Genomic DNA, 72,089 nt, shown 5'->3' on the forward strand with positions numbered 1-72,089 from the left:
AGTATCTGTGAGTTCGTCTCTTGTCTGTATGGATGACTGTTTCGGGGGATTTAAAAGCAACAAGCTTTATGGTAAGTACCCCCTCCCCCGGTTATCGTGATTGGACATCAATACAAACTAAAATCAAAATAGAACTGCATGTTCTGGGATGCATTTTTGAATATATATATATATATATATATATATAGAGAGAGAGAGAGAGAGAGAGAGAGAGAGAGAGAGAGAGAGAGAGAGAGAGAGAGAGAGAGAGAGATTCTACAGATAGCTCCCAGTTGTCAGTAGACTTGTGTATTCATCCGATATTATATATATATATATATATATATATATATATATATATATATATATATATATATATATATATATATACACACACACACAAATAACACAGGTACATTTAGGGATGTACATATATAACACTCACTGGCACATTAAGGGATGTACATCTGATATATTTGATTTTATTTGAATGTCAACATAAAGTCTTTTTTATGTACTTGATGAATTTCACGGTGTGGCCCGGAATGTAAATTGCTATACGTGAAAATCAGGTCATATATGAAAGGACACATGCCCTTCCGAATTTCTTGGAAATGAAACTGTCGCCTGGTGACGTCAGCGTGTGTCTCCGATCCCTATTCGTTAAGATAACATCGCAAGTTCAGTTAAATATTCGTCTAGCAAGAATCAGATTTTACCATCCTTGAGAACAGACGGAGCTTGTTCATTTATGTGTGTGGTCGATATCTGTTCCAACACGGTCATCGCTGTCTTCATTCCGATTTGAGCAAACAATTCAAGACAGGGTTATACATTATTTCCTTATCTGGTAGGTTTTGTAGACATTTACTTTCTGTCACTCACATTATCGGTGGCATGTTATTATATTATTCATATCACCTAACCAACCATCACCTAACCCACCAATCTGTCTCTCTACATATCTATCCATCTGTATGTCTGTCCGTCTATCTTTTAGCTTTCTTTCCATAGACACAAAGATACACACAGAAACAGACACACATGTGTACATACACATATTATATACATCTACATTATATATTGACCTCCTTGAGAAGGGAATTTCCCTCATAATCTCGTAAAAAGTGCAACGGAGGTGATATCTCTGACCCAAATTCCACATGATGACGTACCGTCAAAACCCGACATCGACACCCGTGGGTTCACGGTAAGTGAATGACGTCCGTGACCTCGACCTGGTTCCGAAGTTTGACGGTTTGGTTTTGTATCCGAGCAACATCCTTGATTTCCTCAAGTTTTTTCTCGATTTAGCCTGTATATATATATATTTATATATATTGTATACATTTTGTATATATATATATATATATATATATATATATATATATATATATATATATATATATATATATATAACACATCACATCCATGATCCGAGATACCAATTTATATATCATCATCATCGCCGATATCACCAATGATTTAGATACCATCCTAGATGTTAAAGGGAGGCAGTCCTCGGAGCTCTACTCAGAGGTTGCCAAGGATCCCTCATGTAAACACTGTATATAGGGTACATTGGCGATTGATGAAAGTTACAACGGGTTAACAATATATATCGTAAAATTTAAATGTTGCAGCCATGTTGACTCGATGTATCTAGCTATAATGCATGAAATACATTGTTTGTAAACAAGAAAGTAGCATACGCGCAGTTCCAACGACTGCCTCCCTTTAAAACAACCAAATACTCATCTATATTTCATTCTTTTTAATTTTTTTTCAGGAATAGTTATTCCCAATAAGTTAGTATAATTTAATTGATTTTCCAAGACATAGATTGTGTCAGTTGGTCATCAGAATACTTAAGTCGGTTGGGTTTTTCCCTAAAGTTCACTAAGAGAATTTAAGATCCTCTAAAAATATCAACGGCACAAAAAAACAAAAACCCTCTGGAACCCCCAGATCTGTTTCTGCCGATCACAGCGCTTCGTGACTGAGAGCTTTGAAATATTAACCATATCGATCGGAAGTTGGGGTCACATATATGTCACACGGTGATACCATTGTAACCGCATGTGACATACCTACACTCTACCACCTGTATAGAACAATGACCTGGCTGCCAGGTCAAACGCGGTTGACAAAGACTTGAGATATGGCCAGAAACGATAAGAGCGCGGGGAAAAAAATTAATGGCTTTTGCCAATCGATTCAACGCTTCCAGTAAATTATGACACGTGGAATGTTACTGGGCACGTCACAAATTAAATTTGGCAACCGTCACCCCATTGTAAGAGGGGTGTGAACTTTAGGAACCGCGTGATAGGCCAGTAGACACCAACTTATCGGTGTGTCAGCTAGCAACCACTGTATGGTTGTAGCACATTGGAGCAGGGATTCACCAAGGGCAGGCTGACACTGAAAACGAAGCGTTCGAACGCAGGCAAAATAATCCAAACAGGTACGAAAATCTTTTTCTTCTAGGTGAAAAAGGTTCGTTATTCATTATATTTTAACTCTTACTTGGATTGAGAACTATAGCAACATAATATTCGCCGAGATTTAATGAAATTTTCCTGCTCCTGTTTGTGACTGCACAAGGTGCGACTTGAAATGTCAGGAATGTATCTTGTTAATGAAGCTATAGTCTTAAAAGCAGTGTCACACATAGTGTTGCACATCCCCCTTTGCTGTCATAACCTGTTCTGTATATGGAAAACTGCAATGGCAAAACTCAGGAGCGTTGACATAGATACGAGTACTTCATATGAGTTGAGCTTATACTCATTTGCCTTCGAAAGTAAATTTACGAAAAGAAAGTTCCAAAGAATAACTCCGCTCTGGTTGAGTCATTTTTTTTGGAAATTTTCTGAAATTTTCACCTCGTGTTCTTTAAATTCTCTTTGACAAAACGACTTAGTTTGGCAATAAACGTCCTGCATTTTGAATTTTAATCACTTTTAATCACTTTTTCTTTAGTGTCTTTCAACCCTTTCCATTTTAGAAAGAGGATAGATAATGCAAAATATAATAGTCGTTTTCTACATATACTATTGTTTCAAGTGAAATATTAAATTTCAGAAAATAATATCAAGTTTTACACTTAAACTAATTTTCATCATTAATAAAAAAAATTGCGATTTTCTACCCAAAATATGTAGCCTATTCATCGTTCTAGTAAACTATTGTTACCATACTAAAATTTAGATTCTCTGCTTTTTGAAATGTATATTATAATGGGATTTCCTTGTCTCTTTGATGGGAAATACGTCTGTGGAAAAAAAACAGTGGTGGTTAAGTGTAGCTCCACCTTCACATGGAGGGGGAACAACTGTGAGTTTTTGATATTTTCATTATATTTTGCGTTTTGGAACATTTTATTTCATCAGATATGTTGAAATACAGCGTAGTTAAGCTTACCAGCACAGCGCACCGTGTACAACAAGTAATGTCATTGATCGTAAAATTAACGAATTCTATGGCCCGGGATAAAATTCAATACTCAGTGTCAACGATCATAGAGGACGTCACACACATACCGGCAGTGTAGACAAATACTTGAACGTGAAGTCATTTTAAAAGGATGTTCGAAGGTAAACAACAAACTGTAGTTTATAATCGGCACAAAAACAATGGAGAAATGCACATAAAGTTACACTGAGCTTACATGAGTTGGGATTCGGGGAGAGCTCGTTGAATTTTGCTATTCTGCAAAACCTCAACCCCTTTTCATGGAGTCTGGATGAGGTTACACTCAGGTTGCCAAATTATGGGAATAGTTTACACCTAGCGTTTGGAATTTTGTGTTCTGTGTAACCAAAGAATTCCATTAATTCGCTGTAGGGGGCGTCAGTTAATTCTCTTTCATCACGAAGTGCTTATAAATAGCAACCTGTCGATTTTTCTGTCTCCTTCTTGCCGGTACAGTATACAAGGACCATGCGAATATCTAGACATATCGAAAGCTGCTTGTGCCTCTGTGTCTGTCGTATCGACTCCACACTGGCGCCAAGGAGTGCTGAGCAAAACCAAGTCCCTCATGGTTTCGTTGCTCTGCCCTACCGTGACTCGCGCACAATGGACACTATGTCACCGGTTATGACGAGGCAACCAAAATAGGAACGAGGAACTGTCTACAGTTCAGCGAACAGGAATTCTTGCGTAAACTTAGTTTCGATTCGTGATTAGTTCTAGGAAAATTAGATTATCGGTATTATAGCTATGATGATGGATATTTTAAATTTGACTTTTCAAACGTAAATCACTCGGTGAAACGTGTTTTAAACGGCTAAAGATTCTTATAACGAAACAATTTTAATGGCATACAGCAGCAAAAAAAGTGAGAATCATATTTCGATGAAACTTTATTGTCACGTCACTTTCTCTTTGTGTTGTCTGATCCAATCCGTTGGAAAATTTCTGAATTTAAACTGGTCGGGCTAGTGTGGCTATTGCAGAAATTCTTCGAAAGGGCATGAACCCGGTTCTTGCGGCACCCTCACACCTGCCATGGAATTCCATTCACCGTATCACCACATAAATTACTCCGCACACGCCCGTTGCTGGCCACGCCTTGGTTTTCGGCCGCTGTGAGAGGAATGCAGAAATCCGCAATGGTTTTGAAGTGCGACTGTATTCGACGGTTACCGTGACCAGTACCGGGACTGAAAGCTGAATGCTCGATTCATTTTATCGTATTAACACAAGTTGAACTTGTTAGTCGGCGCTTGGATTGGGCTTTTGTCTGTCCGTGCGTCTGTGCTCCCCAAGTCATTAACTCAGACCTGCCAGTAAATATTTCATTCAAACTTTGTACAACTTACAAGGGCAAAATGTTATGAGGCACATACGCATATTGATACTGTAACTTTGTGATATGACCCAATATGGCTGCAAAACGGACAATTTGTTACAGTTTTCTCATTCCAAGAATCATTACGTAACCGGGCATGAACAAATATCATTTTAAGTTTGCATAAGAACAGTGTACTATGCGATACATATGCATGTCAAATTGTGTCACGATACGATCCAATATGGTTGCCAGGCGGTCATGTTACGATTTTATCAATGTTTGGAACCATTACTCGGACATGCACCAACAGATTCCATTAAAAGTTTATACAAGGACTGCGTAATATGATGCAAATAATTATGCAAGTCAACTTGTGTCACGATACAATCCAACATGGCCACTGGGCGGCCATTCTGTTACGATTTTTTCATGACTAGAGCCATTCGGTAGACATGCCTGAGGGCTGATCGATTTCAGTCAATCTTCGTATAAGGACGATGTACTGTGACCTACAAATGCATGTACATTCGTTTTGCGAAATGACCAATGAACAACAGCTCCCCAAACAGTTTATCAAGTGGCGACTATGTCATTACGATGACTGGTTCTGCACGTCACGGGCGAGCGGTTTTTTTTCTCGGTGGATATGCCTTTGTGCGTTATCTAAACCTCAGGGTCCACTTAATTAAGGTAAAGGACGACGAATTCGGACGCGCACACGCTTTAGAACGTTTCTGCGCAGATTTAACTCCAGCCTGCCGCAAATTGGTTATTTTGTAGCGCATGTTTTTAACATCACCTGTCATTGTTGAAATTGCGCTTTTACCTAATTTTTTGACCCAGTGTCTTAGAAATACATGTGACCTATAACCTTGTCATATTTTGACCCCCTAGGAAGCTGGTTTTTATTCAATATGAGCGTAAAATTAACATTTCTCTCCCTTTTATATGGTGCAAATTACCCATTCACCTTGAGATATTGTAAAAAGTAGCGTGGTGACACCCTTTTATTAAAAGTGTAAACTAAATGGTATTATGTAAGGAGTTTATTCGCCATGTTTGGTCAAAATGACACCATTCAAAGCGACAGGAAGAAAGTTCGAAAATTATGTAGTGATATAATTTCGATATTGTCATTTTGTAATCGATACTTATGTCAAAATTTCTTCACAAACATCATGAACACTATACATTCGATAGATATGGATCTTAAGTCTTGGTATTTATTAAAATTAACTCATTTGCTAAGCGTTTTATGATTGCTTTCTTTAGTTTAAGTGAATTATATCATTTTTATGTATTTCTAACGACGCCATTCTAACGTCCGTTTCCATGGAAACAAGCGTGGTGACCCCCATTTTTTATTTCATTTTTGCACTTGCACAACTTCCAAGAATATTTGTGCAAAGTTTCAAGAAAATGACACCACAACTTAATTTTGACGTAATTCGTAGTACTTCACCTTAATAGAGAAGAATGTTGAAGAGTTATGATTTTCAGCAGTATTCCCAGGTCGACCTGTGTATCGTTTAAACTTGAAGACATGTGCAAGGTATAGAAGCACACCAATTGTGTTGTTCCTTATACCACTTCCAAGCTGTCACTTCAACAACAGAACGCCAGTGAAACAAAATTTATCGGTAGTAGGTCAGTACCGATACACAGGGAATGCCTCAGCTGTTGTATTTTTATCTATCGATTGTGCTTATTTATGCCACAACGTTTGTGTCGTTCTAGAAACGTGGCTTGTATCGACTGTTTCTGCATACATACAAACTGTAATAATTGTCGTTGATAATCCGGCAGAAAAAAGTAGACAGTGAATAATGCTGAAAGTGTGCATGGTGCATATTTTTCTATACTCGTGTACATACCAATGGTTAAGAATTTCAGAGCGTACAGTTTAAGCTTTGTGTCGAAAAACGTGTCTATAAAAGTCCACAGATACGTTTCCTTTGGGAGGGCTAAGAATGCAGGATTTACGACAGAAAAATGACCTCAAATTGATGATTACATTGATAAACCATTGATAGAGAGAATGCTCTGTAGTACCCCGTGCCTTTTCACGTGACAACGCTTGGCAAGCTCACCATGCCCTCACCCCACACAGAAGTTGATATCGCAGAAATGTGATGAATTAGTTGATATGTATCTGGTGGGTATATTTATATTGCCAGTATGAGGGAGCAACTTTAATTTTGGATAACCATATTACAACAACAGTACGACTGCCCTCTCCCTCATCAGGTGCACCTGAAACTTTCTGACGTCGTTACAACCAGCTGTTCGTCCATGAGATGTGAATACGACAGATGTTTCAGACGGATCGGGCAAGACTCGTTCCCTCTTAAATTAATTCGACAGCTAGCCGAAGACAAGTGTAAAAAGGTTGTTCAAATGTGATTAGCTAAACAGGTTGCAGTTGTTTGAATGGAGCAAGCTAGGACAGTAGAGGACGTTGATTGGTTAGCTAACCTGTCGATGTTGAGAAATTGTATTAGAGGTGTTTTGCAAATACGCTATTCTACCTTTTTTTAAAATATAGACTGTGAAGAAAAAATGGATACTGACCGTCACAGTTACCCTGCAACGATTTGAAAATTTCCCCTCCGGTCTACCATTTTCCCATCCCCCACTTCCCATCAGGAAAACTCACCACCACCGTGAATCCCCTATCTCGTTCAAAGTTACCAATTACATGCCCAATTAATAAGTTCTCAAACACCCTCTCAACTTTACAAAAACTTCCAAATGCCCTCTAAGTGCAACTACGTATTGCTTTTTCCCTGAACAAGCTTGTTTACAAGTTCCGAGTTATCCGCCCAGCATATGAATGAAACTTCCCGTATGCTAGTGAGAACAAAATATCCGCCCATCCTGCAAGAAATCGCGTTCATGATCTCTTTTTTCAAAGAGCAGCTTCGTAGGCTGCCCTGAATGATGATGTGTGAATTTTCTATTATACCCTTTACTAACTTTCTACGCCGCATACATTTGGAATTGGCTTCATGAACTCTAGTTTCGACAAGCTGGTTGGCAGGAAAATCCTCACTGAGTAGAGCTCCATGGTGGATACAAGGGCCTAGCTTGGAACCTTGAGCTTTTCACGGCCGAAGGCCCTTGGCGGCGTAAGGCCGCACACTCGTCCTCTTCACCGCACCGACTTTCATATATAACTCTGGGAAGTGGACTTTTACATTCCACTTTGATGGCGGTTATTTTCAAACCGATAGAAACGACTCATCGTCGACGCAGTCGAGTACCCTAATAAACCCATAGGAATGTGACGGACTCTTTTTACGGCCGAGTCGTTTCATTCAATGCCCTCGAAACCGTATACTTCAACTATCTTTCGATAACCGTTTACAGGATTTCAAATTCAAGATCCTTATGATAAAGTACACCTCGAAAATAAAAGACTTAAACTTCTGCACAAACTTTCTTTAGGAATCTTTAAACCTTTCTCTTTAAAAATCGAGAATAAATATCGGGGGTCACCGAGCAAATTTTGGTACTACAAAAACAAATATTCAAAGATTTACCGATATTTCAAATTCAAAATGGCCGCAATCCCTGTGTTAACTCTATGGAGGAAAATAAAATTTTTGAATTTCGAAAAACTAAGGTGGTGAAAAGGTTTCTCACACCAAGAGCTTTAAAATGAACCCCCACAAGTGGTATAGCAGAAAAGAATTGTAAAAGTTTTAGAGTCAGAATATCTGTGCCCGAGGCGCGTTCTAATTTAAGACAGAGAAACTAGAACAAGTGCCAGCTTTACCACTAAAGTGTTGCCAAGAGAGACTGTATATTTTAAATATTTCGGCACAGAATTTCACCGTGCGAGAAGTTTATCATTGCTCACTGCTTTCGGAGACTCACCACAGTCGCCTTATCAATTTCTGGTTGGAATTGAGCCACTTGCACATCATTTCTATGAGGCATTTGGTGACCTTTGACCTAAAATAAATTAGGGCACTCTTAGTAGAGATGATAAAACAATCCAAGGCAGGAACCATTATTTGGACCAAGTTACAGTAGCCCAGGAGCAGAGTCCGAAGCATTCGAGGGTATATTCGTACCTGGCACGCGTTTCATAAAAAAAACCCATAACATTTTCAAGGTTGCATTCGACAAATACCAGGACAGGGGTCGTGGCACAATTGTAGAATGGCCTCATTTTTTCGATTGAACGTTTTCCCGAAGAAAAATGACAAACAGCATGTACTGGGTTTTACAAGTTTAAATGTATATGATGGTATATGGGTTTGCGAGCCTTGCGTCCAAGAGCACTGAGTGACAGTGATTCTAAGTTGGATAGTGTTTTTAGCTATCAGACATCGATTTTCTAAGTGGAAGCATATACCTGCCACTGAATATGGTCTAAGGAAGACTGTTACACAGTGTACCATCGGATTTTTACGCACCAGTTCAGTTTGTCAGCAAAGAAGACAAGGTATCTCTAAGACAGATTTTTTTCACTCTTTAAATTTTTCAAGTCTCCCCTGGTCTTCAGGTTAGATAGACTCATTTTGAAACTTTCAAAGGAAATTAAGCTTTCACTGCCATGTTTCTGTGAAAAGTGTTTAGAGAGAGAGAGAGAGAGAGAGAGAGAGAGAGAGAGAGAGAGAGAGAGAGAGAGAGAGAGAGAGATTTCATCAATTATTTAATATAGACTCATCGTGGAAGAAAATGACCCTTCCTGCTAACAGCAACCAGTAGAGCACTGACTCGAAGTAACTGAACCGATAGTTAAATCGGTCGAATGTTGTAAAGCTAAAGATAGATCTAATTTGTAAGATAACAATCATGTTTCGTTCATATACACTTGCCTAACAATAATGAAAGTCCTTGTACTCGGTTCAAGTGACGATCATTTTTGGTAACAATAAAACGTAGAAAGAGAAATAATAATCTTAAAATTCAGGTTTTTTTCCACATTTATCATTTTTTCCGTTTGCTGATTTCAACTGTCCTTACTCTGTTTTTGAGAATGTGAACGAGGTAAAGGGTTACGCGATATACTCCAATATTTTCTGAAAATGATATGTCCCTTTAGAGTACTGCTTACTTTTCGGCAGAAACAGAATTTTAAAAAATTCTACACGTTACACTTACAGCAGGCTGCATCTCTTTTGAGGGATACCGTTTGCCGGTACTGACCTTTGACCGACAAGTTTATCCGGCTCGCAGGATTCACACACATATGACTTCCAGGGCATCGCCTGTACTTTGTAACATCTAAACAACATGGATCATCAGATCTTAGATCACGTCATGTTATCAATGGATGACCTCTTTTGCTGCCATATGCCGTACTTTGTAATCATTCTCTCATTCATTCTTTGTTTTTCAAGGGGTGGGAAATGTGTGTCAAGATTTATAACAATTGTGTCAAAGCTTATCTGATAATTACTGTCAAATGGCACGCGTGTCAGTGATAAAAGTAATTAATATTACTGAAGTGCGGCTTGCCTTCTCTTTGCACGTTGAAAGCCAGATATATAGATCACAGAGGCACTTATATGAACAGTGTCCATTTGGTGATTGACAGCTCGAGTTTTCACACTGTGGGTTGTGTATGATGTCTGAGCTTGCAGACTTCGTACAGTTGGGCAATTTTGAAGGTGGGTTTTTATCATTGATATTTCTGATTTTAGCCTTGTACAGTTGATATAGGAAAGTTTGTAGAAACATAGCATCGTCCCCTATTTATGATACCGTAGCACAGTCTACGGTCCCTGTCCTGCAGACTCATTACGTACACCCCTATAGTCTTATAGGTCATTTTACCTACATTTTGACATATGCAGCAAGCTGACTTATCGAATAAAAAGACAATCCATCATACTTCTGTAAACAGAAGTGTAATATTAGGTTGTTGAAATCATAAAAGAGAGCAAAATCAAAGCGATCACCGTTTCGAAAGAGAGAAAATATGACAATTTGTGATGTATCGTGTGACTCCATATATTCTTGTAAATTGAATTGTTTGAAGTTTGAACCGTCTCTCTGTTTTAATCTAACGCCTTTGTTCTTTGTTTTCAGTTTGCTTAAAGTTCAAATTATATTTGTTGTTTTGTGTTCAAACACAATGCACTCCCATCAATCTCATTCGGTAGGAAAACAGTTGTATTTATTATATCGTTCTTCTGTCTCCGTACCCGAACTTGTCAGATTGTGTTGTTGCGATTATTACCAGCCATGCCCTTAAGCATGATATGTGTTTTGGCATTTTGGTTTATAACCACGTCAAATTTTCGATATCTCCCCCGTCAGATTCTTGGTAAATTTAACTCAAAGTGCAGTTCAAAGTTTGGCTTGAATACAAAACACATTGCATTGTTGTTATTAAAATAGTCATCGTACCACCTTTGTAAACAAAAGATTGTAAACTTGAAAAGTAATCTCACGTACACACTGCTGCATAGGGTCACCATGACATGTAAAGACAGTTTTGTTCTCAACCAACATATCTGTAATGACGTCACTAAAATCACGACCATGGCTGCTCTAATGGGCAGCACCCCGGACGGACTGAGCTGACAGAATGCGATTCTTCGCTCGTGGGTATCACAATGATCAGCAGTCCAACACCGTCACAACGACAATGATGGTTTTCTTGTGTACGATAACTTGGTTGCCCCAGGAAGGAGTTGGCGCCATATGGGCAGTAATCCATAGAGCAGTATATTTTTCCAGGTTTATCGATAAAAATATTTGAAACAGGAATTATAACGGTTGAATATCTACAGCACACTTTCACAGGAACATGTTGGTTCCGCAGAGAAGACATTTTCGTTGACGAATATCACCAAAAAGGAATGTTATAAGAGATTTGCAAGCAGGTAACTTATTTGCCATCAGCAAGATGGAAATAAACTAGGTCAAAGAGATACGCTGAATTGGTCACTTTTTGTCAACATATGTTTACGCTTCTAACTAGAGTTTTATATACGATTCCACAAATGATTGGTAAAAGGCCAAATGCAAAAATAGAAGCGCATTTTATTATTTGTTGACAAACCCATAATTAAGGCTCTGCGTACGTAAAACAAAATTGGCCTTGGGAATCGTGCTAGTTCGTATCATTTAACTTGTCAACATCTACAGGCACGTGATATATAATTGTATCAGTTCTCATGAAGCGATAGTGACGTCGTGCCAAGGGGTACATGCACTCCACGTCATTGACTTGATTGGGGTACGACCAACGCGGCACAGTAGAAGTGAAGGCCGTGTCGACGTGAACTTTTGACCCGCTCAAATCACCTGAGAACACTTTAAGTAATGTTCAAGCCCCGTTCGCGAAACTGAGTCCAGGCTGTGCTGCTATTTCCCATCTGTGTTTGTATCATGGGATATTCCGTGCCATGTCTTGCGAATCCTGAAGATAGATAAGCTTAAACATTATGGTACCAAAATGGCATGATTCATCGTCAACCAATAACTGTAATTTCATTAATTTCACTCAGCTCACAAACGGATGCAAGCAAAATGCTAGTTATTTTCTCGAGAGACATGTTAGTGTGACCGTTTCGGTCTAAGGCTTGCTAAATGGAGCTGGTGGGAAGAAAGACAACAATTGTAAGAAGAGCTTTTCATGGATGTGGCAACAAACAAACAAACAGATAATACTGCACAAATAACAAATAAAAAATTTCATGGCAGTTGTCGTACTGACCATATCCAACCAAGTTTTTTTTTTTTCAATTTTAAGTAAGCTTTCTTTGTCGCCTTCGCCTTTTGGGCCGTAAGTGACACCGTCGTAGTTGACGAAACATATATTTTTCCTGATGTACACTTACTCAAAGGTTAATACTAAATATGTGAATGAACTCGCATCGCTAATTCACAGTTTAACCCGTAGCCGATACGAGGGTTCTGGAATTTTCATTTTGACCTGCAGTTTACAACGACGCAGGAAACGGTAACTTCACATCTGCATAAGTATACGATATTTGTTCAATTTATGATTTTCTGTGAACATCATAAAATGCGTGCCCTCCTTCAAACTGTGTGTTTTCCATTCTTCAACCACAGTTATCCGATAGTTTCCGAGTTTCTGGGGAAAAAACTTCCCTTTCCACAATTCGAATCTACAAGAATAGCAAAATCATGATCATTTTGTGATTCCAGGTAATAAATAATTCTTGGTTATTCAGTTCGGAATACGGTCTCCGTTGCGCATGTTCAACAGCACCAAAGAAGAGGGGAGTTATGTTCGTACAACGAGCAAGGTCATATATGTTGTAGACTTTCGACCGGACAAAGTTCAACCAGAGTCCACATCGAATGCATTGCATAATTTTTTTGACGGAGCATTGAGCCTGTCATTTGACCTCGCTTTCAACAAAAGCATTCCGTGCCGATTACTCCGGTTGAGTATCGACCATCAACAGCGTAGCGAGTGGTTGACCGACCACCTGCAGACCAAGGTACCATATCACCATGGTGATTGCTTGTTGCCAAACAAACCATATGTGTTGGATTGGCTGCAGCGATCATGTGACTTAACATTATAAATAGTCCAATCAGGATCCACAACTACAATCGTCATTGACAGTTTGTCCGTGCAAAACAGGTATGTTTTCCACCACTGCAGACTTTTTAGTCAGATTCCTTTTTGTTGCCGAGTCATATTTTCCGACTGGATATTAATGTGCGACACACCCGCGAATGCACAATCTTTCCACCACTTATTTTCTTTAGGAAAACATCTTATTGTATAAGAAGCATATTCTTCGCAGCTATTGTCAAGTCATGAAGTGTGCGCACTTTATTTTGAAAGTGTATGTAGTGCTTTTTCTCCTTTGTGACTACAAAACACAACACATCCAAAGAAACGAGCGTCATAGCTTCGTCTAAAGCGTCACTTCTTCTGCGCAACTACTATTGATCAAAATATTCTCAAATTTCCCCCTTTAATACTGGCACATTTTAGGAGCGTTTCTACTTCGCTCAAATCAGAGCGAGCATAAAGATTTTTTCGAGCAAAAGCTGTTCGCGAAATGGGATTCAGCTGTTTTCAGGGAACTGCTCATTTTGGGGGGGGGGGGTGCAAATTATGGGGCATATAGACAGGGCGGATGGGAGCTTTTGTCGCGGGAAGAGGTCGTATAGGGAAGTTCTCTAAGTGGAGAGGGAACATCGGTTGTCAGGGCGAAATCTTAAAATCGTCCCGGGAAGGCAATTGCTTTCATCTCTAAATTCAATTTTCTTCAAAACACCTCAATACAGCATATTTACCTGTCAAAACAAAATATACAGTTGTTCGAAATAGGATGGTTGGCCGACCTGTCATTTATATGTAAGCATTATGCGTGTCCGTGCTATGTACAATAGTTATTTTATCAGAGACGGGACCTTTCTCAAATGGTAGATGATAATAAGAAAACAGCATAACAAAGACAGGACAATCCTGAAAAGTCACGGTGGCCACGCTGACGTCACGCTGACGTCATTTAGATGTAGGTGGAATTAAACACGATGCCTTGAGTGGCCTTATGATAGCTGCCTGCAGGCCATCAAAAAGTGGGGTGACGACCCTAGAATGACTGATGTGGAATTTAAGCAACGTCATCGTCTCAGGCGTACTTTGCTAGCCTGCTCTCAGAGCCGCAGAAGATGCGAAAAACAGACACTCGACGAGTGATACGGCTAACCATCGGTATAAGAGAAAGAACGTTTCCCCATATGATCGACGCGCTGCACAGCTAGTTACGCTTTGCAGCCACGAGCAATGATCAATCGTGACTTGTTATCAGGCGGGTTACAAAATTCAGAGACCGAGTTGCATGAGATAAGCAGGTCAATAAAAAACCAAACAAACAAACAAACAAATCGATTGATGAGCATCTTACTCGAAGTAAAACAGAATCGCAAAATATCGAGATATTTTTAAAGGGAACACAGTCACCTCTATTGAAAGATGACTTGTCCCATTTTGTCATGATTTTTTCGTTGTGCGATTTTCTGTTTGATTTCAAGCATCAGATTGACCTCCTATATCAAAGATACTCCCCTGGCCGGCAATCACTTGTTCCATTGAAGCAATCGGTAATGTGAATGATGGCCAATATATACCAGTGGTGCGTAACAAACATATCTTTATCTGTAACCTAGGGAGGACATTATCTTATCTTATCTTCACACAATACTCTCCCAGGGCAGCGCATTGGCAAGGACGATGGTCAATGTTGGCACCTTGGGAACAAGGGTCATGTAAAGGACAAGCGTGAAGTTCTTGGTCGACCTTTCGTAGGTCTTTAATAGTACAGTAGTTCCCATTGTTAGTGAAGTAGGGGTCGTTTTGGCGTTGTAAGGGAGTGATAAATGGGCTTTAACGGTGAAATTTGCCAAACATTAAAAAAAAAGAGCTTTACAGTTTGATGTATGAAAAGGGGATTTCCAAAAAGGTTTTCTTCGGAGAAACTCGTATTGTACTTTTCGAAATTCTCGGGAATGACGTTCAATGTAAATAGCACTTCTCGGCTAATATGTGTTTGGAAAATTTGGAGATTTCAATCAGCTGGTGAAGTCGTGACAGAGCCTCTCATGATGATGATGAAACTCGTCGGCATAAATATATCATTACTCGGTTCAAAAATGTCTTTTAGTCCGGCCTTACAAATTTTAAATTCTCCCGTAAAATGAGACAGTCTCGTACGGTTTTATTTTCTTGTCAGGCTGCATCGGCAATCTGAACATCTGGCGTCGCATTGGGTGTCAGGTCGTGTAGAACCAAACAAAAAATACCACAAAAGAGATGAAATACCAAAGATGTACTGTCCTTTTAGCCCTCTGAAGGAAGGTTTTGGCAGCCCGTGTTTTCATAGATACCGTGTACTGGACTGAATAAATTCTTCTTGCAGTTCCTTTGAACAGAATATTAAATTTAGCTGCTGCCGTTTGTAAACTTCGCCAATACTCAATTCATCAAGGAACCTCTTCCTATAGTTCATGAAAACACACATTTTCAACATTAAGCTGCATAGGCCTTAATGCCTCCTTTTACATGTTGAAGGTCCCTTTCAAATGTCTTTGTATTTATAAGCCGATGCTTCCTTCCATCCAGTATACATATCTAGCTCTGCACTCATTTCCAGCGTTCAACGACTTGCGATGATGTTGTGTCGCAAAAAAGCGCTGTGTTTACCGGAGGCGCGGAATCTATTAAATTTCCTACCATGCGTCATCGTTTGATGTACAGACTTTGAAAATCATCCCCCTTCTATCTCTCATCCCTGCTTACCTAAGACTTATATCGTTCTCCTTTGTCGTGGCGAGATCTAATCTTCTCTAAATGACGTCAGGCGGTTCTCCTGTGATGAATGCCTGTGTAATCAGGGGTCATGCCGAGGACACGCTTTGATGGGCTTGTCAGTAGCCGGCGGCGTTGAAAGACGGCGATGCCGGTGCAGTTTACCCCACATATTCACCTATTCTTGTTTTGTGAGAACAGAAAGCCTCCTCAGTTTCGGAAGCGTCTCAGACAAAGGCAAAACCCGTATTCTTACGAATTACAATGCTCTTTTGTGTTTCTTCAGCGAGGTTTTTAATTTACATTGCAAAAAGCAGCCGTCAACGTATCAGCTTTCTGAACGTGAACTAAAACTTGGTTTCGTGCAGGAATATTCAAAACCGTATCCGCTGCTCTTTACTACAAATAACGTTTTCATTGACCCATATAGTGAATCGGGCTGCTTTCCATGCAATGTCATGAATGGTGGGAGTTCTTGCATCCCCCAGGTCATATCAACCGCCTTGGCAAGATGTCGCTACAAGGTGAACTTTGCATGAACTCTGCGAGTGACGTAGCGATCTACGTAGCGTGCAGATCGCTTGCCACCTGTCATCGCAGACGAAGTCGAGCAAACACTGAGCTATTACGCTTTCAGGGCCGTGGCATGACCGAATTGCCAAGGAAGCACGGAGGGGGGGGGGCAGAACATAGCTCAGCTAGGATTTGGGTAATTTACATAAATTTACATATGACGTTATGGAAAATTCCAGGGGATGGGGCAGCTGCCCCCTGCTTTTGCCACAGGCTACCCTGGTCTTAACGTAAATATACGGCGGGTCACGGGTGGGCGGCCGTTCATCGATCAATCTTGAAAACCTGTAAACATTAGCAACCAAAGAACAAACAAACCCCAAACAAACAAATTTGAACCAAAACCAAGAACTTAATCGATAATGTCACCGCTACAGAGTCCCCAAATTATGAACCTACATTTGAAATGAAAACTGAAAAAAACCCCGAAAATACTGCACTCAAGAATTAGAGTAAATGCAACAGGGACAATGCTATAACTTTCAATGACATTTTCATCAATTTCGCTCAGATAGCCAAAAAAATACTGGGAAATACATCGAAAGCTACCGTAAACGGTGCTTTAAAGAGGCACTCCCACTGGTAACATTTTCGATACACATTTTTTTAATGCCAACGGTCGATATTTGACGTGGCGACTCCGCGCGGATCGCGAGATATCGATAAAAACATGTCATTTCCCGAGCGTATTTTTCACATCCCGAAGTTTTACGATCGTTTCTGGTTATGACCCGAAATCCCCCGAAATTGTGTTGTTGTGCTGATTGACGATATTCTAAGGAGTCCAAAAACGTTCGAATGACGCAATTAATTTACCTCCTACTGCGATGACTTTATATACATCATTATCAATGCCTTTACCTCTGGTAATTCTTTTTTAAAACTTCTCCTTAGTTTTTGTCGTTTTCATTATTCTCAATCAGTTGTATTAAATTTTCAAACGATACCACATAGATATCAGTTTTTACGTGTAAAATATTAGTTGCCTCTGATGACTACATTTTGTCGTCTGCTACACAGTTACGCGTGGTTCGATACATAGCGGCCGCTGCGTGTGGTATGCGCGCATACCACGCGGCAGCCATGCACTATGCATACTATGTATCAACCGCACCTATCTGTGCTAGTCACCAATGCGAATTCTGGTGGAATCAGCAAACTTTGTTTTTCGTTTTTTATGCCGAGTCAGTAGGACTCGGCTTTCTCCCATGGGACATGACCGCTCACCGACGCAAGTGGTACTGCTGTGGCGTACATCAGCGTCAGCGTAGACTCGTACTCCATAGCTTAGTTGACAATGGCCCCAGGGCCGAACGTTCTATGTTCGGAAGCTGAATTCAGGTGGGCCACCGGAATTCAAACTTTAACTTTTTTGAGGACATGTTTTTATCGATATCTCGCGATCCGCGCGCAGTCGCCATGTCAAATATCGACCGTTGGCATTAAAAAAATGTGTTTTAAAAATGTTACCAAGTGGGAGTGCCTCTTTAAGTCGCTATTTTGAACGATTTTACGTCTTGAAAACAAATGAAAACAATTCCCGATAGTCATGATAAATAAGAACTCTAATGAGTAATCGATAATTGATACACAGGGGGTATATCATAATATTAAGTCAAGGTTTGTAGTCTGATACAGCGGTCGTCATGTTATTAGCGTACACTTCTGCTTGACAAAAGAAATTTCATGTCATTATGTTAAATCTGTAAGCGATATTGATAGTTTATTTATAAATCATTCCCCAATGCTTTCTTCGTCTTATCTTCGAATCGAGGTGACACGGTCATTGCGTCTCGAGAGAAAGATATTAAGGAGTAATATTAATCACATGAACGTGTCAAAATAAAGTTATTTTATTGCAAACTAAATTAAGTTTACTTGTACGATTTCGTGTTTTAACTTCTGAATTGCATTTGTAATGATGTACATGGTGCTGTGGGCGTGTTGTCATTCATGTGAAGTGTTGATTGCGCGCAAGACACGGCGTGCTCAAGTCCAAGGCGATGCAATCACTCGGTAAACACATATCTCCAGCTATATGTCATACACAATTGTAAAGACAGTATTAGTCAAGAAGTTCGCTCCAAGCCAAGTTACGCTATCATTAAACTTTCTAGGACATGAATAATTTTAATAATCTGTATATCGCATGGACACTGATGCATTGTTCCGGCGGGCGCTCATCCAGATATTTTCGTTGCCCGGTTTGTTTAAACTATGAACATGTTCATGCCACATCAACTTCGTGGGCAGATTCTTTGTCTTTCAGCAAATTGGCAATCTTTGCACGATTTTCAAAGGAGGTAAAGAACTGAAATCATGTAAACAGTCAATGTCAACGAGCACTAATGTGAGAACCAGCGATGAGGACAACCGATTCAACTTATTAGTCCAGGTGTTGTACTAATAATGGCTGTTGTAAACTTGGAAGCAGTTGGATCGGGTCTGAGACATACGAACCTCGGCATGCGCACGGGAGATAAAACTAAAACACAAGGACTCATACTTTTGAGAGGAAAATGACCTTGTTAGATCATTAATAATTTTGATTGGCTTTCTACGAAATCTTCAGCTTAGACGTAGATTTTCATTGCCTTAATGCTAAACTTGTTTATGTGACCGTGCCCCGGTGGTAAATAGCGAAGATCGATGCACAAAAGTTAGACGCGGGTTGTCGTGACGTATATAGAACGACTGTGCATGTGATAATATACATCGGTATGTATCAAGATGCCTAAAATAAAATAACGTACTTCTTTAACGTTGAAGCGATAATGTACAAAGTCAGCTATTGTATTTTCTCATCGCAAGACCGCCTTTGATTCGCATTAATGGATGGTTGCATGAACTTTACATCTGCCATGGTATGAATCCAGTCAATTTGTGATTAAACACCACGTCACAGCCGACCATATTCACATAATTCCATTCGTATGTACCATTGTGACTTATTAGAAGCAAAAATCTACTTTTTTATTCTCACAGAATAGTAAAATGTAGAATTTCAAATACAGCGACCACCTGAAATATCAGGCTGTACTCGTAGAATGGCGACAATGGCTTCTCGTTCGATACCAATATACAGAGAAGGAAAGACACAGGTTAAACTGGCCTTGCTGACCTGGGAAAAGATCAAACAAAAGTGTGAGCAAAGTTCATTTCAGGACAGTTTCACATAATAGCCGTTCCGATTTTACTTAGTATTATACGTATTGCGCTTTCAGACGACTATATTTGTGACGAGCTGGCTATAACTACGGCGCGCCAAATGTTTCAAAAATATTTATCGATTCAGTGCAAAAGTAAACTATCTTTCTCAATTGAAATAAAAATTCGGTCTCATTAGGAAGGAAATAAGTAAGAAAAGTATAATTAAAAAACAAAAGACAGAAATGTCATTTAATACTTCATTTTCACTTGAGAAAAAATCTTTTAAGCGTAATTAGGAAATAAACAATTTTCAACGATTTGAAAAAGTCATACATCCATACTTATCGACATACATACACGTATAATAGTTCGCGTAAAAGGTGCAATTAGTGCTGATTTTACAAAAAAAAAAAAGAAAAATATGTTATACAGTGGTACGTCCATAAAATTCACAAGAAAATCACTAAAAATCACTACTACCACTCGGAAAAAATAGTACAAAAAATAAAAACGTGAACCACATACAGAAAATAATTATAAAAGAATCAGACAAAAAAGCCATGCATACATAAAATTATTTATGTACTTAAGAAAATTAAAAAGCACTAGTCTAATAATAAACGTGTTATAGATAATCAAAAATATAATATGAATCACCAGCCGCTTTGACAGTAAAGAGAGAAAATCGGTGAAAAAATTCGGCATTGATGGCTCTAAACAAAAGTGGATCTCATCTACAATAAAATAAAATAAAATTTAAAAGAAAACGAAAAAAATAAAAAAAATGCCATGAACAGAGATACAAAAAACGCATGGGCCTCTGGAAAGAAAAAACAAAGGACTCGCCACAGCCAAAAAAAAAAAAAAGAAAAAAAACGAAAAAAAAAAACGAGCACTCGCCACAGAAAAAAAAACCAACAAGCCCGAAATTACAATTATTTTATTCAAAAAACTCATGGTTCACGTTTCCTTCGATCAATGAATCCCCAACAGCGGGGAATCCGATCACCACATACTCCAATGTTTGACGAAATATTAATTGAGCAGTTCAGTGATAACGTGACATCTTGAAACCTAGCTCTGTTTGGCTGGGCCCTGCTCTACTTGAAACCATACTTGATGAAATGAAGTGGGCAATATCACCTAAAGAACGTCCAAGTTAACAGTGAATAGTTCCAGAGAGTCAAGTTAACTGAGCCAATTTCAGGCAGTCCACAGGTCAGATCACGAGCGAGACATACAAGCCATGACCCTTCATAGCAACATTGCGAACGCGGTATGGCAGGGAGCTCACTGCAGGTCTTCCACCGAGCCGCACTGTCATCGCCTTTTGGCCTACATGATTTCTATACAGTTTTATACCTGTGGTTCGATACATCGGGTTCAAATACCATGATAATAAACCACCTCGTTGTTTGCTAATTCCTCGTCTATCCTCAAAGATCACCCAAATCATGATAAAATGAATAGTTTTGAAGAAATCTGCCGCGTGTTGAGAGAACGTCCATCATTTTCCGTGTTCGACAAGACGAGCGACGCAACTGTAAAAGCCTTACGACTACGAGTATGGCGAGAGTGTCCGGCCTTCGCAACGCCAGACACTCTCACTATACTCGCAGGGCTAGACCGGCACGGACACGACATGTCGATCCCCATTGGAGAAATCTTTATATCCACACAGTCCAATATATAGCTGCAATAATTGTAGCCCTTGGTTGGTGGGGATTGGGCTTCTGTCGTGCGGCTCGCGCCTTGCCCCAACCAGGGCTACAATTTCTCCCAATACCTGCTCGTGTAAAAGCTGCAGTGCGGATCTACACTGCATGGTCCAGGCACACACGGGGCCGCATTATCAGAGAATCTCCCCTTACCGTGTGCAAATTTCACCATAATCCTGCTCCCAGATAATGTTAGAGCCCTTGTAACTCCTATCGATGGTCAACTTTACTCCTTGCGGCTGAAAAATGACAGTTTAATGACTCAGGCGCGAAGTCAATTCGAACCTGACCGCCGTCGTTGAACTCTGTACCCAGCCGACTTGTACCATTACATTTTAGGGGTGGCCGACAGGTGTGAGGGAGCTGAATGAGCATGCTTACGGGTAGCCCAACGAGCCCTACACTGCCTCCGGAGCCAAAGCCGGACACTCTTGCCATACTCGTAGGACTAGCTTATGGGAGTGAAAGGATGGGTAATTTTCATGACAATATGTAACTCTTGGTGAATAAAGAGAGATACTTTTGCCGAAGTTCAACTACGCATTTTAATTAGTTGAATAAATCCTCTGCTGTATCTTCCCAACTTTCTCAAATAGGCCGGGTTGTATGAGGATTTCTTTACATCATTTTCACGTCTGTGCTTTTTCATGGATACATCTTTCTCTTTGTAACAAATTCCTTGTAATCAGCATGTTTTACATACCTGCTTTGATATCGAGCTCAACAGTTTTTGAATAAATCTAATAAGATTTGAAGCACCGCAACGAAGACTTGTCCCTTTATTATTATTATTATTATTATTAGTTGTAGTAGTAGTAGTAGTAGTAGTAGTAGTAGTAGTAGTAGTAGTAGTAGTAGTAGTAGTAGTCACAGTAGTAGTAGTATCTAAGCTTCCCATTTTTACACAAAGTTGAGAATGTTCCAGACTAATTAAACTCATGTCATGATGAGTGTGGAGGGAAAATGACATACATAACATGATCAAAAACAGAAGTGGACCAAAAATGGACTCCTGAGATACACCACACCAATCGACAAAACATGAGCGTGTACACCTAAAACTAACATTGACTTCTTCCTGTAAGGTATGATCGAAACCACTTCAGTGACAAATCAGAAACCTGTACACAGAAAGTTCGCTCAGCAAAATGTTATGATCAACGATGAAAAAATCTTCACGTAAATCTTCATCCATATTCTGTAAAAGTATAGACCCTGGTCAGTTAACTTGACTAAAGCAATGTGACAAGAGTGATGTTAACGTTGTCTGATGATTGTGAGTTGTGACAAAAAGATTAAATGCATAAAACTGTAAAAACTAATATAAAATGTTTTTCTAGTATTTTAGGTAGAAGAACTGGTAGGAGGGAAATAGGCCTATAGTTGTTGACATCACTCTTAGAGCCTCCCTTATGAATCGGAACTATTTCAGCACATTTGAAACAGTCGGAAATTGTACCACTATAAGCTTCAAGATTAAAAAGAGTTGCGAATATATGTCAGACATTTCACCACTTTACAGCTCTGGCCAAGCGCTAGTCTGGCTCGAACTTCGCTACTAGATGATACTAGAGTTTGTTAATTAGGCGGGTAAATATCCGATATATATCGAAGATTTTATAGCCTTAGAGATCTATATCGTATAGTATAGTAGCCGTAAATATCGATTGGATATCTTATAATTATATTGCGGTGTCCTCTTGTTGTCAGAGCATCTGTATAAAATGACAAAGACCAGACGACAGACTTTGCATGGCGTGAATATCTCTTTCACTTCTTCAGAAATAAAGATGGCAAGTTCTTCAATGGTCACTGGTCTCTCTTTGCTTTCAGCGATAGTTGTATTCTTGCAGTAATAATGAAAAGGAGCAAACGGTCCTATGACCTTTTTACAATCCTTCGAAAAGATAACGTTAAAATAACAACTACTGCCACTAGCGCGCTACTGCTAATGCCACCGTTTTCATTAGTCCCTCACACCTGTCGGCCACCCCTAAAATGTAATGGTACAAGTCGGCTGGGTACAGAGTTCAACGACGGCGGTCAGGTTCGAATTGACTTTGCGCCTGAGTCATTAAACTGTCATTTTTCAGCCGCAAGGAGTAAAGTTGACCATCGATAGGAGTTACAAGGGCTCTAACATTATCTGGGAGCAGGATTATGGTGAAATTTGCACACGGTAAGGGGAGATTCTCTGATAATGCGGCCCCGTGTGTGCCTGGACCATGCAGTGTAGATCCGCACTGCAGCTTTTACACGAGCAGGTATTGGGAGAAATTGTAGCCCTGGTTGGGGCAAGGCGCGAGCCGCACGACAGAAGCCCAATCCCCACCAACCAAGGGCTACAATTATTGCAGCTATCCAATATATGGAGCTACGATATTTGTGCCGTAGCCACAGTCGTTTGGAGAGCTATTCAGCGCTGGGACTAGTCGGCTACATGGACGATCTGCCGACTATTCGCCCCAAAGACGAGTGTGCAGAAGCGAGGGGGTATTTCTCGCTTCTGCACACTCGTCTATGGGGCGAATAGTCCCAGCGCTGAATAGCTCTCCAAACGACTGTGGCCGTAGCCTATACATAGCTCTGGGTGGCAGGGCAGGGCTGTGAGTTACCGGCGTTATACGGCCTGGCCGTATAACGCCGGTGTTATACGGCCTGGCCGTATCCGGTAACTCACAGCCCGGCCCTGCCACCCAGAGCTACAGTATACAGAGAAATAGCGGCTGCTTGATCAGTGTTTGTCAAGTCGGGCGAGTTCGCGTTCTACATGTAGGCCCTACTAGTGAAAACTAAACGTTGCCTCGAATTTAAACGGAGTGTTTCAGCCCGAGTATTTTTGTCTTTGCCACACTCCGTTCAGAGGCTAAACCCACGGGATACGTGTGTGGTTCGATACATAGCGGCCGCAGCTAGCTCGGCTGTGTGTTACCGGCGTTATACGGGAGGCCGTGTCACGCCGGTAACACACAGCCCTGCCATGCAGAACCGGGGAGCGCTGCCCGCTGCGTGGTACCATGGATGTAAACATCCATGGTGGTATGCAATTTTACTATGCATACCCACACGGCGGCCGCTGTGTATCGAACCACACGTAACCGTGGGCTAGCGGCAAGCCATCGTTTTGTTGGGGTTTGGGCACAGACTGTCTATGGTTTGGGAGAGGCGGCCCTACACTTTACAGCGAGGGGATCGCCTACTCTACTAGCGACGGGACCGCCGGCCGCTGGCTTACCACCTCGAGTGGACATTGGAGCGAGGGGACCGCTGGCAGCCGACGAACCACCACGAGTGTTTTGTCCACTTTTAACCAAAACTGGTAACTGTTTAATATAGAATGGGACGTGTCGGTAACTTGGACGTCCATGAGATGATATTGAAGACTAGAAGCTGAGAGTTATCGCTGAAATACCCCAAATATCTTGTCCAACATCCGAGTGTGATGATCCATAACCCTCTGGCATTAAACTGTAACAATCATGACGTTGATAATTATTCAATTTTCATGTTGGGCTTTTTCTGCGGGGTATCCCACTCTGTTTTCTTTTCTCGAACGGGCCTCTTTTTTTTTCTACTGAGGGTTTTTTTTTTTTTTTTTTTTTTTTTGGTAACCTCGTTTTTTTTTTTTGTAACCTCGCTTTGGTTTTTTTCCCAAGCTGACCTCGTTTTGGTTTCTTTACAGCCTCAACGCCGGCGCGATCTCGGTCGACTTTTCAATTGTGATTCTCTTTCTTTTTTAATCAGACCTGATGGTGGTTCGTTTTGTTTTTTGGTAGTAGTGCAAGTACTATTTGTGGTTTTGTTTTTAATCATTTCAATATTTTGTGTGTGTGTGCTTGATTTTTTTTCTTTTTTTCCCTTATAATCAGCATTCATTGCACCTTTATATCAAATACACGTGTATGTGTACGTCAATAAGTATGGGAGTGTGGTATTTCCAAATTTTTGAAAAGTTTATCTTCTCATTACGGTTTAAAGAGTATTTTACAATTGAGCATTACATAACATTCTGCCCTTTTTTGCAATAATACTTTTCTCGTTTATTTTCTTCCGTAATTCCATCGAATTTTTATTTCAATCAAGAAAGACGGTTGCACGTCATCTTTATCTGTACAGACACATTCAAATATTTAATGACACGTATTTTCAAATGAATGCTATTTTTATGAAAAGGTACATTAATAAAATGCGATGATATGGACGAAAGAACTTTTTTCTTTATTATTCATACACGTTTAAGACTTTTTTTAGAAAGAAAATTTGACAGTTTATTTTTACTCTATGACGATAAATATTTTTGAAACATTTGGCGCGCCGTACTATAACGTCCAAAATAGTGAAATTCTCTTCAAACGAAAAAAAAAGTTGAAAATAGGTATATCATCAGGCACCAAAATACACTAGAATGCTATGCCTGGGGTCGAAAACGATAATAAATTCAAAAAATTAAGATCGCGCCATTGAAAGCAGACAGGACAATCGATCATGTAACAGACTTGTCTTCGACAATTTTCAGCCATGCACACCAAAATGTAGGTCGCCTCATTCAGCAGAGGTACCTCGTACTGTGTTGGCGTACTTAATTTATTGAAGGTCAAAGTCGGCAAATAAAACACAAACACACACACTGAAACTATTCACCTGACCAAATAAAGCACGTCTCTGTATTTACTGCACCTATGATATGAGCTGCCAGGGGACCTATCCATCAGCAATGGTGACAATGACAAGCAGTTAACATCGCTCGAACAGTGAAAAGAGATGAAATATACACTTAATCAATGACGGCATTTAGAATTTGTCCTGTCTCGGAAAGTCTATGCATGGACCCGTTCCGTTTACTGTTTAGGCGTTGTAAATAAGAGTGACCCTTGTTTAAGCATTGACGATCGTTATGATCTGTGTTGTGATGGTCTCTAGACGACATCTGCGTATGGAAGGTCTAAACGTTGGGATTGCCTTCAACTTTTACAGGCTTCGTGACATTGTCTACTTGGTTCGCGGGTTGACATAACTTTGAACGATTGAGTACTTACTAGACTGAGACGGAGCTTGCCCGTCATATCTACGTCAAGGTTTGGGGATTACGATTTCAATTTAGGCAAAAAAAAAAAATAAAAAAATAAAAAAAATAAGTGCTGTTCCGATAACATGGTTTTCAAAAATAGGGTAGGTAGGTCGGCAGGAATTTTATTTTCCGAAATATTTTTATTTTTAAATATGCATTTTTAGGGGTTCAGGATGGTCAAACACTGGCAACAACATTTCCAGAATAAAAACCCATAAAAGACATCCTCGTTCAAGCAAAAATCAAATGCCAAGTAACGAACGCGTGATTTTGCGGTTTTTTCCTTTCTTTTTTTTTTTACTTCCGTGTTTACGTAGCTCTAAAAAGTTTAGTGTCGGCAGTTAAAAAATAGAACAGTTCAGCCTTAGAGTTTTGGAATGTGTTTTAGGTTGTGCACTTGCGTCTTCGCCAAAGCATGTCATTGCCAAGGAAACGACAATGATACACTTTCTCCACCGACTTGTAAGGACCAGTTTGCAAAGCCCGTGAACGCCGTCTCAAAACATTCTTGTATCGTCAGTATCGTCATAGCTTTGCCTTTTGCGTCACTGGTCGTCGTAAAAGGTTATTGAAAATTTCTCAAGGCCAACTATCGACAAAGAATCTGTTGCCGACGTATGACATTTAGCGGTAAAAGAAAACACAAGGACAACAAATTGAAAAAAGCAGTGTTTTACACTTGGTTAAAAACCTGCAGACATAGATTTGATGCAAGAAAAAGTGAAAAAAGCACAAAAACCCGGAAGAATAAGATAATGCTAAAAGTTGAGAACAGTTCAGCAATGAAAGTCATTTAGCCTGACATTATTGTTATGATATCAATCTGACGTTGGATAAGGGCTGTGGGTATTTCAAAATTCAAGCTAAATTCTAACTTCCACATACATAAGATTCCCCATGACGGCCCTTATCCAACGTCAGATTGATATCATAACATTATCGTTCTGGAAAAAACAAAAACAAAACATAAACAAAGGCATGACGGTATGATGGATGACTTGCACTTTATATAATTATTCTTTTCACAAAACTTTGAAGAATCTCCACCAAACCCAACCACATGTGGTTGCATGTTAAATATAAACACGCTGTTAGCTCACGATATGAGAGATTCTGAACAGTGCTGTGTGCTTGGTCTCTGCTGATGTATTTCTTTTACTCCGTAATTCTAGAAATATGACGTATTTCGCAGTTGTGGAAATAAACGTCGCGTCACATGGACAGCAGTTGTAAACACAGCCGCTGTGACCTTACCTTGAACCCATGCAGCAGAAATGGCAACCATGCAAAATCCACGTCATGTTTTAGACAATTTATTAATTCACTTTTATATTATTGTAAACTTGGTCGCCATGGTCCACCCATTAGTCGCCCATTTTGTGTTTTAAGCTCTTCCAACATTTCACAATTAAACACATTTTATTAGGACCATATACAATCATTTCAGTCATCAAGTAAAAATATACTGTATTGTTATTATGAAGTGTTTTTCTTGTTACAAGAGCTCGCGCTAAAGATGTCCTATGCAAAAGCAAAGCAGTACTGTAATATAATATATATATATATATATATATATATATATATATATATATATATGTGTGTGTGTGTGTGTGTGTGTGTGTTTGTGTGTATACATATAACACAAATCACTTCCTCTCTCTCTCTCTCTCTCTCTCTCTCTCTCTCTCTCTCTCTCTCTCTCTCTCTCTCTCTCTCTCTCATATGCCTCGCCCGTCAAGGTTTTGCTTCCCCCTCCTCTAGCCCAAGAATGTTAGAAATAAACGGTAGTGGTAAGCGTAACGCCCTTCATTCCTTCAATAATCATAAACTTGTAAGAACTGAAATTTACTACTCCAAAGATCTTTACATGGCCAATGTTTTCAGAATTAGAGATATTTTCATTTTCCATTTTGTGCATGTAGATGCGCTACTGAAATAAAAAAGAAAAATGCCGAGCAGATATAATGGACATAATTGCGGTACATTAAATGTTGACGATTTAGCCTGATTTGAGGTCAGTTCCTGCTTTATAAGTGTCTTTAAAATCGACGACTCGGTTCTCAGGAAATGGCGTGGCATGTTGTCCTTTTCAATTTACAAAGAACCAATCGTCGGGGTTTCACTGCCATTTTCTAGATGATTACTCCAACCTATTTTGTTTTCAAGGGCACTGAAAAAATCCTCGCATTGTCTTGATCACGCTTTACGTTTTCACCAAGCTCGGTTCAGATAGGTTGGTGCATTGTCGGCCATATCCTAAACATCGTTGCCAATTTGTTGCAGAGGCGGGGTTGCAAACCAGGGATTCGACGAGCCGCGGGGTGACGTATTCCTGACCGAGGAATGAACTTTTCAGACTTATGTTTATTTAATATCGGGTGTGAGAGTACTTACCCGCTCCACGGAATCGAAGTGGATATACTTCGTTTGGTTTCAATCAAGCCTGACGTAGTGAAAATCTGTTCGTCATTTCTCTTCTCACAGATTGTTTTCTGACTTAGTAGTTGGAGTCACGGGACTTGAAGAAGATGCAGTCTATAGTGGTTAACAGCCTGTTACTGCCGTTGCTACCGCTGATGTTACCGTGTGTTCTGATCCTGCTGGCACTAAAACTATGGAACATCTACATCGAGAATACACGAGATATGAACTGCTCGGCGCCTCTACCTGATGGCAGTATGGGAATACCGTTCATTGGAGAAACTGTGCAGTTTATGTTTCAGGTAAAGAAATCTTTTTTTTCTCTCTGGCTCCAATTCTGGCACAAAACCTGTCGTCGCATGGCGATTTTCCAAGTTTAACCGTTAAAGAAAGTTTCTACCCGGCGAGAATATTTTTTTTCGTATTATTTAGTCTGGAAAATAGTTTCTGCCCTGAGAGAAGATTTCAGATTCGCTTCGCTGGTAAAGGACCAAATACATGGGGATTGAATTCATGTTTTTAACGCAGTAAATATTGTGATTTGCAATGTCACATTACGAGAAATCCGACCTTTACAGCGGAAAGGGCCGAGTTCGTCTGTTTTCCCATGCGACTTGTGTTTTATCTTCGGCGATATATAATATGGGTCAGGTTAAGTAAATAATTTTAACATGTCCTTGGCACACTTTCCCCGCCAACTGAATTCAATGTTGAACCTGACAGTGCCCTTTCGGTGACAGATCATCCTGAATGTCGAGCTGGCCGCGCAGTTCGATCCATAAATAAGCGAAGAACGAACGAATCATCCGACAAAATACTTCAAAATAAATGACAAAACTTTGTAAACTGCATCATCACAGCGTTCCCCTACAGTTTCGAGGGTATGTGATGCGTAACAGGTCAAACCTTCAATTCGAATATATCATGCTTTTTATCTGACTTTTCGTAAGGTCAAGTGCCGAAGGAAAAACAACTTTGACTGCCATCAGAACCTTACTCCCCCTGCCAAATGTCAAAAGCCAATAGTGAAATGTTGAACGTAAAGAAAAATGAAACTTACAAAGGCTTATCAGTGAACTTGTTTTGAGAAACAAACTTTGTTGTTGTGGCGATATCCTGATATTGTGCTTAGTTGTGGCGTTTTATTCGTTGAACAGGAATTTTGTGAGGTAATATTTTACAAATTATTATTGAAATGAATCTAGACTTCCACAGAAGCAAAAAGCATATATTTTCATGGTCGATTATTCATAGCTATGCCGACTTTGCAACATGTTACTCTCCGGGTCCCTCGCTGACACTCGGACAAGTCAAGATTGTCGTCTTTGAGAACCCTGTAATGTACGTATCACGTGACAAGGCACATGATACTTCGATAACAGGATGTTCTTTATCTCCCAGGGCGTTTACTAGGACACCTGTCATGTTGTTTTGCACGGAATGTGAACTGAGCTATGTAGGTCTCACAGTCTTCCCCTGTCTCTGATGTTTTATTTCGCTCAGGGTGAATGACCAGTTTAACGAATAGAAGACCTACCGTGCGAAAAAAACAACTCCCCTACCACCCTCTCCAAACGGAATTTTAGTTTAGTCGGTTATGTCAGTACGTCTGCCTGTTGTTTTCTTGGCGTTTTCGTCACTTCTTCGACCTGTCTGCCTGACTGTCTGTCGTTTCTAACAAATTAAAGATCAGTAGCTGTAACTTTTGATATGTATTTCATTATTGTTATTTTTCATGTCAACAACAGTCTCTTCTTCTACTGTCAAAAACGATGTTGAGATACACTGTATTGCACCTCAGCAGACCTTTATTGTGTAGGCTGCTCTGAATTGCATTAAATATAGGAAAAAGCAGTGCATTTTACACCTGTAGACGCTTTGTTTGTAAGTTAGATAGTGTTTCAACATGCTGTAGGGAGTAGAATAAGAAATTGGAATTGATATGCAAAACAGTAATAATGAAAAAAATATCAAAAGTTACAAAGACTGGCCTTTTAAACTGTAACTGTACACGGTCATACAATGTTTTTGGTTATTCTTGGACAGATGGTTGTTCTAAGTTTGACTTTCATAAAGGAAGCTTGTAAAGCTAATCTCTGTTTTACTGATCTATTCATGCCCTAAACAGGGAGTCGATTTTTACCGCAAGAAGTTCCAGAAACACGGTCCTATTTTCAAGACACACATCATAGGCAAGCCCACCATCCGTGTTATCGGCACAGAGAACGTGAGACGAATTCTGCAGGGGGATGGAGACATAGTGGAACAGCTCTACCCGAAGACGATCCGCAGCCTTCTGACCAGCAACTCCGAGTCCATACTCTTCTCCAACGGGCAAGTACACGAGCGACTGCGAAAAGTGACGTCGAAGGTATTCCACATCAGCCGTCTTGCCTCGTATGTGCCGTTCATCCAAAAGTACACAGACGAGGCTGCGACCAGATGGTGCACCGGGGGTAGGGTTTCTGGGCAGGACGAGTGTCGATCGTTGCTGTTTCGAATCGCAGGCAAAGTCATGTGCAACTTTGACTACGACGAGAACGAAACAAGGCATCTGTCAAATGTTTACCAGACAATGGTTGATAATATATTCTCCTTGCCCATTGATCTACCTGGGAGTGGATTTAACAAGGTATGTTTCCAGATCACTCCAGCGCAAGACGCAGGTTTATCAGAAAACGAACAAATAAAAACTAATGTACCTTGAAGTATATTCATTTACACTAGACTTATATGGCAACAAGCTCCAAAAACTTTAAGGAAACTCTCCTTTTGGAGACCCTCATGCATAATACAAATGTACAATATAAACTTCTGTAACTTCAACCTGACTGTTGTTACTACTACCAAACCCTTTAAACGACGGAGATCCATTTTCTGCATTTACAATGTAAAAATTGAGGCCTTGGCAATGAGAATGAATTTTGTAATCTATCACCGTCCATACTGAGCATGTTGCCGCTTAACAAGCTTCGCTTTTTCTGCCGGAAAACAAAAAAAAATTGTCTTGGATGCTTAGTTTGATAAAGTTCAGTCTAAACGATCGTTTTGGGTGGTGCAACCTGTAGGATTCTTTCAGCATGTCAGAAACAGAATGTGACCTTTCTCTGAGCAATAATCTCTGTCTTTTGTAGGCTCTGAAAGCCCGCAACATCTTGCACAGCAAAGTCGAGGCGAATCTTAGGGACAAAAGAGAACATGCGCAGTGTGAAAGTGAGTTCGTTGATGCTCTAAGTTTAATCTCCGATGCCATGGGTGAATGCGGGAAGCCGGTCTCTGCCCAACAGTTGAAAGGGTTCGCCTTGGAGCTACTCTTCGCTGGACACACGACATCGGCCACGGCGGCCACCATGATGTTGCTTTATCTCGCAAAGCACCCTGATGTGCTCGAGAAAGTTCGCCAAGAACTCGAAGAGCACGACTTGGAGAACAACGTCGCGCCCCTGACGCTGGAAGCCGTCACCAAGCTCAAATACGTACACTGCGTCGTCAAGGAGGTTCTTAGAATCTCTCCACCAATCGGCGCCGGATTCAGGAGGGTGATCAAGACGTTCGAACTCGGGGTGAGTGACCAGACTTTCTATCTTTTGTACCCCCGGTTCGTCGCAAAAGTATGGCTAAGCTGAATTTGGCTTAGCTCCAAAATACATCGACTCAACCAGAGCTGAATTAGAAGACTGAGGATTAAGGTAGCATGCACCTCTGAATTTGGAAACTTCAACCTTTCAGTCAGGGAACTTTTCATCGCCTCCTCTGGAAATCAAGAATGAAATCAGGGTTCAAATTTGGAACTAGAGAAAAATAACCCAATGTGTACCGACTCTTGATAGTCAAAATGGTTGCCATCTTTGTTTAAGCTGTATGGGGAAAAATAAAGTTTTCGATTTTCACAAGAATAAGGCTGTAAAAACTTTAGTTAATCCATGAGCTTCAGAACGAGCTCCCCCCCCCCCCAAGTGGTAGGCAAAAAGTTTTGTAACAGTTCGAGAGTCCGAATATCTGTCCCCGAGGCGCATTCCACTTTGTAATGGGTGACAAAACTCAAACAACATTACAAAGGAAAGACCTTTTAGATCTGACAGATAGCCCACATAAGCACCCTATTTCTTTGCTAGATCACACAGTTTCGCCCTTTACAATCGATGTACATTATTGTAGCTAAATAGCGGTAACGAAAGAGTGTCTGAAAAGATGCAATTTTTAGCGTCACCACCGTATGACAGGGTTTTTGTATCTTCCCACGATGCTCCTACTTATGAAATGTCTGCGAAAAAAAGGACAAAACTTGAGAACGAAACAAATTAAAGTATCGAAGAAACGCAAGAAAATACAGTATATTGTCTGTACCACTATCGAGCAACAGTCAGTTGTCATCAAAATAATAGGTCGGCGCACTGTAGCATTAGAACTCTCTGCATTTCTTCGTTATAAGGGTAAAAAAAGATCGACGCTACTTTCCGCTAATCCTACGTCGATGTGATATTGCTCGTTCATGCTGACAGATTTCGAAATAGAAAAGAAAAGATTCTGAACACAAAAAGAGCACAAATTTCCACGAAAGACAACAGACGACAGTGCAAAACATAATGTTTCAACCTACAGTTGCCGCACTTAATGGTGACCGCGAAAGGTCACATTGAGGACATCGTCGGCGCCGAGCTTTTAAGTGGCTGTCGGTGTTGTGGTTGCAGACAAGTTATATATCCTCGTTGTGGTTCAGATGGTCCAATAAATACCAGGCGTCATTGTAGTGGTATGGTAGAGACATTTCAAAGTTTGATGAATTGTCGTTCAAGAAAAGTGCACGCAATTAAAGTCTCTAAAAGCCAACCCTACAACAATTTTCGTTGTCTTTTGCAGCACATTTGAGAAAACTCCATTGTTATTTCAGCGGTGTCATATGAAAAACCGACGTCCAAGCAAATAGTCGCCAGCTACAAATATTCATCAAGAACTCAAGTCCTTGGTGAATTTTACCGAGCGTTATTAAGGCACTGTTATGTTACAACTGCAGACAAATTGCAGGCACTAACTCGGTTTATGACGTTCATAAAGTTGCCGGCATGGTATAAGTTGTTTCTGAAGTCTAACATAGTGCTTGGTGTACCTTGAATGCAATTTATTAACACTGGCGCATTCTATTATCATTTTAGGGGAAGCAAATCCCAGCCGGATGGACCGTGATATTCAGTATTCGTGAAACGCAAAACTTGGCCCCGAATTATTCCAAACCCGAGGAATTTGATCCGGAGCGTTTTATGCCGGACAGACAAGAGGACAAGAAGGGGGACAGATTTTCCTACCTGCCGTTTAGTGGCGGACCTCGAAACTGTATCGGTAAGCAGCTTGCCCTACTGATGTTGAAAATTCTCCTCATACAACTGACGAAGAGCTGTCGTTGGAAACTGGTCGACCCCGAGAATGTAGTTGTCAATCTCCTACCGTCGCCGTACCCAGTGGACGGGCTACCCTTACAGTTTACACGACTCGATTGCAACGCCAACCGACTGGACATCAAAGGCAAGGACAGAAACGGAGACGTTGCTTGTTGACATGAATTCTCAAAGCTTCATTGAAGTATTTTCCTGTACATTTTCTCCCGTTTGTTAAAATCCCGTCTCTTGCTCTATCCCAAATTCAAGTCCATATGCCTAATTGTAGACACAGCCTCTCTACGTAATATCCGATATCAACTGAATTTTGTCCCGGGCCAGAAATTTTTGTCAACAACTATACTCACCACGTGTGCACAACGCGGTTTGTTTACATGGCAACCACTAAGTATTCCACAAAATGTAGATAGGAGAAGAAATACTTCTGCTTTGGAATAAAAGTCACGAAAGTATATTAAAGGTTACAGCTCATCCTTATATATCGAGGGACAATGTTGTGAACGCCATACGCTATACCCAATTTTACTATACAGCCAGTTAGTAGTTTTCTTCGGGAATTCATGATGGCGACAACATCAATTCAAGTTCACTACAGCGTTCATTCTTCACGCATCTAAAATCATGGCAACAACTGTCGCTTGTTATTACATATAATCGCCATATTTGTGAGGCTCTTAGAAAATAAACATACAGAATTCAGATATATATTTCGTATTTTATCGGCATATCTGGTAAAAACAGATGCAAAGCAGATTACATATCTACAGTTTGTGACTCTATTTAACAGCTTTTGAGATTTAAATGTTTTCAGAATATTTACATAACCCACGTCGGACTATGACCGACACATATTCTATTCTCCTATGGAACAGTCATTGTCGTTTTTATATATTTTGTCTAATTTTTAACGTAAGCAGATATGAAGCTTCCGAGTGGAATTAAAATACCTCCATTTTTTCTTTAAATAGCGACCTCATCGCCCACAACTGTACAAATATTTGTTTCGTTTTTGTGAGATTCTGAATGAAATAGTCGACAAAGGACTAAAGAAAGCCGCTTTGACCCATCCTCTATTCTTAAGGGGGAGGGGGCTTTTAAACACACCTGACGAGTACTTGTTGATTATAGTGTATAGCCCGAAGATGAGGATTCTTGTAGACCGAGACATTTTAACCTATAGGGTCATCCGACTTGAAATTTGTCACCCCAAACTTACATATTTTATGTTTGCTTTTAACTTAACTGTCTCGTTTGCAAGTGTACCGTTTTCCAGGATTCCCTAAATCATTCATTATGGAAATGGTCTTCCAATACTGTAGAACATTCCATCAAGGATAATGCATCTTAGTTTTCGTTTGTATCAAGAGAGTTCACGTGACCATCCTGTCCTGTATTCAAAATATTGCAACAACGTACCAGATGACTGAAGGATACAATGTATAAGAAGTCCCGGGGATTTTACATAAAACTCCTGGCTACAGCTTTATGCTTGTAACCGATGGGGGCTTTGTCACTTTAAACAACTTCCCTCCCGACTCCAGCTTCGAGTTTTAATGACATATTACGAACAGCATTTATTTTTAATTGTGCTTATTTAATTTTCTTCCTTTTCACCAACTATTTTTGAATGTACATTTAAAACTTTTTGATGCATATTAAAGAGGTGAAGCGAATAATTTATTACGGGTAATTTGTTCTGGTACTTGACACTGTCTACCCTGCTATTATTCATATTTGTCTTCTAACAGTTGCCATAATATAACACGGCGTAATCAGCATTCGCTTTCAAAACAGTAAGCGGTTAAGGATACTTTTCATTCACTGTAGCTCTGTCATACAAGAAGGAGAGCGTAGACGAGCTTTCGGCCGACGACGACATCACAGCTTGGGGTTTAATCGAGAATTTACCGACTGCCGTTTATTGTACGAATAAAGTACGGCTGTAGCGTTGTGAGGTAAAATGCGCGCTTCGTCTGAAAACGTATCACCTATGGTGCCCGCAGCTTCTTGATTCGGTGTCTGCGAAACGTCACTTGTAAGTCTGCTGACGTCAAGAAGTGGCATCTTGTCTCTAACTGTGTTTACTGAAAGCGTTCGACAGCTGCCCTCAGGTAAAGTAGAAATGCAATGATTGAAAAACGCACTGTGCTGAGTGAAATACCATCTTTAATTATAGGTATCACGGTGGTACAAAACAAAGCCACGTCGTCGAGTATAGACACTTGTGTGCCTGCACAACATTCGGCCGACAAATTAAATTTAGAAAACCCGTATTTTCTGGAACTTGATATTCTGCTTCATTAGGATGCCAGTCGCACTGACTCTTAGCAGTTGTGTGCAGAAGTTTACCATGGTGAAGTTCAAGGCCCTGTGCAAGTCATGTTCGAAAGATGACAGCTTTCAGAACGGTGAAGTGAAGCCGATTTCGAAAAAAACCCCAACATTTTAGATTATCTCTGAATGTAATTAAATATCGGGTCAAAAAGACGATATAAATAATTACTCATCCGATTGTCAGTTTAAAATGTTCCGTCTGCCCATATGGAGGTAAACACAAGATATCAATGGTTTGCAAGAGTCCTTCCACTCAAGGTCCTACCTGTCCTGCCCGTATTACGCCCTCTATCGACAGTAACGAGCTTTTTAAATTCTCCCCATTCTCCTGTTCTCATGTAAATTTTTTATGTTCATGATGAAGGTTGTCAATGTTTTCAGGTATCATATTCCTTTTTCAACTCCTGTGATACGCATGATCAATTCTCTGTTTCCTGAAGGAAGAGGGCGCCAGCCAATCAAGTAAAATATCTGGTTTACTTTAATATATTCCGAGAGTCGGGTAGTTTTTGTAACAATTTGAAGTGAGACGTTATAACATGATATAAATATACCGTCATACTGAAAAAAAACCGATCCACAAACTTACACGTACTCGGTTAACCTAGCTTCCGATAATTAACATCAGCTTAGTACAAATGTGGACGCATTAAACACTTCTCATGAAGGGTTCGTATCGTGGTATATGCCTAGATCAGCAAGACAATGGCAAGAGGCTACTTTCCATTTATAGTTCAACGTTAACCAACGGTCTAACCTGTACACACTTTTGCTCACATTAGATGCGGTCAACAACAATTTATCACCTAAGCGACGTCGTTTACGCATGCCTTTGGCGTTTGTCCTGTTGAACTCAAGTGCGTAAAGTACAAATCCCATGCGAACGGTATTCATCCTCGGTACCATATATAGGAAAGGGATCATCCAGTAATTATTAGCGGCGGGCCGGGGATCGGGAGGGTCACTATTTAGAAAGCCGTCTTTAGGGCAGGGGGGGGGGATGGTCACATTTTATGCACTTGAATCGGGAAGGGTCCCCTTTTACAGGCGTTAATCTTATGGCATTAAACCCACAGAGCTTGATTTAAACGACAAAATAGGCATGGCACTTTTCAATAAGTACAGGAAGATGGAGAACTAGTAAAGGAACTTTGGAAAAGGGGACGTCACATTTTAGACCCCAGTCTACAACCCCGATAATAAGTTAGGGACTCCCTACGAGTGATTATTTTTTCAATATCTCGACCATTTTGAATGGCGCGCTTTTTGACCTCAGAGTTGCTTGTGTTTTCCAGTGATTGTAAATGCCAGTGGCCCAATGCACACAAAATCGAAAAAAGAATTTCATACTCCAAATGTAAACTTTCGATCTCAAACTAAAAATATTTTAACAGTTACTGGAATTTTCGGTTGTTATACTAAAACTTCCTTCATTACCATGAAGTAATTCTGCTAACGAGGAATGCAACTCAATAACAGAAACACACGATATTTCACACTAGAAGGAAAATTATTTTATTGATAAGAGCAAGAAAGTCAAGGCGCCAATTTTTATGCTTCCAGGAAAAAGACTGCATAGGCGACAGTCGAAAGCCTATTTGAATTCTTCTGAACAGAAAAACGAAAGAACAAATGTGTCGTGTCTTTGCCTGCGTTGTAGTTGACCCACCTGTAACTTTTTTATTCGGTAGCGGGCGCTTTCAAAACGTTTAACCTTTCACGAGGTGACCAGCTGGAAAACACCGTTAGATGCATTTTGTCTCTCGAAAGTATTTTATGAATAACGAGATGGGGAGGGGTAGCAAAACAAAAGTAGTATAAGTTTCATCCGGCAAAGATTAGCAATGGTAAGAAATAAATGAATGTGTACAAATAAATAAATAAATAAATAAATAAATAAATAAATAAATAAATAAATAAATAAATAAATAATTATGTTGAACAGTCTAATAAAATGTCAAATTCAAGTGATGGTCATGGCCATCCGTTGGGTGCATTTACCTGTAAATAAACCTATCCAAACCATGTACCGTAGTTCACTTTACGTCATCACCTACACGCAGCAATATGGTACCGACCGTTTGCTGTTGTTTCTAGTCTCGCGAAACACGCGAGGTACAAAATCGATTGGGCTCGATTTGTTTCGTTGACAATTCATTCACCGATCATGTTTGATATTCCAGCTACTGTGTTTTGGCGGTCTATGACAACTTTTTGTGATCAGTACCACTCATATCTTTTCTATTTTGTATTCGTTTTGTGCAGTGCTTAAGAATATTAATATTTACAGTAACAACCTCTGTAACTTGTAACTTTTTTTTTCAAACTTGAACAACTCTTTGTTTATAATTTTAAACAAATATACTACATAACGGAGTCATCTTAGTTGTTTTCCATGAGCAACATCCAAGAAGAAGAAAAAACAGATTACATATGCATTATATGTTCCTTAACTTCCTTGTTCAAAAATAAAACTTCTCTGTATTTGAACATTCTGTGCTGCTCATCATAGACACTACTCTTTGTCATGCATGTAGCTGATGAACTTAATCTTCTGCTTTACACAAGGTAACGACAAATAGAACACTGGAACTCTGAACTTTTGAATCCTTGAAAAAAACTGGATTCTCTATAAAAGCTCCCGACCCTTCACGCGGGAAACTGTAACAACAACACCGCGAGAAAATTGCTACAAAATTGTAGCTTTGTCCTGATTGGTCTGTAAGTTACTACATGAAATAACCTGATTGGTCCGTTTAACTCCTACGTGATTGGTCCGCTCCAGGGTACGGGTTTTGCATCAAGCTCGACATCTATTCGCAATGAACATGTTGTATACAGAATATATAGAGTCATTAAGTCACGAAAAAGAGTTCAACAACCGAGTTGTCATGACTGAAATACACACCAAAGCTTTCAATCGGAATGGTTGGCAAATTTCCCAGTAAAGACTCTGGGAGTACTTTCTCTTTTTTCCTTTCCACCATAAGTCCGCCGGTTTTCTTTCTGTTCGGAATTAGGCCGGAATAGTGAAGAGTTTCTATGATTTGCAACTAATGAACCAATTCATTTTTTTCATGTGCCAAATACTGTCGTGCCATCTGAAGATTGGCCAGAATTTATGAATTCTTTGTTCATCATGTTATTGGACTTTTTAAAACCTTTTACTTTAAACGTGACGAGCTTTAATGTCCACAATGTCTACAGCAAAAAAAGAAAGAAGAAGAAGAAGAAAGTAAGATAGAAAGAAAGAGGGAAGTAGAGGGGCTTTGTAGCTTTAAACATTAAAAAATTGAGTCTCTTTTTGAAATACCTTTTTACCTTTGAATGTTCATGTCTGAATAAATATCACAAGCGCCACAGAGGGCAACTCATCTGTCGTTGCGTAAGCTGCAAGCTTAGTATGTTTGTTCGATCGTTTCCTGGTTTCAACATACCGCTATTCGGAAAAAATCGGACCGAAAAATTCACTGTTGTTATGGATGCTCGTGTACGAAGCCGATGTACACGAACACGTTTAAAGAAAACCCGGATACGGCGTTCCCGTCTTTGTTTGTGCTCGTTGCCACAAACTTCCCTATCAACGGTGACATTTCCCCTTTTCTTCTCAATAAAGCTACAGAAATCTTGTCATAATCCGCTGACGATAATGAGCTCCGAGCTTCGTGTGCACACATTGCATGAAAAGACAGGCCGATCATCGGTACTCCTTGGGCAAACAAAGCTCAGTTTAGTTTGTCATGATCGTTTATACCGTCACGTCAGCTGGCGGTGTGATGTCATGAGCGCGTGCCTTGCCGTACGAACGCCATACTGAGTGATTTTAATTGCTATCCGGATTGCTAAAACGCTGCCTGTGTCAGTTACGTATTGTCCCTCACGAATGCAACGAGGAATTCACAGGTCATCAGAAATAGAATTGACAGCTCGAAAACGGATATCCGTGACAAGCACATGGCAAACATCACGACAAGGGTGATAGAACGCCGTCGGGAGGCCGCCAAAATCATCCAATTTATCCTTCAGAAAAATGAATTGTCTTTAAGTAATGCAGATATCATGACTTGTATATGTAGCAACAAAGTTTATAATATAAAGATCTATAGATATTATAAATATCGTGTCCATGAGTCCGTGGCATACTACTAAAATAAATGAATGCTTTGGAACTGAGCGAACAATGACAAACTAAGCGATTACATCATGAATCGTATCAAAGTTTAGTAGAGTGTTTTGGTTCAAAGATGCGTCTCTTATCAACGATTCCTTGATATGAGTGATCAGGATTTTGCCAATGGGAGTCGTTAATACCAAAATCAACATTGGATGCGTTGCTCAGCAAGCTGCCGCCCAAGGACTCGGCAGCACAGTGACCTTTGCTGTCAAATGACACACCCACCCCCCTTCACCGACAACGAGGTCCGAATACTTGATCTTTAAATACAGCAAGCAAAGACACGTGATGTTGACAAAAAGTACATTTCTCCTTGTGTTTTGTTGTGAGTCTACAGTGGTTGGATGACTATAAACACACAGCTGACCAGGTCGACATGAGTGCGAAAGATCATTCTAGGCAAGCATCCCTTATCACAGATCACGCTGGGTCTCCTTTCACAGTGGTGATAAACGACCTTCAAACAAAAACGAAAACAATCAAAGTCGATGGAAACAAAAACGAAAACAAAGAAAAAATGAAACAACAACGAACGAACGATTAAAAGGAAGAAATATGTTCAATGCCCTTTAAAATATTTGACCACTCGATAAGTTTTAGATGGCCGATTTAAAAAGCCAAAGGCACAGTATTTAGTCTCACTTGCATTATTTTTTATTCTGTTTTTATGAAACCTTACGGGAATGCGTTAATACATCGGGTGTAGTGGTCTTATTTAATATTTTAAAAAGTGATATCGAGACAGTTTGATCGATGAATATTACTGCATCGAATACTTTGTATTTGACGTGTTACAAAAACTATTTTCACAACTTTGAGTCGAAAAGGAAAGCGAAAATAACTTTTCAAAATTGAGCGTAGAATTGTCTGAACAGTAAGTAGATTCTCACGTTAGTGCCAAGGATAAGCTTAAGCGTACAGTTTTGAATTCAGTGTGCACGCTTAGGGTGTTCTGATTATCATGATATTGTTTTCAGAGCTTTTTTGCAGCAATACTTGTCAGGACTGGGAAAACACGTCTCATAACCTCAGAATGAACGTTACGAATAAACGAATATTTTTTGCAAAAGACTTTACACACCCTCAAGAATTATGTGTGACGTAGTACTTGAAGAATTCTGTCTGCAGTTTGTATTACTATTCCGTAATATTACTTCAGCATGTTGCCATACCAGTTGGTCTGCTCAAACTACAATTCATAAAGTTGCGTTTATAGAGACAAAACAATTTATGTGACCCCATTGCCTATACATACGGTGTCGCCTTTTAAGTATATATTAAATCAGTATCAATTACAATCTATTAGCCCAAAATATTTGCCATGTGACACGTCATCGTCTAAAATTTGCCATGTATAATATTTAAGATGTGAGGTTAAAGGTTGATGAAAGATTTAGCCAAGAGAAAGACGTTTGTTTGGTGCGTGTTATGTTCAAACTTGGATTTGCCATTCTGAGTATCCTATTGACATTGATTATGAATATTTTAAGGCTTCCCTCGATTACACCTTTGAAACAAAGACATCATTCCTTCTCATAAAATAACTGTCAATATTGGGACAAGATATCAAAATGTAGCATGGTGTATATTTATTTTGGTTCCTTCCTTTGGACATACGTGCCGTTAAACAGATAAACAGTCGAACAAACACGCGGAAACATCGGTTCGAGTGGACCGCACCCCGGAATACCAGCGAACACTCATGTTGCTCAGTATAAATGCCGTTAACATTCTACCTGCTACCGATTACCGTGAGATGAGTGTCGACATTCAGTGCTGGAGAAATATTTCAACTGAAGATGTCCACGCAAACCTGCACGTCAGGGTGGTAACATTCAAAGTTCACGATGGGGGATATTTCAATTTCATTTAATGTTCTGTTTTCAACAATGAAGTTGTATTTTCAAACTTGTAAATTTCTTTTCAGTAATTTGTGTCTTTGTGTTAAATGTATTGTGTGAATTAAGGTATAACGCAAAGCTCTGTACAGTCGGGTCTTCAAATGGGGTGGAAGTGACACGGATGGTCTCTAGACGTCTCAATTCTTTGCAGATTCCTTCGATTGTCGGTATAAGTGAGCGACGACGATGTATTCTTTGGATGACGTCAGATCAAAAGTAAGTTGGATTCCTAGTTTGTTCAAAAAGGAGAATATCCTCGTACTCTTGGAGTTCTTCAGTCAATCTATCAATCAATCAATCAATCAATCTATTGATCGACATGTGTCACCTAAATGAAAGGTAAACAAGCAAATAACTGACTACCTGTCCTTGTGATTGTCACTGTTCAATCAAGTCACTCACCGCATCTTAGATAACAGCAGAAAGACATATACGAGTGTAAAAATAGTACGTGTTGTCACGTGCAGGACTGTCTGTTCGTCATATAAATGATGTGTGTGCACGGTACAGTAGCAGGGTACGTGTCATGTCAGCGATGTTTGGTCGTTTCTGGCTTTACGTGTCACATTGACGATGCAGACATGCTTCAACGCCATGTACCGACCACAAAAATGCTTGATCAGAGCATACCAGTGTAGCCACCGGAAATGCTGAACCGTGTCGTGATCGTTTAAGCAACCGACTGATAAAACACGCACGATTTTGCTGTTTATTTTTCAATTGTTCCTCCGCATCTTGCCTGTAGCCCTGTTTTGCAACAATCTGATATTGCTCTCACTTTCTTCTTTGATCTTTTCAGTTGAAAATTATATCATTTTAAAAGCGTATCTGCATGGTTTACCAATTCCTGCTTCATATACAAGCCCAATAAGCGGTATCGGAGGTAGGGTTACCAGCGCAGTATAGAAAGGGCAATCTCGATAAATGACTCTATAACGGCGGTCACATTTTACAGGCTTGCAGTCTTACGGAGAAATCCACCCTGATCTTTGCGTTCACGCTTGTACCATTGTCCTTTCTATGTCGAAGCTTTTGTATGCTATAAAGCTCTGATATGATATATGCAACTGTTTAAATAGCGTTGAGAAGTCTCCATTTTGCAAAAGTTTTTGATCCTCATATTCCAATCTGATCGATTAATAGAAATAGTCATGTCTGCCCACGGTTGTAGACGTCGCGGTATTTCAAATATTTCCTGCAACATTCCAGTGACGTAATTTTAAGAGATAAATAAGCGACAAACCGATGTTTTGTGTATTCCTTGTAAAGCACGTATTCTTTATTAAAATTATTATACAGTATAAAATAATAAATAAATAATCCATATATGCAATTACAATCAAATATAAGATATTTGATATTGACAGATAGTCAAAAGTTTTAAATAAGATTCTACGAACAATGTAAAAAAAAGTTCAGTTTAGATCCGACAGAGGGCGAAGTTCAAAGTGTCGTGACAACATCGAAGACTACTTCGACGGGAGAGCCGCTTATCGAACTCTGTTCCGGCTTCTTCGAATTCCTCTCACATCGCTGCCTGCGACACCTCTCCACCGTGTAAGGCGCCACAAATAGCATCACCGCCGAGAGAACCAGGATGATTCCGCTGAATAGGTAACAGAAATTGTAGTTGTGACTTTGGTCCAAGATCCATCCTGAAATGAAGAAAAGGAATAGAGGAAGTTAGTGTCTGTCTTCGTTCATGTGGCAATGTACTAGATGAAGACATTTTTAAGGAATTTGTATATATATATATATATATATATATATATATATATATATATATATATATATATATATATATATATATATATATATATCATACATATATGAGAGAGAGAGAGAGAGAGAGAGAGAGAGAGAGAGAGAGAGAGAGAGAGAGAGAGAGAGAGAGAGAGAGAGAGAGAGAGAGAGAGAGAGAGAGAGAGAGAACACTTTTTTTGAATACTATCATAGAATTCGTACATACCGGGCACCGTGTGACGCTAATTGCATTCATACAAGATTTATCACTGTCGCTATTTTTATCACTTAGCCCCCAAAATGGTAACAATTAGATATTGAAATATTACGGCGTGAGTGTGTGGTTCATCTTGATAGCCATGTATAAATATCGACAGCATCGGATGTAAAAGTGGCACGTGTCTGGCGGCTGACGTATACGTGCGGTAGCATGCATAAGCGCGCCTTAATGTTTCCTCGACAGTGACTGTCGGTATTCAATAATAAATCGTTAACAGAGGTTCACTTTGTTTCTCTAGTAGTTCATAACGCCTCGTTATCTTATCTACACCATTTGATAATATTATTCTCATATTACTACAGCAAAAGGCCAGAAAAGTCTTGTGCGTAGCACCACTTTGTGCTTGTAGCGGTTGCCAGGGGGTTGTGATGAGGAATGGTATAGTGAGTGATGCCCCGGTTACTTGAAGTCACATTTTCGCGATTTGTGTGTCTCGGCCGCGGGGTGCAAAGTGACATTTGCCACAAGAGCTACTCCTGTCGCACGCTAAAACGCCCTGTCATTCAGCAGTCCACTCTGAACTTTCGAACTTACTTCCTTCTAACTAAATGGTATATTACAGTTACAAAAATACAACCAGAATTCATAACGTTGGCAAGATAGAAGTTGCAGGTGTTTATAGCACGCACATGGATAAACCATTTATAACACAGTATAGATGTAATGTTACAGAAAGATTCCATTCTACAGACGTACTTTTAAACGTTTTGCTTCGCGCATCGTTCGCTTCAAAATTTGTTATAAGTTAACTGGGCTGTTTGATTACGTGTGTCACGCTTCGATGTCGCGTGCCCTGGGCCTATTTTTGCAAATGTTTGCCTCTCAAAAAGTCCAGAAAAGTTCATAACAGTTACTTTAATGGAGTGTTCCTACTTTATCTTCACTTGACAAGAGCTTGCGGATAAAAGAAGTACAAAGTCGAAGTAGCGGGAAAATTATCAACTGCACTTAGTTCGGTTCACTGGACCGAACTCACCCCTTACCTGCTATCGGAGGACCGATGAGAGCGCCGATTCCGTGGCAAAGGTTGCAGAACCCCAAGGCCGCCGGGAGCTTGCTCACACCGACGAATAGTTTCAAAGTCACAGCTAACAACGGGTGGTAAACACCATTGGCTAGTCCGAAGACTCCGTAGAGGCAGGCAAGTCCTATATACCTTCTCACAAAGACGCTGAAGATATTGACCAGTCCGCACACGAGAAGGCTTGATGCTGTGGCCCGCACAGGGGTCATGGCACCGAGATCGACGAGACACCCATGGCTTGCCCGGCCGAGGAGACTGACAGTCCCGGTGATCGTCATCAGGGTCGTCGGCAGAGGGTACGGTATTCCGAAAGACTCTGCCCTTGCTACCAGGAACAAGATGGTCGGGTAGAATCCGATGGCGATGATAAAATAGGCAATCGCCATAAGTACAAAGTTTGCGTTTGTAAATAAGCTAAATTCGATCATTTTGGTAAAAAAATGGCAGCATTTGCTCTTCCGTAAAGTTTGGAGATATTTTGTGAAATAGAAAGCTGCTCTCAGCCTGCTGTTCGTTGGTTGTGCGTCCTTTAAAGCGTTCTTGTCTCTGATGTAGTCAATTGGCAATAGAGTTGGCGTTAAGGTTATCACCAGTGAAAGATCCTGGGTTGTATTCGCAGCAGCAGAAGAAACGACCGGCTCAACGCGTATTGTCCGTTTTTGAGGCGGGGGACGGAATAAGGCACCGCAAACGCATATTTGGAGGTCCAGGGCGGCCAGAAACATCATAGCTTGTCTCCATCCGAAGTGGTTGATGAATAGTTGGTAGAGCTGCGGCAGGGCGATCCAACCGATGCCGAAGGCTGAAAACACGATTCCATTCGCCAGGGCGTATCGCTTCTTGAAATATCTTGCTATGAACGCGACGCTTGGTGTTGCTACCAGTCCGTATCCAAACCCTAGAAAAAAAGTGTAGGAGACATGCAGATTTAGAGACCAAATATATTGAATCAGATGGATGAAATAAAAATCTGTAAAACGGCTGGTGAAGGACGAAAATATAAAAGTGGAAAAAAGGGCACCGTATTGGCGACGGCCGGATCGATATACTATTAAATTTCCCAAACTAAAGATTCTCACTAAGAATAGCTCTAACAACTGTATCTCACACGCGTCATCAATTGTCAATAAGATTTATTGATTTTTATTTGCAGTCTTACACCAGTAAAGTGTTAGGCATGCATACCTGTGATAACACCATAGGTAACATAAAGATGAGATATCTCCGTGGCGAAAGAACTGATGACGGTGCCTATGGTAGATACGAGTCCACCCGCCATCACAACCGCACGGCAGCCGAAGCACGAGTTCAAGGCACTGGATATTGGACCTGTTGGAGGAAAGATAAAGTTGTAAAACTAAAAATACAACAACACTATGACCTCAAGACAAAATATAGAGATTAGTAGGTCTGCAGGCTTAGTGTCATTGATAACCTTGTACTGTAAAGTGGAATACGGGGACAGGTTCGTGTCGCACGCAGCTCACAGAGATTCGGCATATATTCACAGTACCAACTTTCCTGTGATACAAATACCCTTGTTTTATAAACAAGCGAGTTTTGAAACACAAACCTGTTGCCAGGGTGACGAATAAAGCCGTTCCACTGACCCCTGCAATTTCGCCGGCTCCGCACTCGAAGTATTCCCGAAGCCGGATGATGAACGGGCCGAACCCAGTAAGACTGCCTTGTGAAAACAGAAGGGCCAGGTGCGCCGCTACAACAACCACCCATCCCCAACCACCGTCGGGCGGGTCGTCTTCGTACACGGCCACGGCGGCTGTTTCCGTTGTGGATTGTTTTTTAGTTACTTTCATAATCTTCACCATAGTTGGCTTTAGAAGTCTTCTGACCTTAAAGAGGAAAATAAAAACATATATAGTTAAGATAATTAAAATAAATAAATTTAAATAAAGAATGTGAGACAAAAAAAAATCGAGACGACTGTATATCATTTTACGATAAAACAATTATAGTTTAAACTCCGCGGCATATGTCGTATTTTCGCCCAATTTTCGCAGGTCGAAGACATAATGGTTCAAAAGTTTTTTGCCACGTATTAAACGAAAATCCATTTCTCTATACCCACCCTTGGTCCAGACACAAGCTGTCTGAGAGTGCCTGGGAGATGTAATGCAATTTACGAAACTGATGAACTTGAAACTTGAAATACTCGTTGTTTTAGACAGCAGATGTAACAAAACTCACGTCTCTATGCTTGTATTGGTTTCAAGGCTGGGCAGGGGGATGTATTCGTGTACGTGCAAAATCGAACGAAGCAACTTTCATACACAATGTAGATGCAATTTAATTTGGCAAACTAGAACGGACAAATGAGTTAGGTGAATTTAACCTAAAATAGCTTTGTCTTTCCAATGCATAGTCCTACTTTTCTTTAGGAACAAAAATTGTGTATATTTGTCGAAAAGTTTCAAAACGCAAAAACGCAAAAAACAAAAAACAAAATAAAAGTGCATTTAGATATATAAAATAATGACAATTCATAATAGGAACGTAACTTCTTTCAACTCAACTGTACTCAGTTATGGGAAATGAAACAAGCTGTGAGTATTAAGATGGGGACAGAAAAGGAAAAATTTCGAACGCAAGTTTCCACAAAAATCTGCAGATTCATCACCTACCTATGTCATTCGACGAAAGCCTAATATAGTTAACTGAAATTCGCCTAAATTGGTTCTCTCGAAGGCGTACGCATGCGCAAAATGACGACATTTCTTATCCACTTACAAATTTTCAAACCGTTTGAAGCCTTTTGTCAGTCTCCTTCCTTCTACGTGCATCACATGTCAAAGTTTAAAGCAAATAACTTTGAATTTATGTAAAAACGTCGTACGTACGTCCCATGTGACAATTTCCATTCATTTCATTCGCCGGTAGCGGCGATATTAGCTTCAACATTTACTCACTGATGACGTAATCGTGATAGGAGTACCTCCCCGTCAGCGTTAAGTGACACCTTCGGTTCACTAATTGAATTTCGGAACTCTGAAACTTTTTTCCCATATTCCATTGGTCAATCCGAACTCATTAAACGCCGCCTCGCCAAATCAACTACTTGAAATGATTGACGAACGGGAAGGGAGGATATGGCTTCATTCAATTTATATGCACACATATTGAAATTAAGTTAATGACTCCAGAACCGCCGCATTTCATTCGTCGCCCCGAAATAATTTCAATCAGGCCCCTTTCTTATTTCTTTTGCATTGAGAGGGAGAGGCAGTCAAATTTGTAACCGGCAGATTTCACGACCTCGTTTCAAATTTAATGGCAAGGCATCAAAATGGTATACGTTCCTGTCTACACAGGATGCGTAACGATATCGCTTTGGTTGGTAGTTCATTGAAAATGTGGCACTTTTTAAAGATAACAGGCGATATTGGAACAAATTAATGGTTACTTACCTGAACCGTTTATGATAGGAATAGTTGTACACTGTTACTGAATGCTGTTCGAATAGTGATACCGAGACACGTGTCAGTCACCGATGAATGGAAAAAATCTGTTCGTATAACGGGTAGAAAGTCTGCACATGTGCGCAGAGGGTGATTGGTCTGAGAAGCCGGGTGGGCAGTATTGGTTACGACAATGCGTCAGCGAACACGTGATTAGATATTTCACAATTGCAACTGTGTACCCAGCGATCACAGTCTGGATTTCGCAAACTGGTCTACGTGCCAAAGTACTCGTTTCTGAATGACATTGGGGCGGGCTCTCATCAGTAGTTGTGGCGTGCTTATAATCGCGAAAACTGCGATTGTTCGCGGACAATATGATTGCTAGATGCTTATAAATCAAAGTTAGAGGTCTATTCCGTCGCCGGCGACAATTTTAATTCTAGGTGGCCGTAGAAAAGCCAGGGGGGGGGGGGAGGTGAGCACACTGCGTCGTTTAGTAGTAATCCAATAGCTACGAGAGATCGGTCATGGGATTATCGTGCGTCACGAATGAACCGATCGAGTTTCCGTAAAAATCCCCCGTCATTATCACCTATTCGAATACGTGGCTTACGCAGACATTTGGCAAGACCATAGTAAGTTTGTAAGGGTAGGCAAAAGGCGATGTCGTGGTAACAGCTATCGCAGAACCAACGCGCGGTTATTTACTGAAATTTACAGTTAACATCGACAATTTATTGAAGAGTAATGCTTGGATGAAACTTAACAATTTTAAAATAGGAGCACAGCTAGCTCTGCTACATTTAATTCATTACAGAAAATTTCACAATTTGTCAATATTACAAATGTTTTTACATCGAAATATCTGTCTCCAGTCCATGAATTCTTTTGCAGGGTAACTCTCTTAACTTCACTCGAAGTGGGTCAGCAATTGCACTTCCCTTGTAGAGTGCAGACCATATGTTTGCTATAACTAAACTGACCATGACCGAGTTCGGAAGCACGGCAGGATCAGGGACGCGTACAGTCACCCATTCGGCGGGAAAGTCGGCCTATTCGGCACGTACACCATGTCGCATTGACTCAATACGACGGATTTTTGTTTTTTTTCTTTTATAGGAAAAAAACACCGGAAAAACTGATTACACCCATCGCGTGAACTCTTTTACCCAAGGACAGACCCTGACCTACTTAATCTTCATCTGCAGGACTGAAAGAACAGAAACAACAAGGTACTGGATATTACCAGTCGTTTCTGCAGTTTGTAACAATGGCGAAAAAAGGCCCCAGAGCAAAGATGTCGCTTCAGTAACGAATCTATGGACGATCAGAGTTCACGAAGTTTATATAATTCATTGTCCTGGTGAGTCGCTGTCCATCGGCCACTCGAAGTAAAACTACTCACCATCTATCATTCCAGTTAGTGTTTAACATTTTTTTGGTATTTCTCAGAAATTTCTTCATCTGAGAGCATTGCAATTTAACTAGTAATTGAACGAATAAAATATGAACATCACTTCGATTATAATTATATATTGATTGGCCACTAAATGAATTCATCCGATCTGGTTTTTTATCTCGTATATAAACATTTTTTGCACAGTTTCTCAATTGGAGACAGGGAAATTGGCGATAAGGAAAGTGTGAACACGACTTTACTAATCTGATGCAATACTTCAAATTAATGAAACGAACAGCGCCTAAAAACCCGCAAGACACGGCGAGAAAAGACAACAATTTGGCGCTTCTGCATTCAGCAATATACTCTTTCATGTAAATAATGAAAACAAGGGAAAGTCAGTTTGCGATGTTAAAAACAAAATTGTGTCTTCGTCTTATTCCGCACGTTCGTATAGTTATTTCAGAGTACAGACACATCTGCTGTAAGCTTACACTTGCTTGTCTCCAGTCTGGACCACCGCACGTCAAAGGGCACAGACCCATCTGTGCATGCAGAGGGTGGCCGACCGATAGGCCGGGTGAATGTCTCAGCATTTGACGAGGACTTGGTTCGAACGAGTCGACCTTTCAACGTTAACAAGAATCGTGCTGGGACGACGTCGTTTACAAACAAAGCTTTTATGTTTGTGTGTGTCAAGAACTGTATTCCGGTAACCCTGTGCGCATGAGTCATCCGTTATGTAGGACATATTTTTGCGTCGGACACTACAGAGGTGAAGAACCGACCCAATACAGACTAGCAATTTCATCTACTATTTCGAAATCTGTTCATACTGCTTCACTTGCATTGTGTTTCAAACAAAGGACGTGATTGGTGGAAAATCTCGTCTTTGGTCGGACGACTTTATTGTCATAACAACAGTACACAGAACTAGATATGTTGGTCGTAAAAAAACCCCCGAAAGTACTTGTCTAGCATTATTGGACAGAGGTCAGACGACAACCACAAAGTTATAGTCGTCTGCCAACGAAATAAACTGAAGTAACTTCTTAGGTTTCTCAGAGGTAAAACATACAGACCTTGTCTTGGGTTCCAAAATTGAATGAAAGTTTAATTTCAATTTAAAAATGCTGAAGTACTGGTGAAATGGTCGAACAATTGTGAAAATATTTGAAACACTGATAAACATTTTATTTCATTCACTGAGTGTTCATTGAATTTGTGTGACTCGGCAAAACCCACGGTTACGAAACTTCTGTCTTGGAGGTCTAGACACACTGAGTACATAAAAAACATCTACAATGAAATAAATACCAAACGAACTACACTGAATGATCTGCAGCAGTAAGTATACGAATACCAATGCCTCATTATAATAGCAGTAGGAATAAAACATCTTTGCCGCCGTTACTAAAATTATTCTTGTCATGCGAATGTTATTGAAGCCTTAAATACTAAGATGGCAAAACCATGCTGGATATGCGACAAATGTAGTGGAGAAACTATGCTTATGCATATGACTCTGACGTCATTGTAGATGATAAGTTTACGACAGTAATAAAAGAATAAACAAATACGAATTCGATTGGAATAGCTGAGATTCAATGAGCCATATACCCGACAATCCGAGTTCACTATTAAAGGTCATTTTTCTCTTTCACATTTTTTCCACTAGTCTTTCATCAGAGCATCCATAGACACTTGAGAAAGAATCTCACTATACCAGAAAACGAAAGACGGATAGCATATCGTGATGACGTCAACACAGTGGACTGGTGGTCTCTCCGGCAACTGTGTACGAAAAGGTGGTATGAGGCCGACACTATGAGGGTAATAATTAGTGGGCTTGGCCGGAGGAACGCTTCAAAGAGCCCGGTGTGCTACTCATGTTGACCCTTGTCCCTCCTGTACAAAGACGAGTCGTTCATCTTTTGTGATGGAGAAACTCCACCCAGACACGTGCAAACTATTGCACTGAAATGGGGTCTGGCCGAAGACATACTGGGGCCAGTTCGATTTCAAAATGTTTTAGGTCATGAGAAATTGTATTAACGTCACGAGTTGATTGAATTTTTTTATTCAGCACAACGGTTTGATATGATATATTAAATTATTTGATTTGGGATAAATAAATAAATAAACAAATAAAAAAAAGAATAAATAAAAATACAAGATTGTAGCATAAGCTACCCGTATGGTGATCCAAAATACCTGGTGAGAAAATATTGACTCAGCATATTTGGCCTTTTCCGCTAATTTCACTGCCTCATATTTCATGAAATGATTGAAATGACACTAATATTGTTGATTTTAGTTTCATTTACATAATATGATACATGTACAATCAAAAGCAATGGAGATACCTTTATCGACTAACATTGAAAAACTCAAATATTTTGAAATAACTCGTGTTTTGACCAGCAATTTTATAAGTGTGGTTTACTTAGAATTCAAGACATAAATCAAAACTTGACATAAATACAACAAAGTGTAGTTATATTTATCTCTGTTGCTTCTTTTAGTTCACTGAATAGTTCGTTTTGGAGGCTATCTAAATACAACACTTCAGTAGTCGAAGACGAATAAGGCAAAAGGCAATTCGCCAAATTGACTATCATGACTATTGTTTGAAAGTCTGGTGAGTGACTTATTATTTATGTGACCTTTGTAATGTACATCACAACATTTCAGAGTATAATTCCCACGATTGGATATATCTTAATGACGTTATAGCACCTTTAAGTCGCGTATTGGTTAGAACTGTCATGTTGTATCTCGCCAAAGAAATTTTTTATCCAAATGCGTTGTCTCAGTTACCAATCATCATTCAGTTAGCTGACGTTCATTCATTTATCACGCTGCCACCACGCTGCTAGGCTCTCAAGATGTCGTATGCTGCTTTTCTCACCCCACACCGTGCACACGTGTATGTGCGTATTGTTACATATAACTGCCATAGGTATAATTTTGGTACTACATTAACTGACGAAGGGTCCGGATTCGCGATCATAATTGGGCAAGAAAAAAAAGCAGGCAAAAATATGCCCGAGTTCGTGCAAGCAGCTCGAATTTTAAAATGCATGATTGTCTTTTTCTAACGTTTTCATGGTATCTTATGCCAACATTGCATATTGACCCTGAATTACGGGCAGATCGTGCGAAACAGATAGTGGCTCATTTGTCACAGCCCGTCTTTTTGGCACCAATACATGTCACCAGACCCAGAAATCATGGTATCCGAGTGATCTCAAAACATGAACATTTTGCGATGTTTCTCCGATGTAAATGACCTCGCCTCCAGCCTCTGTGTGTGACATCTGAAGAGGGCTAGCACCCAACCAAGTACATGTCTTTCAAGATCAAATTTTGTCTGACAAGAGCACAGTTCTCACGCCCACACAACGACAGAGGAAATCTGTCTTTACCACACGTTTTGACGGTTCAACAGAAATGATATCTCAAAATAACAGGTGTTGTTACATAACACTTTTCAATGTTCGACCTTGTGTTCCCGTTTCCATTCGTGATCTGCGAAAACTTTGTTCAGGGGTTCGACGTTTACATCCTGGGAGGAGTGCTCTGGATTCTACCCTGCAAACGTTCGATAATTTTATTTTTACCTGGCATTTCATATTCTGACTGTTTTTCAAGAATTCGACGTTTTGCCCACATTCATGTGGATATTACCTTTATTTGCAAAACAAGCGAAACTGCAAAATGTGGAGTCGACAATTTTTCTCTGTTAATTTCCTTTTCCGTTCCGCCACCCCTACCAAGATTTATTTTTCGCTCCCTTAGCCAGTCATTAATAATGTAGAAATTAGTTCTTGCTGCTTGTTTTTTTTGAATTCGATACTTGCATTTGACGTCGAACTTGGTCTAAGTTCGCCATAGTTGACAATGGCAGTATCAGCGGAATGAAATGATGAATACGACATGCCTTCAATATCATTCGAAATGATAGAGTGTAATGTATTGAACTTATGAGTTCGATCATAAGAGAAGGCTATTTTACGAAACCTCGATTCTTGCAGATATTATGAAGAGAGAGAGAGAGAGAGAGAGAGAGAGAGAGAGAGAGAGAGAGAGAGAGAGAGAGAGAGAGAGAGAGAGAGAGAGAGAGAGAGAGAGAGAGAGAGAGAGAGAGAGAGAGAGAGAGAGAGAGAGATTACAATGCACAAACGCAATATTTCGACAAGTATTTCGTAAATGAATGAAAGCAGTGATGATAAGCACACAGTCTGAACTGAGAATGATATTGGATATCATAAGCTTAGAAATCCTGATCAGACATGTGTCGCTGAGGCCAAAACATGTATTAATAATTAAATGTTGGCACGAACAGGATATAAGACGCAAGACAAAGACTTCCAAAAGCATGGTGACTCTAAAAGTCAGGATGTGCATTACTTCGGATTGTGAAAGTTCCCAAGTTTATACGAACATTTCGGGACAGATGTTATCGTTTTTCCTCTTCGTGGTTTGCTTCCAACATGTGATCGAGGTTGTGGGTCAGCAGCGCCCCCGACGACAAATACTTCAGTTTTGCTCGTTTAGCATAATAGGGTGTGAATCTCTGCACAAGAATTCAATCAGAGATATCTTTTAATATTAGATACTCAAAATTTACAACTGCTGTGATAAAATTCATGTCACCAAGTCCATCCATGGCTGTAGCGCAGTTATACTTTTGATCTAACGTTGAGATCATGAAGGAAGTTCTCTTGCAACCGTCAAAAAGACGTGTATTTGTGGTCCAACAGTGATATGTGAATCCGTACAGCAGTGTTCAAAATAATTCATCGAACTTAAAGCCTTTCGATTATTTGAAAGAGTGTATTTTTCGACCTAGCTCCATTTCAAAGGGTGAATTTTGCTACGTAGCTCCGTTTAGCCGGGAATCTTAGTGTAAATCCCGTACAGGTTATATATTGATTTTCCACTTATTTACATTTTACAATTTAGCTCCTTGGCACTAGAGGCAACTAAAGTAAGTTTACTAACGATTATTTTGATGAATTGTCGAAATGTCGCTTTGATGTATAATGACCGCTTTTCAAACGAAAGTGTTTATCACACATAGATAATGACAAACATGTAAAAAATAAATCCTTCGGATAAAGTCTTTCACAAAACAGTAGTTGGAGAGAAACGGTCAATTTAGAGTTGACGATGTGATGCAATCACAATCGGAAAACGATAGAACATGACACAGAAGAGTTTTGGTGACTAGGCATGTATACATGCAGTATGAACTTGGTCATAATATTATAATTAGCTTTCGTATGTGCGCGCTAGGTCTCAGCGTTTTGTCCCATTCCTTGGAGTGCGAATGCTAGTTATCGATCAGGCCCAATGTGAATTTACAAGCCGTGAAAATGACAGAGGCGATTTTTTTGTATATCCTCAAAATGTACATTTTGAAGTGCACTGCATCCCCCACCAAAGTATATATCAGCGCTATAGATGAACAAACTAGTAGTCCATAATATTCGAGATTCACATATATTTAACGGAGACTACCGGGCGAAACGACGATGTTCGATTAAAATCCCAAGGGGTTAGCGTACTCGGTCTTCCGAGTAATCGGCACCTATAGCTATAGCACTACCTATTGAAGTTGATCGGTGATCTGTTCGCGTCCAAACATATTTAAAGTTCATAACCATAAACTCTCCTCTGCTGCACCTGTTAGTCATCCGGGAACTTCATACTGCACGGGGTCACAATTGCAAAAAAATGGCTACCACTCCAACCACGTAGACGATCAGCAGAATGAAGAAACAAAACCGATCAACCACCACGGAAAGGTACTTCCAGGCATGTACACTCTGTGTAGAGATAATAATTAGGTCTTGGGGTAAACAACTTAAGTCATTTCAACATCCCAACATGACAACAATCAAGGAAAGTAGATTTTGTCACAGAGAGCTTTTTCATTGATAACGCTTAGAAATCTCAAGTTTTACTCGTCATCGTTTGTGTATTATGGGGGAACGACCTGCGAAACCAACATAGCTGATTGACTTTCTACCCATAAAAAATAGCCATTTAAGGTAGAATGCATCAGTAAAAAGACTGAAAGTTTTGCTCAAACTTTCCTCAGTGAAACCCGCAACCATTCTCTTACAATATAAACAAGAAATATCAGATATCAGAATATCAAATTATTATCTAACATTTACCGATATTGGAAATTCAAAATAGCCGCCACCCCTGTGTTAACTCTGTGGAGAAAAATAAAATTTTCGATTTTCGAAAAAGTAAGAGGATGAAAAGTTTTCTTACTCCAAGAGCTTTGAAATGATCCCCACAAGTGGCAGATAAAGAAAAGAAAATTGAGAGTCTGAATATCTGTCCTCAAGGCGCATTCCACCTTAAAGGTATACTGTCACCTGTTCCAATTTTGCCATACAGTTACCATGGAAAGAGAAAATCTAACCAATCACAGATTTTAAGCGGGTGGCCGCCCTTTAAAAACGGCGCCCTCACATGGGCATTTTTAATACCAAGGAACGCCCCTTTGACCATATATGGGCATATTTAGATTACAGGTGACTGTATACCTTTAAGGTAGAACGCGCCCCGGGGACAGATATTCGGAATCTCAAACTTTTACAGTTCTTTTCTGATCTACCACTTGTGGGGGTTCATTTTAAAGCTCTTGGTGTAAGAAAACTTTTCACCGGCTTAGTTTTTCGAAATTCGAAAATTTTATTTTTCTCCATAGAGTAAACACAGGGACGGCGGCCATTTTGAATTTATATATCGGTAAATCTTGGGTTATTTGTTTCTTTAGTTCCAAAATTTGCATGGTGACCCCAGATTTTTATTCCTGATTTTGAAAGAGAATGGTTTAAAAGATTCCTTGTGGAAAGTTTGAGCCAAAGTTTAGGTCTTTCACTTTCGAGGCCCATACTACCTTAAAATTAACTTGGTAAAATGGTGCCGGGTTCTCTTTTCATATAAAAGATGAGCTTTCTGTAAACTCACCTCTTTATTCATTGATCCATTTCTCATAATATCTCGCATATCCTGGACGTCCTTGGCGATAGAAGTTAGAAAAGGGTCATTTTTGCCACTGTCCATTTTTTCAGTCGTTTTAGGTTTTACAAACCTGCCATCATCTTCAATATTCTCTAAAACCAGGTCATCATCCTTTCGGCCACTTCCACTGGGAACGGTGGAGTTCATTTTGGGATGAAGGGCTTTCAGACCCAAGATTGGCGGTAGAATTTCCAGGAAGACCCTGCGCACCGTCTTATTCATGGCAATCTCATTGTGGGGTCGATAGTGAACTCCAAGCGCCACGATACTAATTGCGATAGACAGTGTGATGATGAGGGTGTTGAAATACAGCAGGTGCATGATGAGCGGAATGGACTGTGACGTCACGGGCGTGATGTCCAGCACGATGATACTGAAGAGAGAGGTTGCTATGAGGATGGATACAGAGAAAGATAACTTCTCCCCGGCATCGCAGGGCAGGAAGAAAACGAAGAGTGTCAACAGCGCCTGCGCGATGGAAGGTGTGATGATGTTGACGATGTAGTACAGAGGTTTCCTCTTCAGATGTAGTATGAAGTCGACCGAAGTCCAGTTACTATCGTCGAGGACGCTGTAGGAATAGAACGACTGGGACGAGCTGCCTACAATTTCCCATTCACTGTTTTCAGGAAGGAAGTCAAATCCCACAGTGTCAGGATAGGCTCTGATCAACATTTCGTGCGACAGGTAATTCCACGGCGCAAAGGATAACGTGCACTGCTGCGTGTCGAACGGGAAGTAGCGAACGTCTAGGGTGCAGGGACTTTCCAATACGTCTTGCGGTATGTTGCGAATCATACCGTTGTAGTACACGGCGGCAGTCTTGGTTTCTGAGAGGTAGTGTCTTTCATTGGCACTGTAAAATGACAGGGTATAAAATTTTGGTTGTTCATAGATTTATAACTATGGAAAAAAAACGTAAATAGGAAATGACTTAGACCTTTCACGTTTTTCAGTTTTCACGTGGAGCTAATGCAATTATCACCACTAGTATCTGACAATATATGTCAATACATAATTCATGTACACATGTAGTTGTACAGAATATGCTCGAGCAACCAAGTGCACTGTACAGTTTTACATGCAAATAAACGTGTTTTTGCAGGGAACATGACTAAAATCACAGCATATACTACTCAAATGACCAGCAAAGTACGCAAAAGTTCATCATTCTACATCGTCGATGTGATCTTTCTGAGTGATTGCATACCTTCTGTAATTCACTACCTTTGGCGTCCATAGCCAATCAGTTGGCACGATTGTTCTTCTCATACCGCCATATTCTGCAGGGTCCCATTTCAGACGGCAGTCCGTCCACATCTAAAATGCATTCATGTTTATGTAAATTATTTTGCTAGCTCGAAAGCATGTAATGTTTGTACCAGTATAGACCCTAGAGGACCCTAGGCTCTATGGTACCAGATAGAGCGTTGTTAGATTTTTCATGAGAGAAAAATTTCGCCCTTCAACAAAGTACGGTTGTCATTGTGAAATACTAAAACTCGGCAATATTCTGTAGGAAACACAGGGCAATTCGTCCTATTTTTTCTTCAACATTCAAAACAAAATCGGTAAAACACCCGCGGATACTACATATGCAGCGTTCAGAAGAGTTCTAAGGGATTCGAAATCATGCTAAAAGCGAATTGGATGGCGTTGACATAATGCTAGGCAATGCGCTATTATGTGGTTGCTACGCAACTTATTCCACGCTTTTCGCTCGAAGGCTTGAACACATACATAATTCCCCCACCAAGAGAATGTGACTTGAACCTCTTAATACTGTCACGAGTGTGTATACCTTCGGGACAACGAGATCGAAGAGGAGAAACAAAACACACTGACTATTCGACCGTCGTTTACATAACAATCGACTGATGTTTGCTTCCAGACTGCTGCATTGGATCGGATTGTTACAATAAGTCAATTCATTTTAGCATGGAGGTTAAAAACGATTGTAGTTAGTATTGGTCTGTCCTGTGGCCCAGTCATAAACACTCATTGCTCACAGCCAGTATTGTGGTATGTACGAGCATGTACGTTGAGTCGGAAAAGAGTAATAACAAATAGCCAATGATAACATTACAACTTGTAAACCATAAAAGTATTCTCCTCAACTGGAGGGACTGTGCTCCATAACATGGCATGGTCGTCGTCAAGGGTTTGTGCCAGGGTCTGCCGAAGTGTATCGTAAATCCAACATGCAACCACTTTTGTACGGAAATTGACAGGAGACGCTTTTTTCTATGCAGTCCGCATTCTGTATAAATAACTATTACCACAAGTACGCGACATTGTTGAGATGCATATTGAAATAGCCAAAGAAAGTCGTTGTCCTTCAGTCATATTGGAGAAAACGATAGGTTATCTAAATCTGTGGTCTTTTAAAGTTAGCATCCATGGCAAAACTCGATTAGTTGCTATGACATCATCGTCTGTTCCTCTTCGTGGTTTTGTTTTGAAAAATGTTGGTGACTTAACTCGCCGAACAGACAATGTCACTAGAAAGCACAGGCTTCACAAAGGAAAAATGCGTATAGAAAAATGTGACACGTTTGTGGCCATTCACCAATAACAGTAATTATTGTCATTTTCAATATTACCTGATCTTCCAAACCTCTCGTCTTTATGATTTGTAGTTTTTCATCCTATTGTAAGAAAGAGTGAACAATATGCATGGTCATATAAATAATTGAAAAACTGCAATGGCCCTAAATGTATGATAGTTATGTATATTAAGCATAATTTGCATAAGTATTCTAAAGACTTTGATTGGTGGAATTCTTGTTATCAATCATGGAATCATCCACGTGATGATTAAATATCAATTTCGGTGCTAAATTTTCAAATGTTCAGAAATACTGCACATCTCCAATTGGCGGTGATTTGAATTATGGCGAGTCTAAATTTTACTCTGTGAATATTAATTTTAAATGGCGAGAAAATCAAAAGAGGTGAGTTTTGTAACATTGCCATTACCTACCCACTACAACAGAAACACTTTCTGTCATAGAAACTATTTACCACAACGGCAATGTTCAAGCAATCACTTTCAACCCGGACTTGACCTCGAAAGCGGCCGCTATGTTCAATTCACACCTTTAAAGTAATACGTACCACGTCCAACAACATCAGAAGATAAAAGCCGAAATCCAATACGACAGGTTCGCCATTCTCCGACGGTCTCACGTGTTTACTGTAATTGCTGAACAGTCGGTCCTGTAACTGCTCTTCTATCTCATAGACATAGGCTACAATTAGGATGTCAGATAATTAATTGGGAGTTTATGTAATATTCAGTCTTGACTGTTTATGGAATGGCGATAGGCAACTGACCAAACTTATGCACATCGTGCGTCTTTAGACGAAAGCGATTATTGAAGCAATCGAGAAAGGAAATTGTTGCAGGACAAATCTTGGCCGGTTCGTACTTGCGTTTTGAGGAACACGCTACGAGTTTTGTCGCCTCATATGCCGGCACTTTGTGGTGAATTCTTCAGTCCTACCTTGTTCCTCAGAACAGACAATATTCACTGTCCCTCCGCTACTTTCCTCAAATTTGAAAATCAATCACAACAAGAGACATCTTCCAGAGACTCAGAAATTTGCATATGTTTCCTAAGTCGCGATGACTTACCCGATGTGTCGCCCGTTCTCACAGCTATAACGACGAAACCTAACCACACGAGAGTCGAAGACAGCGCCATGTTGTTGGTAACCTTCTCTCCATCCAGCCCACTCAGACAATACCATCAGTTCAAAGTGCAAATTGAGAGACTGCACCAACATGACAATGCACAATGCTTGTTGACGCCTCAAGAAAACAGATTGTCTTTGGCAAACTTAACTTGCTGATTCACCGTGAAACTCATTAGTTTCCTAAAAGGTACAACAAACAAACAGGCGGAAAATAATAAAAGGTTCGCTACTTAACTGCAGTAACAAAGTCTACTGAGATGTGAGTCGGTTATGACAATGTCCGAATTAAAATTCCCCCAGAGTAAGTAGCTTGTAGGAAACATTTCATACTTATCAATTCGTGTAATACTGACAATGCCGATTGATTAGTGTTATAAATGTTACCTGTGAGAGTTCTATGATTGTTTATTTTACTTTACTTTATTATATTCGGCTTCGGCTGGAAGCCCGGGGTGGGAACGAGTGACCAACACCTATACGTAAGAGCAACCCTCCTCAACCCTCATAAAACAATAAAACAGGGTAATAAATGACAATGAAATAATCGGAAAAACCAAACAATAACACAAGAATACACGAATGAAGGAGATAAAAATAACAATACTAAAATAAAGTCTAACCAGATTTATACAGAGAAACTTCTAAAGATCGAAAAGTTTGCAGCTAGTGCTGTGACACTTCCCCACCAAAGTACAGGAGTTTTTAATAAATAATCAGCGGACTCATGGTGTTTTGCATATAAATGGTAACAGAGTAAAATATCCCAATGAAAAAAATGAATGACGAAAGTTTTCAGAAGCTAGGCATGTTTATGGAAGTATTGTATGAAGTATTTAAGCTCAACAAATTGAAATTGTTTTACATTCATATATATATATATATATATATATATATATATATATATATATATATATATATATATATATATATGGGTGCAAATTCATTGGATACCATTGGATACAAAGAATTACCATAATATAATATATATATATATATATATATATATATATATATATATATATATATATATATATATATATATTTATATATATGGCTTGATGGATAGATTTGATGGCTCGAACGATAGATCCCTTCAAGATGAAACAGTGAGCGTTTTGTCGTGACAGGGCACATCTTGTGAATTAGTAGAATAATCAAGAATACTTCAATATGTGATGGCTAATTCATTTTGATTGGATAACTGTGGCCATACGTGCGTTGAATTGGTCCAAGCATACGATTTACCCTTCCGACAGCTGAATTCATATGCTTGTCCCGTGTCACATTTCAGCATAGAGTTCCAGCGTTATTTCACCTTTCCATAGTGTAAGGCTCCTCAATACATATTCGCAAAGGACGGGAGTCCACTTTCTATTTATGAATAAGACCTTTTAAAGTACATGTCCAAATTGTTTTACGTCATGATATATATGTACATCACTTTTAAGCGGCATTTTCAGTCAGAGATTCGGTTGATAACCTTCTTACATTGGCGTAATCTACAAGCAGTGCAACTGAGTGTTAAACTAACGAACTCTGGTGAAACGTTGAGATATGGTAGGATAAACATGGCCCAAGTATTGAATCTTAACGCACTCGGGACAAAACTTTAGACCACCGAGAAACTGCAAGGTCAACAACAACTGTTTTTGGATTGACAAATATACTCGCAATGAGCGAGGCAGATTACTATAGAAACCGAACGATTTTATTTTATGGATAAAATATTTTACGGATAAAATAAAATGGGTCTTTCAAAGACCTTACTGCTAAAGCAAAGATATGACCTGAAGTTGGCAAAGTTGCCTGTGTCTGATTTTTTTTCCTGTACAGGTATGACGTCAGCTAATAGCTATTGGTTAGGTAACGCACCTCTTTCTATTGTTTTGTTGAACAATGAACATAGCAAAGCTGGTATATATTCTAGACTGAAAGATCCATCGCTCGAGGGAGCTCTCTAACCCCTCGCCTCTTACGTAAGAGGGGGAGCGGAGAGAGTGCCATCAAGCGACAGATCTTTCAGTCTGGGTATATTGACGCGCTCAGTATTCTTCTACAATGCTGGCCGAAGTTTATCTGGTCCCGGTGCAGAATTTGTTTACACCCAGAAGTGAAAGAATGCGTTCAACTAGATCTGCAGAGTAATATTGACGAGATCAGAGTGTTCGGGGATAGTTCAAGTTTTTGGGTTGCGATTTTGTCGAACCTGCCAACTCAAGCGTCGACAATCCTCATCAAGGTGACAGCAAAATCTTCGTTCGACAAACAAGAATTTTGGTTTCCGTGCCTCTTTTAAATGGGTGACAAGCCAGACGTTTCCAAGCTCAAGACATTCGACAAATCACCATTAAGAGAAAAATACCCTGCCTACAAAAGAAACGATTGATCAGGAGAAGAGGTCTAGTTACTAATAACTATCTATTCCCGATATCCATCCAAGACATCGCTTTATTGATACATCTCTCATGCAGTAAGAACCAAAGTATAAAAAAATCCATCGTAAGATTTTGTAGTTTTGTTTCTTACGTAGATGTCTTATATCTCTGTCCGACCAAGCAGGTACGTTTTCATGTCTGACAACATTAATTGGTATCAGTTTGTTTATAATTTGAAAAAAAAATCGGTCTTTCTGTCAATTTACATTGCTATATGGATCAAGCAGAGCAGCGAGAAAGAGAACTTTATCAAAGTGTGATCGTAGAGAATTGAATTCCGCCTAAAATGTTTCGGGAGGCCTTTTTCAATGTCAATCTAGAAATACGTGTTCAAAATGAGAGTTCATTGGCAGCATGCAAGGTTAATGTCAAATAAATCAAATGTTCTCAGTGGTTCAGAACAGAGATCTAATTTGTTTACGAAGGCAAAATCTAATGTTTTAAACGGTCTGTAGCTAGGCTGTTATTGGCGATTGTTTTTCATAATTGGCAATTAAGTCAACTTCAACAAAATTTTAATTCAGCGATATTGCAGGATGGAAGAGGCACTAGCAGAATGACAGTCAGAACTCTGAGTATTTTGTTCCGTGTGTTTGTTCTGGTTATTTTCAAACAGAAGTAAAAAAGAATTAGCCAAAATACCTTTCTTTCCATGTGTGGCGTGTGGTCAATTTATGTATCTATGTATATAGACTCGCTCCGTACAGTCCGCAAAATACCACAGGACATTATGAAAGCCCCTGCAAACTAGACGTCTCCTTGTTCCCGTTCGACAGACAACAATGCACTCTCGCGTTCACGCCGTGGGACCTTCAATCCCACGAACTGATTTTCAAGACCAGACCCGAAAGCGTAGATTTGTCAATCGTTTTAGAGTTCCGATTTTAAAAACCAACAGATCAAACACTTTTTTAATAAACAGAGCTATTAGATCTTTGAATAGAGTTTTTCATGTATCACTGTTTCCAGTACTTGTTTAATATTCTTTTTGGAATTATATTCTTGCACATATTTGCTTTTAATTTGTCACGTTCCTGTGGTTGTATCCTGTTCTGTAGTCATATTTATTGTTTTTTGTCACTGTCGCAATTCTAATTTCCCACATTGGGACAATCAAGATTATATTTTGTTGTATTTTAATCATTCATCGGGTTTTAGAGAATAAAATTGATCGCAAGGAAAGCAGACCACTATTGCCTTTGTGTATCATTTTTTATCTTATATTGCAGTTATTTTGAAAAATAATATTTGTTTGTATGCTCCTGAAATTGTACATAATGACCATTGAAAGTACAGATAGCTAAGAAACTTAAACAGGTAAACTTTCTTGTCTCACATGGAGAAAAAAATACATCCTTTTCCTGAGGTACTAGAAAAACACATTTTGTATGACGCCGTTAAAAAATACCAGCAATATTTTTTTTTTCGGAAAGTATCTGCAGGCGGACGTTTTCAGTTGTCCCTGCTTGTTTCAACACAATACATTTCCATAAGTTCATCGTAGTCTTTCAAAATAGCCTCGCGTCAAATGTTGGTATTATCATACATGCTATGCCTGTATTGCCATTCTCCAATTGTTTAGACAGTACTGATGTGAACCAGTATTTAACATGTTTTATCATATACCTACATTCACGTGCCTGTGTAAAGCTATGGGAGAAAGCGCCCTCAGATCCGTGTATTTTTTTACGTATCACGCCCCGGCCCGGTGCCCAAATATGGGCAATCGCGTGCATTTCTGAACTATCTCGATTCTGGTTACTACGCGCGTTGCTATCCGCAAACGTTCCATTCGTACACAAAGCCAGCGCGAGATTAGGAAAACGTCTGCTCGCTCAGATCGTAGTTGCGCGTGGCGACAGTGGAGCCGCGCAGGTATACATCGGCTTTCATTTCTAAATACTAGTGAAATCCGGTGTATCCTAAGTGCGTGCCTGTTCAGTGTAAATTACCAGAAACTGACAACACGCTTTTATCCTTCTTACACCTCGATTTCAGCCTTGATCTCTGTTGGTCACGTACAGTACGGATGTTGCTTTGCGCGTTCTAGAATTCTGCAGGTAAACAAATGACGTCATTATAGTATGTCAATCCGCGACGGGAAGCGGTCATCGTATTTCTGAAAAACTGACACAAATGGCGATGAATTTTTGATATCGCACACATTTTTATCTCCCAAACAATGTTGAATATTATGTAAACTACATATCTACCATTTCATAAGGTATATGATAAAACCTTTACGGCCCTGATACGGCTTTTGCGGCCCTTGGTCGTACGGCGCATGGGCCCTCTCACGCTCGTGCCCTTCCGCCGTACGACCTTTTTGTTTTATGTTTCACAACAGTAAACGGATGCATTAAGTCTTCAAAGGGAACAGAATCTTCAGTAGAATTGTTTATATACAAACTAGAAAAACTATCATATCACTCTTTATATGGCTATACGAAATAGAAATTTTGATTTGAGAAATTGGCACTAAAGCTTATGTCACCATTATTCCATAGCTTTGACAGGTCAAACTATCTCCGCTTATTCCACACCACCTTGCAGATTTGAAACGTTTCCCGAAGTCTGTCATCAATCATTTCCAGAATGGTGGATTTGCTGTGAGCCTTTCTGGACAAAACTGGAAATGTGTTGCAATTGATGAGTGCCATGAAATGTGTATAAACAGAGATGTGAAGGAGGCAATGAAATCTACTGAGAGAGAGGCTTTATCCCAGCTTGCCTTCTTCTTACCTCACAGGGCATTACTACACAAAAACCTGAAAATGCAAATATATGCAGATGTCATTAACAATCAATCCAAAGGGTCACTTGCTGAAAACAAACATACAGAAATAAATATCAGAGCATACATAGAAAAACTAATGAAATCAAATACATTATTTGATGAAACTGCAACCATCACAGATAAACTGGACCACTTATTCTCTTCTAAATACTTGCAAGGGAATGAAAAGGAAGACATCATGAATTTCAGGTCAATAGGTGAAACAGAATTGCACAATTACATATCATGTGCTATTCTATATAATCCAAATGCAAAAATGCCACCTCGAAAAAGAAAGAATTTAAACACATTTACAACAAAGTTGCCAACTGTAGCAAAACAAAAGAAACAACTACAAGATCAAAAACTTGTCAATTACATTCTGCGTAAAAAAATTGCATACTCCAAAGTGACAGGAATTCCAATAGATGACCTCAGCCAATTTATAGAACTTCCACGGGCAATTGCAACAGTTGATGGTTACCCTGAGAGTGGTCAGAAGGCATCTGTTGGAAAAATTCTGAGAGCCAGGTACCCAAATGCATTTCATACAGATCTGTACTCAAACTTTGTCCCAGAATGCATAGTATTGGAAGGAATGTTTCTGATCAATATGTATCCCTTGGCATTTCATCAAACATTTAAGACTATATTTGTTTTCTCTGTCGAAGATGGTTGAAGCCCCACTTCATTAAACATACAACAAAAGAAATACACATTATATTTGATCATCCTGGGAGACATGGTGTTTGTCCTAAAGATATTGAGAGGGCAAGGAGAGATACTGGAAAAGACCAGGAGGCTTCATTTGATACTCTTTCCCTCGAATCACTGTTACCAAGCAACTGGAGAAAATTCCTGTCTGTAAGAAAACACAAACGTCTGCTTGTTAATTTAATCTCCGAAGCTATTTTGCAACTTTCAACAGTTTATATCAACAATGGTCAGATTTTAGTAACTGCTGGAGGGTTTGATGGAAAGTACACAGATAAAGCTAAATGTACTGATTCAAAAGGTAATATCTCCATATATGAAATCTACAATTCCAATCATGAGGAGAGTGATTCTAGGGTTTGGTTGCACGCCCTAACATCTAAACACACAAAAATATTAATATATTCCCCTGACTCTGATGTTTATAATATAGGACTACCGTTAATAAGACCTTTCTCAAACAAGCACATTTGTATTCAATTGAAGGCAGGAACATTTGATAACCTTTACCTTGATATGTCAAGACTGTTAGATGACATTGAACATGATATGGCTTTATCTACTTTACCTACAGACCTCCTGGGCAAAATTATTCAAACACTCTTCATTTGCTCTGGCTGTGATTATATTTCATTTTTTAGACTGGCTGGAAAGAAGTCATTTTTTGATTCATTTTATAAAAATGCAGAATTTATCACAGGTATCAAAAGTACGGACAGCTATGCAAGGGGAATGCTGAGTGACACAAGCCCTGAAAACAAAGAATATGGATTGTTAGCATTTTATCGACTGGCGGGCTGTGTGTATTTCCAGAAACATTCAGCTGCATTTGCTTCATTTGATAATCCTGCCGTTCATTTCAATTCATTTGTTTCCCCTGATCTTTCTGTAATGCAAATACATACAAAATGGTTAGGAGATATAAGAAACAGAATTTGGGACCGTATTGACAGTGAGGTCGGTTTCCTTCCATCTGATGGAGCCCTGAAATTCCATTGGTATAGAACCTGTTGGGTTTCTCAACTATGGCAATCTGCTAATCTAAATACTGTTGACCTTACGCCAGTGGAAGACTATGGATGGACAGTGGATGACAAGGGAAACTTAAAAGTAGTGTGGGATTCCCCCGAATACCTAACACAGGTACAAAAAAAACATTAAATTTTGGACAGATGGTTGTAGTTGCAGAAAAAGTAAATGTATAAACAACAGATGCAAATGCTATAAGATGAAAAACAGATGTAGTCCTGGTTGTAAATGTCTTGAATGTGAGAACACTCACTCAGAGTTGCAGACACAAGTACTTAGTGAAACAAATACAGATTATATTCAAACACTACTTGAAATAGAGGAAGATGAACACTTGCATGAGCAGACTATTCCTGATGTCGATCTCAATGTTTTGATTGACAATGAAACTGGTAATGTAGTGTTTGTAGGCGACAATCAAAGTGACAATTTACCTGAATACTTAGACTGCAATGACACATATTTCAGTGACAATGAACTGGAACAGGATTTAGATATTGAATACAACCAACTTTCAAATTAGTGTACAAAACTGTACATTTTAGGTGTGGAACATGATGCAATTGTGTTTGTTGAACTATTAGCATGTCAACTGAGAGGCCTAGCTATGGTAGGGTTCACCCTTGTACCACCATGGTTTGGTCCAAATCCATTGTTTTCCAAAGTTGGACCTCTTTACAGGGAAATGGTGTGAAAGGGTTAAAGAGTGTCTCTATCATCATGACTCATGACCTGTTTTTAATTATCTGCATGTTCCTCTTATCATACCATTCTTAAGGCGAGGCTCCATTTTCATGTGTATGTGTGTAAATTTATATTTAGCAAAATTTTTGTTTGTCATGAAAACTGAAAATATAACAGGCTACTTAGTGCAAACATTGTAAAAGGTCTGTGATGAAGTTACCCTTTTGTATTATCTGACCAACACAACAATAAAATGATGCAATTTTTCTGATGAATTCACCTAAAACTTTACAGTGCTAATTTGCCTGGTGTTGCTAGGTTCATGGGCTTACATAATTTGGATATGTGTCAACACTGGCTCAAGGAAAATATCTTCCCTGTACTCCTGGATTTTAGCCCAATGGTGAAACAAATAACAAGACAGTACACATGGTTTTTGTTATCATTATGCACAGTCACGTGTTACAATTTATTTTTGAGTCCTCACATCACATGGCCTGAGTTCAAAGAGGAAGATTAATACTGAATAATAACAGAAGTAGCCATTGTGTTTTGAATAATAAACACATGAAAAGATACAGACTACTTTTACAGTGCATTGGTTTCCGGTATTACATTCACCACGGTCCCTCTATCACGATAGAAGAGGGACCGTTTATTCACCAACCTTTTGGGTAATGTCCATGCTAGTTCCGATAACACTGTCAACAAGCCTTTTCACGTTATAATGCCATATTAGTATCAAATATACAGTCAAATGCCATTGTGGAGTGACGTGATACAATGAATACCACTCACATCCTGAATGAGTACATACTGCGAGTAAAGGCCTTGCACGCGCTTCCGACCTTATCGCGTAGACAATGTTTGTACGTCTTTTTCAGAAGTGTCACATTTCTATATACAGGCATCTCCAGAAGCAAAACTTCGGTCAAATAGTGCATACATCTAGGCTACAAAAATATCTAATAATATCTGGAGAACACCATCACATACTCAATGTATCGGCTAAAGTTGATGGTAAATCAAGACGATTAACCTCTATTTTCGATAATCCGCCGATTTATAAAAAGTCACAGCGGGCAAGAAATAACACTGACCTCTATGGGGTGAGAACACCGCCAAAATTATCTTGAAAACTTTATTTAAACTTATCTCATTATTATTATTCCATTGTTTGGTGATTTAATGATAATTATATCAGTATTTGGCCATTATTTTGCAATTATTTGATCATTATATGGATATTATTTTGACATGATTATGAACTTATTTGGTAATTCGGTTGTTTTGACATTATTCAGCATTGATGTCTTGATTTGGAACTTATTTCATCATTATTATGCCATTATTTGGTGATTTGGTCATTTTTATGTCATTATTTGGTCTTTATTATGCGATTATTTGGTCATGATTACGACATTGTCTTGATATTATCTTGATATTGTCTTGACATTATTATGTTAATTCGGTTCTTTTGCCATTATTCGGCATTGTTGTCTTGATTTAGAACTTATCTTATCATTATTATTCCATTATTTGGTGATTTGGTCATTTTTATGTCATTATTTGGTCTTTATTATGCGATTATTTGGTGATGATTACGACATTGTCTTGACATTCTCTTGATATTGTCTTGACATTATTATGTTAATTCGGTTCTTTTGCCATTATTCGGCATTGTTGTCTTGATTTAGAACTTATCTTATCATTATTATTCCATTATTTGGTGATTTGGTCATTTTTATGTCATTATTTGGTCTTTCTTATGCGATTATTTGGTGATGATTACGACATTGTCTTGACATTCTCTTGATATTGTCTTGACATTATTATGTTAATTCGGTTCTTTTGCCATTATTCGGCATTGTTGTCTTGATTTAGAACTTATCTTATCATTATTATTCCATTATTTGGTGATTTGGTCATTTTTATGTCATTATTTGGTCTTTCTTATGTGATTATTTGGTGATGATTACGACATTGTCTTGACATTCTCTTGATATTGTCTTGACATTATTATGTTAATTCGGTTCTTTGCCATTATTCGGCATTGTTGTCTTGATTTAGAACTTATCTTATCATTATTATTCCATTATTTGGTGATTTGGTCATTTTTATGTCATTATTTGGTCTTTCTTATGTGATTATTTGGTGATGATTACGACATTGTCTTGACATTCTCTTGATATTGTCTTGACATTATTATGTTAATTCGGTTCTTTTGCCATTATTCGGCATTGTTGTCTTGATTTAGAACTTATCTTATCATTATTATTCCATTATTTGGTGATTTGGTCATTTTTATGTCATTATTTGGTCTTTCTTATGTCATTATTTGGTCATGATTACGACATTGTCTTGACATTCTCTTGATATTGTCTTGACATTATTATGTTAATTCGGTTCTTTTGCCATTATTCGGCATTGTTGTCTTGATTTAGAACTTATCTTATCATTATTATTCCATTATTTGGTGATTTGGTCATTTTTATGTCATTATTTGGTCTTTCTTATGTGATTATTTGGTGATGATTACGACATTGTCTTGACATTCTCTTGATATTGTCTTGACATATTATGTTAATTCGGTTCTTTTGCCATTATTCGGCATTGTTGTCTTGATTTAGAACTTATCTTATCATTATTATTCCATTATTGGTGATTTGGTCATTTTTATGTCATTATTTGGTCTTTCTTATGCGATTATTTGGTCATGATTACGACATTGTCTTGACATTCTCTTGGCTTTCAATTATCTGACCTCCTTTATTATCTGAACTCATTATTTGACCTGCATTTGAACCCTACCCAGAAATCATTGCACATTCACAATGGCGCAGATGATACGGTCTGTTCCCTCGCATAGAGATAGAAAAGCCGGCTTTGCGTAAGATTTAAGCGCAGCTCAGCACATCACGTATCTAGAATAGTTGGGCGTGCTCGAAAACTGAGATCGACCACAATTTTGGATTAAAAATCGATTATTTTCGGCGGCGGAACTGGGCTGTGTTGGGTAGCCTTTGGTGGCCTGTAGTATTAGCTATTACACCTAGCCGAGCGTA

The 72,089-nt window shown here is 39.5% G+C and overlaps 3 protein-coding genes across 7 annotated transcripts; 1 reads left to right on the forward strand and 2 right to left on the reverse strand.

The window, feature by feature from the left end:
• Window positions 1–2,118: 2,118 nt before the first annotated feature.
• Window positions 2,119–36,039, forward strand: LOC139120016 (cytochrome P450 26B1-like). 4 transcript variants are annotated; one of them, XM_070684016.1, is made up of 5 exons: window positions 2,119–2,446; window positions 29,034–29,272; window positions 31,099–31,602; window positions 32,105–32,533; window positions 34,124–36,039. In XM_070684016.1, exons 2-5 carry the CDS (start codon window positions 29,078–29,080, stop codon window positions 34,520–34,522), a joined length of 1,527 nt encoding a protein of 508 aa, XP_070540117.1. In that variant the 5' UTR covers window positions 2,119–2,446; window positions 29,034–29,077; the 3' UTR covers window positions 34,523–36,039. The 4 variants fall into 4 exon arrangements, with proteins under 4 accessions (XP_070540117.1, XP_070540118.1, XP_070540116.1 ...); XM_070684017.1 differs by lacking the exon at window positions 2,119–2,446 and adding an exon at window positions 10,300–10,404; XM_070684015.1 differs by lacking the exon at window positions 2,119–2,446 and adding an exon at window positions 12,967–13,361.
• A 7,985-nt stretch (window positions 36,040–44,024) lies between these two features.
• Window positions 44,025–49,349, reverse strand: LOC139120001 (monocarboxylate transporter 13-like). Of its 2 annotated transcripts, none has more exons than XM_070683989.1 (5): window positions 49,245–49,349; window positions 47,393–47,672; window positions 47,005–47,148; window positions 45,779–46,717; window positions 44,025–44,427 (listed from the first exon to the last, which is right to left on the reverse strand). In XM_070683989.1, exons 2-5 carry the CDS (start codon window positions 47,646–47,648, stop codon window positions 44,216–44,218), a joined length of 1,551 nt encoding a protein of 516 aa, XP_070540090.1. In that variant the 5' UTR covers window positions 47,649–47,672; window positions 49,245–49,349; the 3' UTR covers window positions 44,025–44,215. The 2 variants fall into 2 exon arrangements, with proteins under 2 accessions (XP_070540090.1, XP_070540091.1); XM_070683990.1 differs by lacking the exon at window positions 49,245–49,349 and adding an exon at window positions 48,462–48,550 and having other exon boundaries at window positions 44,036–44,427.
• Window positions 49,350–54,926: 5,577 nt separating this feature from the next.
• LOC139120002 (neuronal acetylcholine receptor subunit alpha-6-like) lies at window positions 54,927–61,471 on the reverse strand. Its single transcript, XM_070683991.1, has 6 exons — window positions 61,325–61,471; window positions 60,805–60,938; window positions 60,291–60,335; window positions 58,898–59,007; window positions 57,634–58,543; window positions 54,927–56,471 (listed from the first exon to the last, which is right to left on the reverse strand). Exons 1-6 carry the CDS (start codon window positions 61,392–61,394, stop codon window positions 56,364–56,366), a joined length of 1,377 nt encoding a protein of 458 aa, XP_070540092.1. The 5' UTR covers window positions 61,395–61,471; the 3' UTR covers window positions 54,927–56,363.
• Between the last annotated feature and the right edge of the window lie 10,618 nt (window positions 61,472–72,089).

Source organism: Ptychodera flava, chromosome 20, assembly GCF_041260155.1.
Source record: "Ptychodera flava strain L36383 chromosome 20, AS_Pfla_20210202, whole genome shotgun sequence".
Taxonomy (NCBI): Eukaryota; Metazoa; Hemichordata; class Enteropneusta; family Ptychoderidae; genus Ptychodera; species Ptychodera flava.

What these genes read in the sequence shown, in the direction of transcription:
- LOC139120016 (XM_070684016.1), top strand. Translation starts at nt 29,078, where the DNA reads ATGCAGTCTATAGTGGTTAACAGCCTGTTACTGCCGTTGCTACCGCTG. An exon ending in CTGTGCAGTTTATGTTTCAG is followed by an intron (nt 29,273 to 31,098) that starts GTAAAGAAATCT and finishes TGCCCTAAACAG; the next exon opens with GGAGTCGATTTTTACCGCAA. An exon ending in TCAAGACGTTCGAACTCGGG is followed by an intron (nt 32,534 to 34,123) that starts GTGAGTGACCAG and finishes TTATCATTTTAG; the next exon opens with GGGAAGCAAATCCCAGCCGG.
- LOC139120001 (XM_070683989.1), bottom strand. Translation starts at nt 47,648, where the DNA reads ATGGTGAAGATTATGAAAGTAACTAAAAAACAATCCACAACGGAAACA. An exon ending in ATTCGTCACCCTGGCAACAG is followed by an intron (nt 47,149 to 47,392) that starts GTTTGTGTTTCA and finishes TTCCTCCAACAG; the next exon opens with GTCCAATATCCAGTGCCTTG. An exon ending in CATCGGTCCTCCGATAGCAG is followed by an intron (nt 44,428 to 45,778) that starts GTAAGGGGTGAG and finishes TCTTCATTTCAG; the next exon opens with GATGGATCTTGGACCAAAGT.
- LOC139120002 (XM_070683991.1), bottom strand. Translation starts at nt 61,394, where the DNA reads ATGGCGCTGTCTTCGACTCTCGTGTGGTTAGGTTTCGTCGTTATAGCT. An exon ending in AAGGTAGTGAATTACAGAAG is followed by an intron (nt 58,544 to 58,897) that starts GTATGCAATCAC and finishes GTCATTTTACAG; the next exon opens with TGCCAATGAAAGACACTACC. An exon ending in ATGGATCAATGAATAAAGAG is followed by an intron (nt 56,472 to 57,633) that starts GTGAGTTTACAG and finishes ATCTCTACACAG; the next exon opens with AGTGTACATGCCTGGAAGTA.